Source organism: Larus michahellis, chromosome 6 (assembly GCF_964199755.1).
Source record: "Larus michahellis chromosome 6, bLarMic1.1, whole genome shotgun sequence".
In the NCBI taxonomy this organism is placed as follows: domain Eukaryota; kingdom Metazoa; phylum Chordata; class Aves; order Charadriiformes; family Laridae; genus Larus; species Larus michahellis.
Window position 1 is genome coordinate 500977 of NC_133901.1, and position 71378 is coordinate 572354.

Sequence of the window (71378 nt, forward strand, 5' to 3'; positions counted from 1 at the left end):
AGCGGGATCTTCTCTGGCCCAGGCGACGGGCAGGCGACATCCTACACCCCATCCTGAATCAGCCGCTGGGCCATGCCAGGGACGTCCCGGCCATCCTGGCTGGACCCCGCGGCCCACCAGCACCGGGACCAGACCCACCATCGCTCGTCTCAGCGGTCCCCGACGCCGTGTCGCTTCCGTGGGATCCTTCTCTTGGCGGGGCTCGGTGCCCAGCTCCACATCAGCCCTGCCTGGCATGGAGGCAGGCAGCTCCGAGCCAGCTCTCTGCTCCGGAAACCTCGGGAATCTCCCTTGGTGTTTCCCAGAATAGCCCCAAGGCTCCTCTAATTCCCTGCAGCTGGTGCTACACCAGCACGGCAGCATCGGAGCATCCCCGTCCCGGGGCGGTGGAGGGGAGGCTGGTGGCACAGCCCCAGGCGCCCGGGATTCCTCCTCCCCGGGGAAGCCCCTACATCCGCAGAGAGCAAGGCTCATCCTGTAACGCCGAAAGGAAGCAACGCCAACCCAAAGGGGACGGAGAAAGGCAGGCAGCGAAGCCCGTTAGCCAAGACGCCGGGGGAGAGCTCGCAGGCTCCAACACCAGCCCCCCCGCACCCCCCAGGGGCAGGGAAGACGCCCAGCACCACCCATCCCCGTTCGCACGTATCCCTGTGGCTCCCGGGCTGCCCAGGATAAAACAGAGCACTTTTCCCAGCGGCTGATGGACCCTCTGATTGACCACAGCAACGTCCGCAGCCCTGCTCAGCGTGGCTACCTCCTCCCCGGGGGTGCAGGTCCCGGGGGGGTCACACTGCCCCAGAGGGGCTCTGGGGTGAGCGCCCAAGTTCACGGAGTTTGAGACGTCCCTCCCCAGCACCAATTTCCACACGGGGTCAAGAGACCCAGAGGACCGCGGACACCAGCAGCGCTTCTCCGAGAGGAGAGCGGTCCTCCAGAGCGAGCAAGCCATCTGCAGAGAACAATTTATTCATCCAATTTACACCTTATTTCTCTTCACAAGCAGATCATAGTCTCCATGAAATTGCTCATTGCTAGAAATTATGCAGCAAATATTTCAGGATACGTATCCCCGGCAAATTGCCTGCTGCCGATGCGATCTCCCTGTTCGCAGTCAGAAATGGGAGCTGTTTGGATAGGACACGCAGCGTCCACGGCCCGGCTCGCTCCCCGCCACGGAGGCACGACGCTCTCGCAGCCTGGCACCAACAGGCAGCGCTTCTGAGCTTATAAATAAAAAGCTCGCAGCAGAATCAACCTTGCAGTGCAAATATTCATGATTATGAATTTGAAAATCACTTCCTACGAATAAGCCGGCACAGTTTGCATTAAAACGTGCTGCTTCAGCATCATTCCTGCCAGTGTACATGTTTGCTAGAACAGCCACAGAGAGCAAACCCAAAAAGGTCAGGAAGGGAAAGCGAACAAATTTATTGAGAAATTCAAACATATGTTTGGTGCTGGTTTAAAAAAAAAAAAAATATCTGCTGCAAATACATAGATGGCATCTCCGTCACCCTTGGAGACCGCACTGTGCAGAGCTCGCTGTATGGGGACAGAGGTCTCAGATAATTGAAAAACTGATTAATTTTTACATCTACCGACTGTGATATTTTGAAGGTTTTAATTTCTCTTTAAAAAGCTGAAGATTTCTTCGAAAAAGATTTAGAGTTCATATTGGAAACCCAAAAAGGAGTTTTTAAGGCTCTACCTTCTTTTTTAATAAAACATAGATTTATTTTTTTTTCCTTGAAAATATCTTCATTAAATAGAAGAGGAACTAAAGGGCATGGTAATATAATTCACAGACGATACTAAATTAGGATATATTGTACACGGCAGTGCGGACGGAGAAATAATACAAAGGGCCCCAGAGAGATTGGAAACCTGGGTAGAAAATAAATGAGATTCAATTTGAAAAAATGCTGTCGATGCCTCTGGGGAAAATAATTTGAAACACGCGGAAACCTGGGAAGCAGGAACGGCTAACGGGGAGTTTAAAACAATAACGGAGAGAAAATTGGTCTGCAAAGCATTACGGACCCCCTCCAACGCCCGCCCGAGTCAGCGGAGAGGTTCCCGTTTGCTGCCGCGCGGCCCCGGGGACGGTCACCGCCGATGGCAGAGGCACGAGTGGAAACGTGGCCGAGAACAGGCTGGTCGCCGCAGCCCTGGGCAGCGTTGTGCCAAAACCCCGCGGAGGCGACAGGGAGAGGAGCAGAGCAGGCAACTCAAATGACTGGGGCAATGACCGGGGCTGGGAGCTGCACCTGTGCCAGCCCCCGCAAGTGGAGGAGCAGGAGCGTGAGGATCCTCCACGGGACCACGATGAAGCTGAGGGGCAGCGGGGCAGGAGACGCGCAAGCTCCATTTTCAACCACTACCGCAGAGGATACCCCAGCAGTAAAGACGAAAAGCACAAAGATCTTTTTGACAGCACAAAGCTCTGCAGACACACGCATTCCTGCACGCAACAGTCTCCTGGAAGGAGATAAGCTGGGACCCAGGTGGTCCCTACCTAACTCAAGTGTTTCCTCTTCTCTATGGTTTTCCTTCAAACCTATGTATCACAGAACGGTTTACATTGGAAGGGACCTTAAAGGCCACCCAGTGCCACCCCCTGCCCTGGGCAGGGACACCTCCCACCAGCCCAGGTTGCTCCAAGCCCCGTCCAACCTGGCCTTGAACCCCTCCAGGGATGGGGCAGCCCCAGCTTCTCTGGGCACCCTGGGCCAGGGGCTCACCCCCCTCACAGCCAAGAATTTCTGCCTCACATCTCATCTCAATCTCCCCTCTGCCAGTGCAAAACCCTTCCCCTTCGTCCTACCATTACACTCCCTCATAAAGAGTCCCTCCCCATCTCTCCTGTAGGCCCCCTTTAGGGACTGGAAGGTCTCCCCGGAGCCTTCTCTTCTCCAGGATGAACCCCCCCAGCTCTCCAGCCTGTCCTCCCAGCAGAGGGGCTCCATATGTGTACCAGAGCTGCAGAGAAGGGAGAAAACAGGAGACAGAGCAAGCGTGAGCACAAGAGAGAAGGTTAAGACGGGGCAGGAGCAGCCTGGTCCTCACAGGACACAGGCTCAGGTTCCCCTTGTCACCAAGGGAGGAGCCGGACCAAAGCTGGATGTTCACACCTCTGCCCCAGCTCACAGCAGCTCCGGCCTGGCCAGCAGATGACACCATCGGGTGCTGTTAAGTTATGAGTTCAGAGAAGAAAAGCAGTCTCTAATTTCAGCCAGTCCTGGGGCTGGGACAGGATTGTCCCCCCTGCCCACAAGGGCAGGCAACAGCAATACTTATCAACACTTATAAATACTGAAAGGGGGGGTGTCAGGAGGATGGGGCCAGACTCTTCTCAGTGGTGCCCAGTGACGGGACAAGAGGTAACGGGCACAAACTGGGACATGGGAAGTTCCATCTCAACACGAGGAGGAACTTCTTTCCCCTGAGGGTGGCAGAGCCCTGGCACAGGCTGCCCAGAGAGGTGGGGGAGTCTCCATCTCTGGAGACATCCCAAACCCGCCTGGACGCGTTCCTGTGCCACCTGCTCCGGGTGACCCTGCTCTGGCTGGGGGTGGACAGGGTGATCTCCAGAGGGCCCTTCCAACCCTATGATTCTATGATTCTGTGAATACCGTACCAGCTCAGATCCTCGCTTTCCGCGGCAACACCATGTCTGACAACGAACTCGGTCCCTGCTGCGTAGGGCAGGAGTTGGACGTATCACCCTGAGATCACCAAAAGCACCGTTGCACGCGTACCCACTAGAAAGACGCTTTATAGAAGAAATTCCTTCGAACAGTCAACCTGATCCGCGTAAGGAATCGGATCAGCTTACAGCCAGCCACAAACACTCCATGGAGCAGGACTGTAATACTCGGACATGCCCAGGGGATGGCCCATCACCTTGCCCAGGTCCCCTTATTGCCCGTCCCCTCCACACACACACAGGCTTCCACCTCCTGGGGGGACCATTTTGAGAAACAACCAGAACTCCCCCGCTCGCTCCCAGCCGTGCCAGGGCAGCCTACTTGCAGGATGACAACCAATTTTTTTTTTTTTTTTTTTTTTTTTCAAAATTTTCTTTTTAAAGGGTTGGGCACTATTTCTCCAGGGCACTCAAGAGCCCTGCTCACCCGTCTTCTGTATTTCAAGGAACCATCTAAGCCTATACATTCCAGGTGATAAACTCCACCTAGCAATTGTCTCCTTTTCATTAAAATTATTTACACCAGAAGAACTTAAAACAAAAATTGATTTCAGAAGAAACAAGGAGGAACAGACCAAGGACTCCTGCCTCCTGCTGCTATATTTTAGCCTCTGAAAGGCACGCGCGACGTTTATGAACTTGAGCATCACCTATATATTTTAAAAGGTAACAGCACTAACACTTGTTACTGCATCCATCATTTTTTCTTGACCTTACAAAAAATAGATCTCGTCAGGTAACAGCATTTCTGACATTTTGAAGTTGTTTTCTTTCACCTTTGGGACAGAAATAAAATCTTTAAGCATTTTGTTGAATGCGCTCTCAGAAGCGTGGCTTTGGAGACACCTAACCAAACTCAACGTTTTGGTTTAGATAAGGTTAAAACTACACGAGACTTTCCACCACCTCTAAAAAAATCTGATTTTAATTCTAATGAGAGTTACCCATTTCCTCAGAGCATTTAAAACGAAATGCAATTGTTCTTCTCCCCCAGAAGAAAACTCTGGCACTGGGGTGGGGCTGGTGTTGCCGGTCCTCCCCAGAGCCCCTCACAGGCTCTTGGAGACGCTCATCTGGAGCCAGAGGGAACTTGTTCACTCTTTTCCAGGACTGTTGATTTTCAGACACATCTCTGAAACGGCTTATATCTAGCTCACACGAGAGGGGTCCTCAGGGGTGAGAGATGTGGAGATACGCCTGGCTCCTGCAGTCGCTGGGAAGCCCCGGAGAGGAGGTTTGAAGGGCCCTTCCCTGCACACGCGAAGCGCCACACGACACCGGATCTCCCCGCGCACCAGCAAACGTCCCACCTGCCGCTGGGGGCGAGGGAGAAAGGAGGAGATCTCACCTACAGCACGACAGCAACCAACCCCCCGCCATCGCTGGCTTCTCTCGGGTCACCGACAACCAGATTTTAAAAACGGGCCAACTTCGGGTGATCTCCATCAAACATTCACGCGTCGTTTTTAAAAAATAACCGGTTTTAAAGTCGAAGGCGACAGCACGCACCAAGGCAAAAACTTAAGTGTAATCTATTACCTAAACAAAGAGAGATACGCTGCCTTTGCTCCTCAGTCGTCACGGTTTCGGGGATGTGGGGTTTTTAATGTGTTACCACATTTAATTAATTAATTAAATGTTAACACATTTTTAATGCATTACCGGTTACTTAAGCGCATTGCGTCCCACACTAAAGCGCCATGCCAGTCTTCAGACTGGAACAAAGGACGAATTAATACGCTTTGCTGTAAATACCTGCACATTCTGTCACGCAGAAAGCTCATCTCCCAATGCCACCGGTTTCCAGCCCAGCCACCGAGTGCAGGGCAAGGCGGTCTTCCCCCAGCCCAGCTCCGAAGGAACCGGGAAACCACGGAGTCTTCCCGTCCTTGCTCATCCAGCAAATCTGAGCCTGCCATGGAAGGGTGAGAACTACAAATTCTATAATTTCAGAGTAAAAAAAAGCCACACAAACCATTTCAGAAGCAGGTACTAAAGCTTGGTCTCTCGCAAGCGACTTCTGGAAATCCTCTCCGTGGCCCTGGGCACCTGATGAAAGGCGTCATCGTCCTGTTGTGACCAGAATCTGTCACGTTCATCGTCTTTTACTCAATCACTTAGAAATGCAAAACGTGCTTTGCCAAGCTTCATTTCTGTGTTTCACCAGTTTTAAAAGTATATTGTTTATTTTAATTGCATACCATTCTTCCTCCAAGCACGGTTCAGCAAAATTCAACTTAAAAAACATCTACAGGCTACATTCACTATTTTAAAAGTGAAAAAGTTAAGGTTTTGAATACAAAAATTGAACTATGTAATTGTTTAAATGAGCATTCCTCTACCATATCATCCTCCCTGGTAAGAAGCAGTGCCATATTTAATGCAAGCGGCTATATTTGGTTACAAATCATGTTTTAGCAATTATACTACACAGCAAGAATGAACAACTCTGTAGTTTTTAATAAAATACACATGAGAAACAGGATCTTCAATTTACATTTATTTTTATCTTGCTCGTTCATGAAAAGTCATGTTCAAAGGCTGCTTTGTCTCGTCCTCTCGCCGGAGCCAAGCGAGGGCACGCCGGAGCCCAGCCCGGCTCCAGCCCAGGTGAGCCGCGACCACCCTGCCCGGCTCCCATCGGAGCCGCAGCGGGAGGTCTGAGCCCTGATGTGCGACTCCATGTCACACCTCCACGGTTTGCCGGGGGGAAGAGAGTGGCGACACCGCACGCTGGGAAGCACTCGTGAAGTGTCGGGCTGGAAGGTACTCACGCGAAGCTGGGAGGTGGCGGCACCCTGCTCCCGGCCACGCTTCGCATCTGTCCCCTCCAGCAGCTCCGGCACTTCTCAGCCTGGCAGGTTCCTGCCACTTCCCACAGCCAGGGCCCGGCACCTCCGGAGGTGAGAACTTCACCTCACAGAGACCTCGCTGTCGTCCTTCTCGATGTGTGCCACGGACAAACCAAGTATTCCTGGGACGAAAATGGGCCTGGGGAGACAACTTTCCTCTCCTCGTTTTAAAACCTTCAAAGGCTCCAACTAATTCCCATTGGCAACAGACAGGCATCTTCAGTCCACCGTGCTTCAGCCCCTACTTGACTGATCATTAATGCTGAGACGAGGAGGAGGAGGGAGGCAGGGAAGGGCAGAAGAATGTGAAATAACGGGGCTACTCGGGAAACAAATGAAAGAAATTTCCACCAAAACGCCCAAGCGATGGGCAGTAGCTCACCACGGTGGGGAGCCCCTTGCTCTCCTGCTGCCTCCGGGGCTGGTCAGATGTGGGAAAGGACCCTCTTGTCACTTATCTCCAGCTCCAGGACAGGCAGGACTTCACCAACCCCGCTCCGGCTACCCCAGGCAGGACTTCACCGACCCCGCTCCGGCTAACCCGGGCAGCGGGTATGTTTCTTTACTATTTTTTTAGTAAAGACGATAAACCCAGCCAGTAACTGTCGGCGGGCAACGGCTCTGATGCGTTGGGGACCACGGCGCTGGCTACCAACAGTCAGTACTTGCCCAGGGGGCTCTTTGAAGTGTCCCGAGCCCAAGCCTTCCCCAGCCGGGGGGGAGGACGCCGCAGGCCCCCACCAGGGCGGCACTCGGAGTCAAAGGGAACCCAGGGCGAAGCTCCGGCAGGGCAGCTCCCCGCCTGCCCCCCGCGGCCATTACCGCAATTAACGAAGCGGCTCGAAGCTCTTAGCCTGGGAAGCGATGCCACCTAGCGAACGGGACGGCGTGCGACGGACGGGGGACGCCGGGGCCGGGGTGTCGCACGGTCCCGCCGCCAGCCCAAGCCCGGCAGAGCGTGTCCGCGGCCCCGGCGCTGGGACCGAGCCGGCGGCCACCCCGCGCCCCCCCGGCTCTCCGGCCCCGCAGGCACGAGTTCAAAGGCGGTTTAGCTGATGAATAATTGAAAGGAAAAAAAAAAAAAATGCATTTTCAGTAGGCCCTGAATTTGAATTTCGCTTCAACAAGACCTCCTGAAGCTGGAAAATACACAGCTCGAAAATGACAGATGGCTTTAAAATTAGAGATCAGATTATACGGGAATTTATAAAGGTATTAGAGAGAAAAAGCAGCACTTGAATATTACTAAATTTAGGGTAAATCCTGAGCAGACACCAGCAATTAAATAAAAATTCCAAAAAATGCATGGCCTAGAGGCTGTCACAGCATTCAGCAGTGGCTGCCAGCCACAACTGCCTAACCGAGGGCAACTGGTTCCCATTCCTGCTCTGAACCATTTTCCATTAAAAGATCCAAATTGTGAGCAAGTCAGACTCTCCACACAAGATATTTGATGCAGCAGTTTTCTTGAGTTTTGATCCCCCCCCCAAACGAATTCCTGGTTTTGTTTAGTTATTTGCAAAACCATGTCAAGTTATAAGCATACGACCACAAATCAGACAGAAGTTGCTACTGATGTGGTTTCTTCTCCCCCCCGCCCGCATTTGCCATGGTAATACAGAGTTATAAAAAATAAGAGTCATGATCTATAGCAGGGCAGCAGTTTGATCAGACCTGAGGCTTCTGGTATGCAAGACTTCTCTACCAAAAAATGTTTCGGCCAATTTGTAAAATTGATGGGACTCTGGAGTAACGGTGCCGGAGCCAAACACTTACACGTTTGATAGAGAGGGATTTGCAGCCGATTCGATGGTGGGTGGGGGCGGCGTTTGGTTTAACATACAGATTCCTTCTGCAAGTGCGGTGCAGACTTCGCTGCGAAATGTGTGAGAAGACAACAACCAACGTGGCAGGCGACACGCAACCAGAAGACACCATGGCTTGGTCAGCCCACCAGCAGGGAGCTGGAGCGCCCGCAGCGGACGCGGTTCCGATGGTCCTTGCGTGACATCTGGTGGCCAAAACGCACCCCGGGAAGAACCATCTGACTCGGGCTGCACCCCGGGCACCCCCACGGCCACAAGACAGGCCACAGCCCTGCCAAGAACCTCAGCAAGACCTAAATGCTCGGTTTCTCACGTGTGTTTTGGTAAAATGACCAAATAGCGATTTTGGGAACTGAATCTGTGTGCTCCCTGCTTTCTAAATAGCACTGATCCTCTCGAAGTACATCCCGCTCCCTTCTAACGACGGGGCATCCTGGCCAGGGACAATCCAGTGTCTACAAGAATCCTAAATAGCCATAAATTTAAGGCATTGCATTTCATTAGCCTGAAGTTTTTCAGCTTCTTTTAGCTACGTTTATGTTCTAAAGGAAAAAACCATTCATCTGAAGTGCGATCCACCAAAGGACAAAACCCAAAACTCTGCCAAAAAGTAACCCCTGCAGTCTCTGCCCATTACTAGCAGCATTTAAATACTTCCTTCTCACGCTAATTGCAGGAGAAACAGAAGCGTTCCAGTATGCAAAACCGAAAGCAGACCTCCAAAGACAAGTTTCCTGAGCAAGAAGGGAATATACTTCTTGAAGGTACACTTTAAAATTTCTCTGTACCGGAGACTTCTTTAAAAATTAAAAAAAATCCAGCCCTGAAACCCCGCAGGCGGCAGGAACTGAAAGGTGAGCTGGAATCGCCTTACTCTGTGAGAGCCCTGGGGCAGCCCGGCTGCTTTCAGCGGAGCAGGAGTACCCGGGTCTGCTTTCCAACGGGCTGGAGCTGCCGGAGGTGCCGAGGACAAACCGCCGAGCCACGACCGTCCTAAAGCACCGCGCGGTTCAGCCGAGCGCTGCGGAGGGAGCCTCCTCCTCTGCTGCAGCCGCTGCCTGCGCGAAGCTGATGTAAAACGCGTGGGCGCGAGGCGCGACACGGCGTCCCTCTGAGCAGGGCAGCGCCACGGCCCCTGCCGAAGGCGTCCCGTCCCCCTTCCTTCCCTTCCGCCCAAAGGTTTCCATAAACGAGACGCCTCCTTGTCTACACCGAGCTCACCCACCATAAACATGACCCGACCCACGTTATCCACTTAAATTCATCTTATTTAGAGCTCAGCTTCCCCCTGCCCTCCCTCCCACCACACGTTCATCCCAAGGCCGCGCAAACAGATTCCTCAAGGGATTTTTGATCCCTTTTCCGCTCGGCCACTTCCCAACGTTGCCCATAGAGCCGCAGGTAAGCTAAGCATTAGGCAAGGCCCGCAACACCCAAAGCGCCGCGTTAGGGGAGACGAGTCCCCAGCAAAGCTGGAATCAAACACAACAGTTAAGAGTCAGAACTCAACAGAACTTCAGGCGGGAGCGGGAGCTGCTCCGCACACGCTCTGCTTACTTGTGTTGGGAGACAACAAACCAGTTGATTTCTCAAGATGTTTCACTCAGTTTGCAACAGTTTTTAGCGCTACAGTTTGCAGTATTACATGCTCTGAAAACGAAATTCAATCCTCCAATCCTTCTAGTTGGTTACTCATAAAAATCCATTAAGCTCAGGCACAAGCAAACCAGACTCATCTCTTTCCCTCCCAGTGCCTATTACATATAAATAGTAATTATTGTTCCTGGCAAGGCTCTAGTGTCTCTCATGATTCGGTACTTTAACGATCTGATTTCTTAGCACTTTCCACTGAAAGAATATATTTAACAAGCATCCGTGTTTCCTCCTCCATGATAGGATTTTTAAATTATGAATGTAATAAAGACAATGATGTTGCCAGTCTCACGATTAATAGCTTAAAGAGACATTCGCTAAGGCTTCATTCCCCCCATTATCACAAATTCACAAGCTGTATGGCTTTGTAAAATTCAGCGAAGACGAGGTTTAACTCTATAGTTACACAGCTGAATCAACAAGCAATACAAGAAGGGCATTAATTTAGTTTGATCTAGAAACGCAATTTACGTCCTACCTGTTCTGCTGACAGATCTGTGTTTTTTAAATGCCACCTTAGTAGAAAGTGTCTAACGCAAGATTTCCACCCTTATTTATGCAATAGGTGACATCTCCGGTCTCGTACGTTGTCAGAGCTCAAACCACAGTAAGCGATATCACCGCGGGGCTACGGAACAAAGAGCATCGTTAGCGTACAGCTCGGCGTTATGGAACTCATCAACTGGAGAGCCTTCTCCTAATAGCGCAGATCCCCAAACAAGCTGCTACGAACCATCACATCAGTTGCTTTTAAAATTAAAATGAAACCAAACCACTGAGAGAAAACAGGGTTTATGGTAAAACTCAATTTTATTACTTCACCGGAACACGGGCTTCATTCCATGCAAGAACACACCCACAAAACAGCGCTGTCGCTCGGCGGAGTTGAGTCTACGCCACTTCCCAAGGTCTCGGTGTTCACACCGACTTGACGAAATGCTACGGCAGATAATGCCAACCAAAACCGGGAGACAGAAAGGAGAGGTTAAGCACTCTGCCAGAGATTCAACACAAGCCAGCAGCTCCGCGCAAGCCTGGCCCGGTACCGGGTGCAAGCGAAACCCCCAGGCTGTCCCCTGGCACTCAGGGGGCAGGGGCGAAGGCAGCCGCAGCGCGAAGGTCCTGCCCCCGCTCCGCTCCTGCCCCCGCTCCGCTCCTGCCCAAGGGCCAGCCATGGGCACCTCCCCACTCACCCTGCAGAATCAAGGCCGCGCTTCCCATTTTTTTGATTTACATCAGCTGCACAGCCATTTTAAACTATAGATTAAAGCAAACAAAATGGCAACTAGTAATTTATTTCCGATTGTGTTTAAGGTTTATTACAACTCAGGTAGCTTAAATTTGTTGCGCGTGAGGTGGAGGCTTCCCCAGTTCTGGGACTGTTTGTATAAATCAGCACAGCGAGACAACCTCTTCGGAGCAAGTCGTGGAATTTAAGCACCAGCCAAACCAGTTCAGAGTGATTTATGAAATTCTGAAGATCACATTAATGGAATCGCTAACAGCCATAACTACATCCACATAAATGTGCCTCTCATAATAAAAACACTCCACATAGTTCTGAATGTTTTAAGAACTGGTAAAATGACTGCAGATTATGGAGTCCATCTCCTTCAAGGCATCAAAGACATTCTCAAGGAGGAGTTAATTAGTCCAGTTTCACAGGATACACCATTACAGAGTCTGAGATTCTGACTGCCTGTGATTAATTTCAACCCTGCACCAACATACTTTGCTTACATTAGCTCTGTTTCCAATTTCCCCTCCGTTTTTTTTCAGAGGCCTCTCACGGGTGTGTTCACAGCTGGAGACTCAAGTGCAACCCCTCTGCGCTGCCCCAGAACCAACGGGAACACTTGTCAGCAAACCTCTAGATGACAAGAAAGCACATAAGAAGCACTTTCCAACATGCATCTTTCCCCACCCTGTTCCCCAATTCACAAGGCGGCAGATTGAAACGCAGGCCCTCCTCCCCTCCAACGGTCTGGGACACAGATGCACTTGCTTCAAAGCAGCCGCGTCCCGTTAAACACCAAGTTCACAGAAACACCGCCCTTTTACTGGTGCCACCGATAAAGGCATCACGATTAAAGACTCCTCCCAACCTCGCGTGCCGAGGAAGATGGATTTCTACCAACCAGTGGTGGGCACCAAGTTTCAGGAAAGGACTACCTGAGGTCCAGTACTCCAACATATTCCCACGCGATGAAAAATATCCATTACAAGGCAACTTCCACAAAAAATAAGGGTGTTCCTCGGAAGCACTGAGTCTCCCAGGCTGGTACGCTGCCACGGCACGCGTTTCACGCTTCCTTACCAAATAGCTTAAGCTCAGAAAATAACGGCAGCTTGCTTGTGCAGTTCCCTGTCGGTATCTCACCCCCGCTCCGCAGGGCGTCTTGCCTGAGGATGCCGCCTCACCCGCAGGCATCCCACGCTGGCACCGCCTTCACGGCTCCTCCCGGCCACCCTCCCTCCTCGCTCATGCTGGTACACCCGCAGTGACGACTTACACGGAGGTGAGAACTCCCCTGTCCTCGGGGCTAAGAGCAGCTTTTTGGCTGGGTCAGTTTTCACCCGGATCAGTTGAGCTGGTCCCACCACGCGGCAGCGTCAGTTATTTGCACCATTGAGGTGACAGCAGCAGAGAGGAGACCAGAAGGGCAGCGCTGCCTTACATCTTCTACCATCTTACTACTACCCGTAAGTCTCGCTCCCTTATTCTCTCCCCGGCTTCTGGGGAGGGAGAGGGGTTCACAGAAACCATCCCTCCTTCAGTGGCCAGCCCAGCCTAAACCTCATACCTAGCTCATGGGAAACTACATCCCCAGCTTCAATTTTCACGGAAGTCTCCCCGCACTGCTGGCAGCCGCTCGTCCCAAGAGGGTGCTGCTCTTTGTGCCAGTAACACGCCAGGGGAGCACCGAGAAGCCCTGTGCCGTGGGGTGCCCTGCGCCACGCGATGGGCGAACGTACATTTAGCCAGTCTGGGTCTCAAGGTTCTTTCCGATTCAGTAAGTTCCTTGTTTAAATTATTTAACCGAGTGCTTAACGCCTTCCTTATCTTGCCAACTTAAGCCAGTCCTTCCAGCTGCCAACACGGGGAAGTGGGAACACCCAAGGATAGGGCAGGATCTCCTTCCCCAGCACAACACAGCGTGGACGCGCGTCCTTCTCCCAGCCCCGCCGGGCCTGGCGCTCCCTCCCGTAACCCCGGGGGGACTTGCACTGCCTTCGCTCGAGCCTAAACCAATTTGCAGGACAGGGAACTCGGAGCGGCTTTCCCCGCCGCCGAGATCGGGGCTATGGCCAGGCACAAACCAAAGCTGTGCACGAGGTGACGGCCAGCGGCCAGAAGAGCTCTCCTCTGGGCTCACTCCTCCGCCTGGCAGACAAACCCAGCGAGGACATTTGCTGCCGCAGCAGTCCCATACAACAGCCGCTTTGAACACGCGCAGCTCTCCAGCAAGGAGCACGTCATGCTTTACAGATCAAGGCAAAACACCCCGAAGTCTCAAGGGCCGAGTGCTCTCGCTCGTCCCTGCCCGGCGCAACAACCCGGCAAAGCTCAGGGCCGGAGCCCCAGCCCTCCGACGCACACCGACACGGCCGCTGGTGTTCGTACAGCACGCGCCACAAGCGCTTATTCCCAACCAGGCCCATCAGTGCTACCGGACGCAAACAAAACCAGGGATATCCGAGACAATCACACAGCGGATGCAGCAGAAATGAATTCATTTATATTTGAACAAAGGCAAAAGCCAACGGGAGGTTAAACACGACAAGCTGGAAGGGAGTTCATTCGAAGACAGAGCCGAAGGGAGCGATGCCGAAACGGTACATTTCACTGCATCTTGTGGAACTGAAAAAGGAGTCAAAGCCAGCTGAGATTTAAACAGTTACAGCCAAGGAGTTTATCTTAGGATCTAAGCTGTGATTCTTCAGCTTTATAATTCTCCTTAATACGCACATCGTGGAGACTTCTGCAGCATATAGGAACATACCGTCACCCTGACTGACTGACCACCTTCGTACTGCTTATTGACAGACAAGTGCTGAAGCTTTATTTGTGCAAAGGCTGCTTTTATCTATAGGGACAGGCTGATAATGACAGCTGGATAAATGTTAACAGAACAAACTTTATTAGCAACTCGATCTATTTAAAAAAGGGGTCTCCACAAATTAGATCTGTAGATGAGTTTAGCCACCCTAAAAAGTGGTAATTCGGTATTATACAGCCACAACAGGGACAATGAAACTACCAAATAGGTTCTAGCTGTTCTTTTTATGGCATTGATTTTTTTTTTGATACATTCAAAGCATTATTGCATCAGAAAACATATCATGCATCTTTATGTTTCCAGACAAAATCACCTGTATTTGTCATTTCTAGCTACATCTCAAAGGTGCACCAAATCTACAGTTTTATGGTTTTAGTTGCATGCTTTGCCTATATGCATGCTGAGATAATAAATATTAAATACAGGAAAGAACATAAGAGAACCAAACTGACATAAGGAATATTTTATGGCAGCTCTGTTATGTTCTGCCAGTTAAAGAGCTCGTCAAAAAAATTGAGGTAACAACAGTGGCCACACCACTCAGCTGAGAATCGCTCAAAATTCACGGAAGTTTTCAGAAATTCAAGTACACAAACACCAGCTGCAACTTGTCAGAAATGCCAGAGAAATTAGGTTGGCTGCATTTTATTAGTCTATTAGCTGGCGTTCACACAGCTCCTTGTAAATCCTTTTTCTCACTCGGGGCATATCTTCCTGGGAGAACTGAAAAGGCTGGTCTAAGGCGAGGCACTTGCAGTACTGAGGAAAAGGAAAAGGCTCGATTGAAAAAAAGGACGTTTCGTACACAAACAACACAGGGCACCGAGTTTTAAAAAGCAGTACTCTTACCTGGAGCACGAAAACCCCACAGTCACTGTCATTTTTCTGTTGTGGAATGCACTAAAAGAAAAAGAAACAAGACGAGCCACGTTAGATCCTTACTCATCCTTTTGCTCTCTAAGTCCCGCTTAAAGGCCAAGCGGAGACTCGGGAAATCGATCGGGTGTCTCGTTCTCAGAGCTGGCTGTTCCGCTGCTCTACGAACTGCAGTTGTCATCGCTGTTTCTCAGCCCAGCCTTTGCAAGGTGACACTCAACACCTTGTTAGAGTAGCACCCAACGTTTAGAAAAATATATAGCGTAGGACAGAAAACAGATTACAAATCTTTCTTTCGAGTTTATTTTCTGTTAGTGACCTACACAGAACAGCTTCTCGATTAGTTTAAATAAATGTTTGTACAGCATTATCTGCTTTGCACAGGACCAAACCCTACCGGCAAAGTCCCCCAGGCCTAGGGGAAGGTTACTCTCCGCAGCCCTGCCGCTGGCGGGGGCTCTCGCCCCCCAGCCACGCCACGGGGGCCCAAAGGACGTGAAGGGTGCTGCATTGCCAGGCCACGGGACCCAGCGAAGCACTCGCAAACGCCATCTTTCAAACTTCGCTATTTCTTCAAACATGCTTCATTTTGATCCGCGGAGCTAAAAAGTCCCACTCACTAGCGCCGCTCCGTCTCCGGCACTGGAAGAGTCCCCGGTTTCCCCCAGCTCCCAGCTCTTGCGCCCCACAGACCGCGGGAGGGCAAACCCCGATTGCGCAGCACGTGCAGAGAGGAATAATGTCATCATTGTAGCAGCACCTAAAAATAATCCTGCGCAAGGAGGGAGCTGTTGGGAGTGTTTCTAGTGTGCAATGACCTGTTTTATATCTTTGGAGTTATTATGGGATGGCCACGCAATCCACATATTCCCTCATTTACACTACACACAAGTTATTCTCTTTTGTTGTTGCCAGGCTTTGTTTACTTGTGATCAAACGTACTGTGCCACAAACAGCCCTGGAGACCAAAGCCCTCTATCCACCGCAAACAGAAACGGAGGCAGCAGCAGCACCAGCCTGTTCCCTCCCTCCCCAAATCCCATCCCCTTGGCAGAGCTCAGAACGGGCCTTTCAGGAGAAGCGAGGGAGCCCAGTCTCCAGCTCGTTCAGCCCTTGACCTCGTGCCAACATGGGCACCAGGTACAGGTTTTGCTGCACGGATATTTAATTGTCCAGAGATGAGGCTCAGATCACCAAAAGTCATTTGCAGAAGGTATTAAAGACCTGGTGGGAGCCGAAGGAGCGGCAGAGCTCCAATTCCCACGCGTAACCACCCGTGTTGCTCCTACCACCCTCCACGTGGGCAGCAGAAAACAATTTACTACGTGTACAAAGATACGGGTTCAGGAGCAGCCTCCTAAAACCTCCCAGAAAGTCAGACGCCAGAGCTGGCAGTGATGCCATTTACCTTTGTCACAGCAGTCTGCCAACCCTGAAGGAACTCGGCGCGATTCTTCTCTTTCGCTTCAGTCAGCAAATACTTTCGAATGTTCTTCAAAAAGAAAAGGGAAAAAAGCAACAATATTATTCACCAGCTAAAGAACAGGAGAGAGACACTGACATCTTGGCTGGGATCCTTTTATCAAGGAGGATGAATTTCAGGTGAGCATTAAGCACTGGAGCTGAGCTCAGCTCTGGAGGTAAGGAGATGAACTCTGGTGGGTTCTCTGCCTTCTACCGTCAAGGCTCATTTTGGTCTATCAAGGGGATCATTAGCCCCGCAGCCCCCCCGTACACTGACATACTAAATACTAGCCCAGCTGTGGCCCTCGGGCACAGAGTGCTCGGACACGCGGGGACACACCGTGCAGTCCGGCACGCGTCCTCTCCTGGCTGACACCAAGACCCTTACCTTCACCGGGACAGCATTTTCCTGCCTGGATCTCCGTACAAAACACAGTTCTGCAGCTAATCAGCAAAGCTCCAGGGAGAGTTTTAGTGACATACAGGAAAAAATAGTCTGACACGGGTGAAGAGAAGGAAGCAAGATAAATGAGCCTATGGTCTTGGGTTAAGCAAATCCTTCTCCTTCTCTGAGAACAGGCTGGCGGTTTATAGCCCAGTTTAAACACGCTCCAGCACACTAATGTTCACCTCAGCGGGTGGATCACACTGGAGTTTTGGGTAATGGCCCCCATTCCCCTACAAAGGGCAGGAATAAAAGCAGCTGGTGTTTGCGAGACCTTTAAGTGCAAGTGCGGTGCCTGGAGCGGGGTGGATGGACGGGAGAGGCTGCAGGGCTGCGGAGAGGGACCTCCCCTGCACCGCAAGCTCAGGAGCTGGAGAGCACGAGGTCTCTCGCTCCCAGAACAAACATTATCCTCATCCTCAGCAATGCCAGCAGGAAACTAGTATCTTCATTCAGAAGTCCTAGCTGGGAACTCTCCTGGGTACAATAATTACTACTCTTCTGTAAGCCAACAACTACACGCAGTTAAAAGTAGAGGGCTGCTGCATCAAGCAAGCAATTAAGTTTACAAAATTAGCTTTTGTAAGAGGGTCATTACAATTTGCTAGTCCCAGCAAAAATTTTCCGGCTGCTCTTTACCACGAAGACTGATAATTTAACTCCAGCGCTGAGGTCGCAGCACCGAAAGGTTGCCGGGCTGCAATGAGAGGTGCCCAGCCCGCGCCCATGCAGAGAGGGGAAGAAGGCAGCGCGCTGTCGGCAGCGCCGTGACACGGACACCCCGCTGGGCAGCGCCCTCCGTCTCTCCTCCCAGCCAGGCGGCCTCCCCCAGGAAAGGCGTGCAGGTTACCGTTTCCCCAAGACAAGTCCCTCAGCAGTTTGAAGAGCTGCCTTTGCTCCCCTCCCGGCCACTCCGCTCCGTGGCACTTGGCTTCGAGCCCCTGCTTTCTGTGGGAGTGACAAGAGCGCCACAAAAGGTGCCGATTACACCTCGGGCTAATTAGGCAACAGGCAATCTGACCTCAACTCCCCGCTCTGGTGTGACCCTCAAGGGCCCTGCTTCAGACCCCTCAGCAGGACAAGCCGATGCTCATCTCACACACGGCAGGATGACGACAGACACGCTGCCTTTAACGTTTAGGGCTAAACGGAAACAGGGGGGTGGGGTGGTTTGGGTAAGATAACGGTTCAAACTGCAGACACAGCTCTTACCTCTACGCAAAACTTAAAATGAATGCCTTGGGAATCATAAAATGAAATAATTCGACTGGGGATGTTCACAGTAATGAGGGACCAGTGGACTTCCAGGTGAATAGGAATTAACAAGAGAGTCTTTTTGAACAAGTCCACCTGGCAAGAAGAACAACGCAGGTTAGAGACAATTCCGGGCACGACACCGCAAAGCAAGAGACCGATGTACCTAAGCCCCCTCTCCATCCCCTGACAGAAGTCTTCCATTTCTCCCTCCCCTCGTCCACCACATTGCTCGCGTTTGTCTCATACACAACTTATCAGCAGGCACAAAACCCCAGTGACAGCGGGGAACGCGGCTCAGGAGCATTGCAGAGTAGCAGCGTTAGCCACCGCTGTATTCGTGGCAAAAGCCCGCTCACGTTGCACTTTAACATCTGCATCCAAGTGGGGTTTCTTAAGCAAGGGTGGTAACGCAGTCGAGCCTCAATCTGCGTTAGCTACGTTCCTCGGCAGTGCCACCCCTGCAGGATGAACACCGCAGCTCCCATCGGAGCGGCGTGGTGGAGGGGTGGCGGATGAGGCAGTTGTGACCACAAACACCCCACAGACCAGCGCGGTGGGACTCCCTCCGCCGCCACCCCGGCTCTGCCACGTGTCGGAGGGAGGCAGAGGAGCACACGGTGCTTCGGCGAGCGGGGAAAGGCAGGGGGTGAAGAGAGAGCAGAATCATCCTTCCTCGAACCTGACTTTGCAGCAGATGCGCCGCGGTCACAGCAAGCAAACAAGAGAGACGGGCTCCGAGTACAGAACACGGAGACCGGGTACAACTCCCCCGGTGCCTGTGCGGCAGATGAGCCTTTATGCTTTTGGAAGCCAGTCAAGCCGGGGCCTTTCATGATTTTCCTTCTCCCCGCTACTCTTGAAATGGTTGTCTAATTGCTGGGGTTTTGGTGGTACAGTCCAGAAAATAAGCAAAAATAGAATATTGAACTAAATGAACTCATCCTGTCGTAAGATTTCTATGCTGCTTTTTTTTTTTGTTTGTTTCTTTTTAAGCACCGTGCGATTCAAACAGTACATAATTGCTGCACTAGTGGCAAAGGCAGGTCCTTTGTAGGAAAGAAAAGCGTATTTTTTGAGTAACAGTGGGAAGCTGAAGGCACAAAAAGGCCGGAGCGTTCACAGCAGTTATCAGCGAGCCTTGCGCACAGCAGGACTGTGACTGTCACCAGCACCGAGCATCACCGGTCCCACCGGCGGGGGCTGCCTCCTGAGCAGATCACAGCAGGCTCGCTGCACGGCCATCCGTCACTCTCGGAGAGAAGCAAAGAGACGCCAGCCAGCAGCCAGCTGAGCCCAGGAAGGAGAACTGGAGTAAGACAGATGAACTACACCTCCCGTGATGTCCAGCAACGGCAGAGCCGTGCCAAACTCGAGGGTCCTCACGTCACCCTACTCGTGGGATTGCTGCAGGCACGAAAACCTGTAGCAGAAGAGTGCCAAGAGGCAGCCAAAAGCTCAAAGGGTCTTTAGTTAAGACCTGCTGTACAGAAAGAACAGTGGCAAGCCAGGCTGGCTTCGGCTGGCCAACAAGACAGCGGATCTGAGCCGCAGGGCCAGTCCGGTCAGTGGCCAGAAGGGACGGGCACCAACAGGAGCTTTGACACCTCTGCAGCTGGAGAGAGAAGAGCACGTCCTTCTAGGCTCTGGCCTCCCATATCCCAGGAGAGCACGTTTATAAAACCTGGTATAAATCCCCCAGCGCGTTTAAAAAGCAGAAACAAGCTCCCCTTAATTGCACACTGCGGGACGAAGCAGTCTGTGGATCCTTCAAGAGACACCGCTTCGCTCTCATCCCTGCTCCAGAGATTCTTCAGGGTTGTGAGTGCAAGTGTCCGAGCAGCTGTCCTGCTCTCCCCTGCGCCCTCCCCAGCTGCAACACCAACACAGGTGCTGCCTGCAGAAACTACCTTCACTTTGGGGGTTTTTGCAAAACTCGGGTTGCTGGAGAAAAAGAACATCTTTTAAAAAAAATATCTGGGAATATTAAGCACCAATATTCAGTCTCTCTTTAAAGAGATTTTAATAAATTATATGAATAGATTTTATATTTGGATAATGAGTTCATCTCTAGCATTTCACAGATGTGGGCTATTTAAGTGCTTCTGCAGAAAGATCATACATTCAAGCATGGCCCTTGATTAGCCTTGCCTCATCTCCCATATTAGAAAGGACAAATGTTCACAGAAAAAGAGTACTGCTTTTCAGATTAGCTACCTCGGAAAATACCACAACCCATGGTCTGGTACGTGTTCTGGAAAGCAAGATGAATTCTGCTCTTGTCGCACGGACTTTGTCGCATTAACCATTGGTCCCCAGTTTCTGCTCTCTAGCACCTGTACGTGTCACTCAGGAGTAACAATTCAATTTTATCAAACTACCCCAGTTTGAGACAAAAGGAAGAAGCGGAATTAAGTCTGCTCCCCGTAGGTTACCGTACCTGGCACGGTCAGGAGCAGTAAGAGACATTTCTTGCAGCTGAATTAGCAGCTTGCACGAACATACACAAAGAGATAACCTGCCGCCGGCGAGGAAGGCATTCAAAGAGCGTTTTCACAACATAACTATACTAACTTGAGCGGTGCCAACCCACTGTTTCATTAGCCCCTCTCCGCTTTGTACAGCTCCTCGGCAAGCCCATCCTTCGCAGGTACCACCCCGTAGCCCAGTTTGGAGTGAGTGATTCAACCCAGCCCACGAGAACAGAGCGCTGGCGACAGGGCGTTGAAGGATACCTTTTTAGTCCATCGCTTTACCCCGTTATATCCTTTGGTTACGAGCTGTCTATGAAAAAAGCTGTTAAAGAAATGAACCTGAAAAAGAGAGAGAGAGGAGGAATGAGCACAGAAATCTTCACGCACAGTCATTCCCCTTCCCCCGGGATAATTTATACAAAACAACTTGTAATGAGGCATTATTTAATGCAGGTTTAGAAACAGAACCCCAGCAGGGACAAACAGAGGCTCTGCCAAGGCTGAACTATTGCTGTTCTTCAGCAAGCAAATACAGCACGCCTTGTTTCCCTATAATATATGACGTGAGCCACTGCAGCGCTTGCATTTACACTTTTCTGTCTCCAGGCACATCGTGCTTAATTTTTTGCTGGGGATGGACTTGGGAGAAAAACGCCAGGATAAGGAGTTACAGTTTTTGTTGTTCTTTACAGGGATTAAGGAAGAGAAGACTGGACTGGCAAAGGGGGGGTGTGGAGAAGGGAGTAACTTCTGCTTTTAGTTGCTGGAAGCTGAGGCTCAAAAAAAAAAACCAAACCCAAAAAAACCCCAACCCCAGATAAAAAATTGATCAAAACAGTTATGAGATTTAATCCAATGGTCATTTGTATTCAACTACTATGACCAGCTCCAGACAAAACCAACGTTCTGCTATTTAAAAGCATTTTTAGGTTATACCACATCCATTTTGTAACTAAAAACCTACATTTATTGCAAAAAATGTAGACTTCTGTTAAAAAAAAATATTATTTAGCTCCAGGTTAACACTATTATTCCCTGTGCTTAGCTTCTTGCAATTACAGGAACAGATTAATACAAATGGAAATCTGCAACATCTGTTTTTAATAATTCTGCTAGTATAGAGGTGGTGGAAGGCTTGAGTTATTACTTGAAAAAAAAGTTAGAAAATTCAGCATCTGAAAAGAGCCTAACACCCATTAGCTATGCCAACAGACTTCAAAACCACATTCTGAGGTACCAGCACAGAATCTCCCACGAGGATTTCAATTATGCACTATGAAGAAAAAGCAGACACAAGCAAACAGATACAATCTCCACCAGCACAACCCCGGCACACACTCGGGGAGTACAGAGAATACTAATGAAGAATCACCATCACCACCAATCAAAGCAACAACGCTCATTCTTCTGAGCTTGAAGATTTTAAGACTTACGTTCTGCAGAGCTCATCTAAAAATGGCTTTGTTTGGTTCTTCCTTTGTGGTCTCACCTGAAAATCGTTCAGCTCTACCAGCAAACAGATGGCTTTTTATAATTGCCACTGCTGCAAATGTAGTCACAGAAGGGGGGGGCTGTTTTCTTGATTTTTTTTTTTTCTTTTCTTTTTTTCAACTGCCACCAGCAGTTCGACACTGCAGTTGGAGAGCAGCGAGCGCTCTGTTGAGGATGCACAAACCCAAGAGAGTCCTGCAGAGTGAACGCTGCCGAGGAAGCGAGCAGCTCTGCGTGGATTCGCGTTCCCCAGGCAGGCATCTGCAGGGGGACACGGCTCAGCTGCCACCATTCATGGTTTGTCATCTCAGCAGAAACCCATCCTCATTGGGAATCTCAGCTGAAACACCTGGCTGGTGAACGAGGGCACGGGCAAAGCCCTTTAGAAGCTGATAAGCTGGAGACAGAAACCTCTGAGGGGAGAGTGGGAGGGGTGAAACCAGGGCACTTGTCTCCTACAGGTACCTCAGAACATCAGGCTACCACAGACACCTGCGGAGCCCGGCCAGTAAGTTCTGAACCAAGAGCACCAGCACTGAAAACTGCATTTTAGCACAGGAAAGTAAGAAAATCTGAGCGGCAGATAGCAACAAATGATAATGGACCCACTCAGAACATCACTGAGCTACATCTCGAGTCTGTATCCGATATACGTAATGTTTCACCCTTCCCTCTCAATCTCTCATTAGGTACATTTGCATAATAACAAAAACCCTCACCTTTTCAGGGACTGCATCCATTATGAGTTCACCATACATGTTAATGATCTGTAAGAGTTAGGAAATGTTTGAGTATGCACAGAACAGTTTTGTAAAACTCAAATTCCCAAGTTCCCGTAAACCGTAGGGCCCTTCACGCTTCCACCCCTAGGAGGAGGTGAGCAGCCACAGCAGCATGTGGCTGCAGTCTGAAGGACACGCACTCTGGAGCTAACGGCGGCTGGCCCGGAGAGAGACTGTAACTAGCTGCTTGAAGCCTGCCGCAATCTGAAATGCAGTTTAATTCAATTTAAATCTACTGGTGTGTGCCCTGGGCACTGCAGCCGCCTTGGCTTTTTGGCTGCGGGCCACAGTCTGCTGCTTCACTCTGCTGTTCTTGTCACCTGCTCAAGCTTGGGCACGGAGGCAGATGCTAAAACCTACATGGGTAGCCACTATTTTCCCAAAATAGCACAACATCATTTCTTCCAACGGGAACGGTTTAGTTGCGACACCTCCCATCTTCCAGACTTGTGACCCCTATTGCACCTGCCTTTGCAAAAGCTGCTCCCCACTTCTTTTACCTCGCACGTGCGCAGCAAGGATGGGCCACCTCGAACGCAGCAGCGGGCGCACCACCGATACCCCCATGTAAACGGGCTGGGAAAGGGAACACAAACACCAAGCATCTCTGACCTGGTCATTGAGCCAGTTCTGGCCTTCCAGTGTAGCTAAATCGTCCATATCTAGCATGTGCTTATTATAGAAGACCCGGAAATTGCAAGTGGAGGTTTTTGGATGTTTTTCCCGATACTTCATGATTTCCCTGGTGATAAAAGGTTTTCTAAAACAGGATTGAAAAGGCAGAAAAGAAAAATAAGTCAAGGTCATATCAAATGGACTTCTGTTCTGTTAGGTGTTAGACGTGGAGCGTGCAGTAGCAATGCAAGCAATTTGTCCTTAACAAAGTCTAGAATTTGATACTGCTACACACCTATGGGAGAAATCTTCATTAAAGACTTCTTTTAATCTTCCCATGACATCTTTTTCACAGAGTGGAACTAAACTGCCATATTTCTTCATAACTTCATCTAGGAATCCTTTAAATACACCAGAAAAATGAAAGTACAAACATGTAAAAAACCCTCCGAGTCCCCCAGCGCAGTAAAGCAGTCACCTCTTCCAAGCAGGAGCAGCAATCATTCTGCACCCAACCACCACACAGCACCCCACCTGGCAAGGGTATATTCCAGAAATCTAAGCTCAAATTGGCAACACCAAATAAAAGTAGGGGAAGGAGGACAAAAATGAAAAAGCAGGAATCTGATGACTCAGCTTTACGGGGGAAGATCAGACCCCCTCCTTCCCATATACCGGTATATCTACATCAAACCAGTGCTACAAGGAGAATCCGTCCCACTGCTCATTTCAATTAGCGTCTTACACACTTTTACTGCAACATGAAAAGCCATCAATTTCTGCAGCAGTTCCCACTGAAAACCCGGTCTCTTGTCCTTACAGTACGCAGAATCACTGTCCCCAAAGGCCAGCAGCCCTGGCTGGCAGAGGGCCGCGGTCGGTGGGGTCCTCTGCTGCCCCCAGGGCGAAGGGAGGAGGCACCGGGCAGCCCCTGGGCGGCTTTAACCCGTGTACCCGGGGGACGGCAGTGAGGGTGCCGCGGACAGCCACGTCAGCCTGCCACCACTTGGGAGACCACGACACCAGAAACAAGAGATATTAACGAGGAAATAATGAAGAGATGAATGCTGGAAGAATTAAAAAACCTAGGAAATAGATATTTTTTTTTCTTCTCAGATATAACACTGGAACAGTGGAGACATAAATCCCACCCAAGCATCCAAACCCACTTTGAGAATGAAAGAGAATGGAAAACAGGATTTCAACACTTGCTAGGGAATAAGAGAAAAAAGACCGAGTTGTCCGGCTTGCTGAAAATGAGTTTTCAAAGGCAGCAGAAAGCACGTGTTGTGAGCTCAGAGCCCAGGGAAAGGCAGCGGCCCGAAGCCAGGACTCCTCAGGCCTGGCTGGGACACAGCGTCGCTGCCCAGTGCGCGTTCAGCGCTCTGTTTACTGAAGCTTTAACAGTATTTCCTGGAAACTTTCAAAGATCAGGATGGGAAAAAGCAAGATGAGAGGAACACCTGACAGAAGAAAGTGCCAGAACAGCAGCAGTAAGAAAAGAACAAAAAAAAGAAAGGAGGGAGACCAAGAACAAAACAGAACGAGAAGGAGAAAAGCAGTGAAGATCTAGCAAGACGTAGGGAAGAACCCCTGGATGTGCGTCAGAAGGAGGGGGACTGAAGAGGGAGATCAGAGGAGGAAGAATGCTTCCCGGGAAGATCCCGGTCCACGCTCGCCTCACCTTTGATCCCTCATATCTCAGCAGGCTGGGACAGGGAGGATACTGCTCACCCTGGCTACGAGTCTAGGCAGAAGATGTATGGGCATGTTGTACCTTACTCTCCGTGAATATATAACATTTTAAAAGCTTTTTCTTCACACACACAGAGGAGGGACCGATCTCACAGTCACAGCCAGCAGCAGCAGAGCTCCAAGGGACCTCTCGCTGCGCGGACCTCGCCTGGGCTGCTGCAACTGCGGAACTCGGGAGGGAAACACGAAGTTCCAGCGTGGTGCAAGATCAGAGACCCATCGCAACGAGGATTTACCGTGGAGCTCTGCCTGACACCTCACAGCACATCAGGGTGCACTAAACACCGCAGCCCGTTAACGGGCCAGCTCAGCTGCCGCAGAGAGCTCAAACCCGAGAGCACCCACACCACCTCCACCTCCTCCATGCAGCCACCCAGCAACTCCTGCCAGGTCAGCAGGGCCTTTTCGGGTGCAGTTAATTGTTAACGACACTCCTGAACAGACAAGAACTTCTGTGCATAGTTATCCCAAAATTAAAATTCTTTTTTACAGCTCTTCGGCCGAGAAAACTCAGCAGCGCTGTACTGTCGGTGTGAGTGTACGTAGCGCAGACCTGGCTTCTGTCCTCGGGGAGGAACCCTTCGCTCGGAGGGCAATGGAAACTCGTCTGCCCTACTCTCATTCAGAAGCTAGGCAAGAATTCTCTTAAAATTGTCAAGTGTGGGAAAGTTTAGTGCATTTGCTGTCTGTCTTTTTATTTTTCTTTTAAGCTATTCAGGCCCCCCGTGAACAAGACTATGACTGCCTATCAGACCACAAAAATTTAACCTTTGCCACCCTGATACAATCTTGGCTCTTGGCTGTCACAGAAGGATTACGTCTCTTCTTCTGCTGGACAAACTTTAAAACTCCATCGCAGAAGTGGCCAGTTCGCTGTTGTACCACAGTTTCTCACACAGCGCCCAGTCCTTGTTGGATCACATAAAGCCAGTCAGAGAAACACACCCCACGCTACCTCGTGGATACGGAGAGAGAAACACACCCCACGCTACCTCGTGGATACGGAAAGCTAAATCACCTCTTGAGGTTCAATGTCTCCTTCACATTCTGCTTTAGAGAATCAATTGCAGAACTGCAGGACAAAAAGGCGGGCAGTAAAATCAGAGCGTGTCAAACCTCAAACAATCCCTTTAACACCAGCTTCAGGTTCACGGGAACCTACGAAGCCAGTTTCTCCAGAGGACGACTTCAGTTATCAGAACACCACGGAACTGGAACACTGGATTATCAGCACTAGGTGGTACCACGTGTTAGCCCACTGCTCCTCACTACGTGTATAGTACACCGCTATACATAAACAAGACACCGATTACTATTTTTACCACAGTTCTCTTTAGAGCGAGTATCAAATACTGCGTGCTCAGCATTCAGTGAAAAAAATCCCAAAGCCTTTTTGCTGAACCTTTGCTAAGACTAGTCTTGCCTTTTAAAAAAAATATTGTCTAATAAGAGTCACTAAGCCTACTTTGTGAACAATCAGAGAGAAAACTAAGTGATAATGAGCGATATTTGGCTATCAAAACCTGAGATTCGTGAAGGGATTTAGTTTCAGCCTGAGACAGAGCAAGAGAAGAGAGGGTGAGGCTGGAAGGAAGTGTAAGAACACTAAGGAGTTTCAAAAACCAAGAGTAACAACTGTCAACCATTTAAAAAACTGGAAGTTTTAACCCCATATCATCTTCAGAAACCACATGATAAAAGACATTTTAAACGTCTAGGAGCAATTTTCCACAAAGATTCCAATTAAATGACATTGTACTCTCTAAAACAAAAGCAGCAGAGTCAGCATTCGACTATCCCCCAAACCGGCCTGACACAAGCACGGGTTTGTTCTTCCTGCAGCTCTCCTCTTCGCAGCCTCGCTTCATCAAGTGTTATGCTAAGCACCCTTTACAATTCACAGTAAGAAACCATTTTAACAAAGGAATTAACGCAACATGTAAACTCTGGAAGCCCTAGGATATGTAAAAGGTATACCACAAAGCCACGCTGCCAACTGCTCGTCAGCCACCCGGGAAGCTTTCTGACTCGTCCTTTTGCCTCCCTTCCGAGTTCCTGATTGTAGTTCTGTGCTTTCTGGTGAAGGCTCCTCGAGAGGACTTTTACAGTAAGGGTGATCTAGTAACTTTGCACTGAAAACGTCCGGGTTTAAGGAGCCCTCCACTTCCATTTGGCTCGAGCTGTCCTCATTTTGTGCCAGCTCCATGGATAAAGGTCCATTTGCGAAATTATCATTGACATCAGAATCCTGCAAGGAGGATTGCAACAGTACCATTCCATCTACACCCATAACCTCATTAGGTTCTGCCTCATCTTGACCGGAAACAGCAATTTCTTTTCCTGCCACGGAGACGAAAATGTCTGAGCAGTGACAGTCGGCCAGAGCCCCGTTGGTCTCCACCCGGGGCAAGGTCTCTGCCCCCGGAGAAGCTCCAGCAGGCAGTTCTGCTGGGACAGCATCCGCACCGCCGTCCTGCCCTGCGGATTCCGGCTCCTCAGCACACGGTAACGCGTCCTGCGTGCGGCAGAGCTCGGCTGCGCCTATTTCGTTCTCCTCGCCTAAGGACTCGGGTGTATTATTGTTCATATCTGATAAGCTGTACCGGTTCCAAAGACGGTTGCTTTTAGATTTCCAGGAGGAAAGCCAATTACACAATCCACTTTCAAAATCCCGCTGGAGCGTCTCTCGATGGTCCCTCGTAATTTTCTCCACCCACCTTGGCTTGATTTTTCTCAATTTGCAGGTTTTGCCTCTTGCTCGAAGTTCCGCCGATTTTATAATTCTATACCGAAACCTAACCATAGAAAGTTTCTTATGCATCATAAATAAAGATCTCTTTTTTACAGTATGATGGTTAGATTTGGACCTCTTTATAGCTGTCAAGGGGCCACAAGTTCCATTCCACTCCCTTTGCAACAGCATTTCCTTTTATAGTTGTTTAAAACTACCAGGATTGTGTTGCCCTCACCATTATTGCTCTCCTTCCCGCTATAGACAAAACCACCTTTCTTCACAGGTAAGGCAGCACCATCCGGCGTCCCACATGAGACATGATGGACATTGCCAGAGGTGCCATTAAGGACAGCGACAGTTTCAAATTCTTCATTCAAGGGATATTGACTGTGAAAGGACTCTTTGTGGAGTTCTCTTACTTCTTCTCCAGATGGGCTTTCGGCTTTGCGATCGGGACAGGATCTTTTTGCTCTCAGTAGTTTTGTGAGGAAAGCTGTGGGGTTCAACAGGAGGGTTCTGATGGGGTTCTGCATTTACAGGCACATGTGGAGCCCACCTGCCTCGGAGCTCGAGCGCCTGCCTTCTGCACTGCAGTCTCCCGTACAGTTTGTTGTGAGTTAAGCTCACGATTAGCCGAGCGCTCTGTCTTCTCTTCTTAGCTAGGAGAAATTGCCTTTGGAAGCAGTATTTCCCAAGCTCCCCAAATCCAGTGGTCCATCTTCTAGACTGCGCCGGCAACTGACTTCTTTTCCAACGCAAATGTCTTCTATGGTTTTTCATTTTTCTGCTGCATTATGATCTTGAAAAACAGCTGAAAGAACAAGGGAAAGGAATTCAGAGTTATCTGGACTGTAACACAATAGCAAAACACTGCGGCACATTCCTCAGGAACGTGCCTATCTAAGATTCCACCCGTCCTCCAAACGCAATCCTGTGTTCCCCAGGACATTCTCACTTGCCCCTGAAGGAAAAAGAAGCAATAGCTGACACGGCTGGGTGCGTAATGGAGCCCTTCTCATTTACCTGCCCTCGGGGTAAGGCCGTGCCCAGGTAACCCCCAGCCCACGCTCGCCTGTCATTTCTCACTCCTGCGCCTGGGCTTGGCTCTCGCTCCATCCCCCGCTGTAGAGCGAGCACGGCTAGCTAGCTTGCCTCAAAAGGTGTTTTGAGGTATTTAAATAGGTATTCAGAGGTGTTTAAAGTCTGACTTAAGAAGCTCTTCTGCATTTTTCACTCTACTCCGCCATAAACAGGAGGTGTCTTTTTTCTTTTGTGGAGCAGTGGGAGGGGAGTAGAAACGCGGAGAGGACGAAGAGTATCGTTTAGTGCTCGGTGAGGTATCCCCGCCATACAGAAAACAGTCCAGACTTCACCACCTACAACCTAGAAAGGAACGCTGTACCTGCACTGACAGAGATGCGCACGATGGCACAGCTTAACAGTATGAGCCCTGCAATAGGTGTTTTGTAACCCCCTGCGAGTCACCACACAACTCAGCTATCACGAAAATCAGGGCATAACATCTCGTCCTGCCAATTTTCTCATACTTGCTCTTTAGCACCCACATATTTCTCCAGACTAGATCCAGTTTGTGCCTGCTTGTACGCTACAAACTCCACAAGTCTGTCTATTGCGTACCGTACCTCCCAAAGATTCCTCCAGTGCCCCCAGGAAACACCAGCCAAACCACAGTCTGGCTGGGACAGCTAATTCCAGCCACGCTTCCATCCTGGTACGGCAAACCGACCCAGCACAACCACGGCGTTCTCAACCGAGCCACGTACACAAGGGGCTTCTGCCAGCCCTGAGCGCTCGAGGAAGAGCACAGCCCACGAAGGTGGCGGCTCCGCTGCTCCCCAGAGCCTCAGCAGCACCTGCCCCGCAACCCTGCGCCATCCCTGCTGGAGGTGAAGGGCGCTCCTGAACCATCTGCAGTCATCGCTTTTCTCCTCGCTGTCCGTCCTGGTGTGAGCGACACAGGGCTCATTTCTCTTCTAATGCTTGGGAAAACTGCACTTTTAGAAGACTCTAGTGTCTGAATTTGTGAAAATATGTACTTTATAACCCACACCAGCTATAGCATGTGGGATTCAAGGTCTCAGTGTTTCGAGCTCGCCAGGTGCAGGGATGAGGAGGGGCGAGACGCGGGCACTTGCCCCAAGCTGCCAACAGGGTTATTTCATACCATGAATGGCACGTTCAATAGAAATTAGGAAGTTTGATGAGGATTCTCTCTCTCCCTTGACGCCTGCCACCCTGAGCACTCCTCGCCCCGCTGCCGGAGCCCTGAGCCCTTCCCTTCCTCGCAGGGTGCCACATCGGCTGTCCCTGCGGGGAGTGCACGGCGCCCTGCTGGGGGTGGGCTGGGTATAGTCCCGGTGTATTCTATATTGGCATCGGGATCAATATTGGTTCTTCAGTGTTGTTAATGTTAATTATTCAGTCTTATCTTATTAAATCTATTTATATTTCAAACCTTGTCTTTCCTTGTTTTCCCCCGCTTCCCCTTCCCGGGTGGTGAGGAGTCACCGGGTGATGGAATAATTGTCTAAACGACAATAAACTGTAGCGGGTTTCCTCAAACCACCACACCGTCCCCTAGCGCAGCCCGACAAGGAGCATCGCCTCCGCGGGCACCCGGGAGCAGGCGCCAGCAGCCCGGGTCAGGCGGGAGCCGGAACGCCCACAGCCGCCCCCGCTCCACCCGGGACAGGCTGAGCCGACGCTCGCGGTGGGAAAACACTGAACTGGGTCCTAGCAAAGGTAAGTCCTGACAACAAAAAGAACGTGAGGCGAACTTGAACTGGGAGACAAGAGTGGAGCCACAGCTTCCACACAATCAATTGCAACTGCAATCGAAATAGCTCATTTGCTCATTAGTGTCATGAAATCCAGCTTCGTAAGCTGCAACAAAGGAAGACTTTAGGAAGGCTATTCTACCCACCTGTTCTCCTGCTTCATGTTTAACTTAGATCATTAAAAAAATGCTTTGCATTATAACTCACAGGATTAAAAAATACTTCAGGTTTGTCTGTGATGCACGCACCAATTTGTCCACGTTGAAAAGTTTTTTCTGTACAAAAAAGTTTCTCCTTAAAATGGGAAAAAAGCCTGACTAAGCCACTTAATCCAAGCAAACCTTTCCTGCCCTCCCCTCTCCCTTTTCAAACATAATCAGTTTTGAGTCTGGATCCCTTTAAAGCAAAGGCCTCCGAGGAGCAGTTAATCCCAGTCCTGGGAGCTGAAACAGTTCACTTTTCTAATAGCAGTATTACTTAGAGTGACAAAAGATAATCCATACGCAAATATTTAATTAAAGGTGCTGCTTGAAGAACTTATTTTCCATCAGTGCTGCAAGAGTATTACTGGTTTTCCTTGGCAACACACATCAGCAAGGCGAAAGGACAGCTTAGAAGCGCGCTGCTAGAAAAGGAACCGAAGCGAGCAACATGAGACCAGAAATAAATCAAGCACCACCCAAAGTTTAGGGACAGGAAGAGAAAGTCACATCTTCGCCCCATACACTGACAGAGATGAAAAACCTCTGCAGCCGAGGAACCGGCACCACTAAAGGAGTCATTTAGCCGGTACAAGCTGTACCGCCGCTGCCCAGCCTACACCAGCGAAATCTTAAGCCCAGGAAAGCCCAAGACAGCTGTAACCTCCCTGAGACCAGAAGTGAGAGGATTTACTGTCATTAGCCCTCAGCCCTTCAGCTGTGTTTGAGACACCATCTGCAAATGATTAAATATTAAAAGGCACAATCTCTTTTGCACTGGACAAAGACGACCACAAACTGTTACAGGTCTGTACTAATGGCAGATTCTGGTTATAAATTTGCTTTGTACTCTAAGCTTTTAAAAATATATTCGGGAGCCGCCCAGTTTTCAGAACCGAGACTTATCCCAAGAGCTCTGGTAAGTCACAAGCGAGCAGGACTTTGTGTCAACCCACCAGAAAGTTGGCATAAAATTCACTGAACACCTACACAAGAGGAACGGGGGAATGCGAGGCCCTTGATCCTTTACTGAGTAACAGATTCAGCGCAGACACGTGCCCCATTTTCCTTAGAGCAATTAGCAGCTCTCTCCATTTGCAACTTACATGGCTGCAGCTTATGTCACCTTCAGTGAAATTAAGTACTGGAAAAGACACTACACATTTGCATCTTTCACCAGTTTTAAGCCTGTTGCAGTTTAACTGTTAATTAATCCTTGGCAGTCCTATTTATTTTTGGCAGGTTTCGAAGCCCAGGTCTACCCGGGGAGCACAGGCAGGAAGAGGGCAGTCCCAGCCCGTGCTGCCCACAGGACTGCGAGCCGGGGTTTCCAGCTGCCGGCCGAAGCCTCAGGCCGCAGCACCCTTCTGCCTGCACACCAGCGGCAGAAACCCGCGGCCACGTCCTGCTTCCGTCACCACGAGCCACCCGGGGCCGCGGCCGGGCGGCAGGTCTAGGTACACACACAGCTGGTGACTCGGACACAGCTCACCGGGTAACTCCTAGGGTTCTTTTCCCAGACTGACCAGATTTTAATAGTGCTATTCAAAATGTAAAATCAGCTTGTTTTGAAGAGCATCAGTACCGTAAGCAAAGCAAAGAGCCCTGGGAGCACGGCGTTGTGCAGGCACGGTGGCTCCCGCGTCTCCCGCTCCCACGGGAGGCGGCGGTTCTCGCAAGCACTGGGTGATCCCAGCCTTTCCCAGTGGAGATCTGGGGCAGGCTCTCAGAGGCAGGAGACAGGCAGGAAAGCGAACGCGGGCCTGAGGTCGGAGAGGCGGGATACACGGTGCAGGAAGATGCCCTCCCTCCCCCATCCGGAATCCAAAACTGGAAGGAGAGAGGGGAAGCTGGGGAAGGGTGTCTCTCAAACCGCCTGGCCAGGACCCAGCCGATGAGGCCAGGAAGTCTGCAACGATTCAGTTAGCACACGCAGAAGCAATGCAGGGTCATGGCACCGGGAACCATCTCCTCTTCGCTTCCTTTTCTGACCTGCCCAGCGCCGTGCTGTGAGCTGTTAACCAAACGTTTTGCCCCAGAGGTGAAACAAGCCTGAGGGAAATGCGCTTTGACAAAACGTAGAGTATTAGCACAAGACCACACAGAAATGGCCAAAGTCCAAAGTTACTGACTCCCGGGAAGCCAACAGGGCACGGAGCCGATGACCTCAGTCACCGCAGCGCAAGGCTTGAACTCTTACAAGCACTTTGGTCTCTTCCCTTCTCTCAACTCCTGCTCTGGGGAACTCACCCACAGTCTCACCTCCTCGGCTACACGTCTGCTAAACTCATTTCTGGTAAGATGATTACAATTTACTTAGGGAAACATCCTCCTTTAGGCTAAACTAGATGAGCGGAGATATGTATATCAGATAAAAAGGCACTTAAGAGAAATATTGTCACAAATCAGAGTGATGAAAGAGAAAAAAAATTCTGGATTAAAGAACCCAAAGTTACTTTTGTACAAATAAGGCATAAGGACATAAACAATTTTTAATCTTCAGGCTTTAAATTGACTTCAATGAGACTTCACTCCAGCTTTGTCCCTTCCCTCCTGAATACCTCTAGCAAGAAAGAAGCATGGAAATAGCTGAAACAAAGTCCATCAACCTTTGCTGTCTAAGCCCTGCAAAGGGAACAGAAACTGCGATCCCAGTCGAGGTCCTCGCACGTGTCTCCTTTATGTTTTCTAAAGGCTTTCCTTAAGAAACAGAATATTTTCACCAGCATTAAACACACGCTCCTGCAGCTTTGTAAAAAGATGACTTCTCTACTCGTGTTAGCGACAGGCACGCAGGTCAGTACAGGTGAGGCTACAACCAGAGGCGACCGCTTCTCTCCGGAGCTGGAAGGAGCCCAGCCCGGCGGCGGCTGCAGGGGGTCCGTGTCAGCCCAGCCCCAGCCGAGGGAGCGGCCCTGCCGCTGCCCCAGCCCCCGCCGGGCTCCCGGCCCCGCCGCCAGCGCAGCCCGGGCTGGGAGGGCTCGGGTGGGGACAGGGAAAGGGCCCCCGAGCAGGTACGGCTCCGCTTACACAGCGGGAACGGCTGGGAGCCTCCCTGCGAGCCGGGCACAGCCGGGGGCTGAGCGCTGGGGTCACGATGATGGAAAAAAGATATCGATGTATATCAACCGAGAACCCCTTTCTGCAGCCGCCCGGCTCCACCAAACCCTGGCTCTCCCGGTCCCGGCGTCGCGGCCGGTCCGCCCGAGCTCCCCGGGGGAGGCCGGCACCGAGCGGCTCCGCACCGACCCGGCTCTCCCGGGTCCCGCCGGCGCCGCCACAAGGCCCGGGGCCACCAACCAGCGCCCGCCCCGGCGCCCCCCCGGGCGGGCCGGGCCGGGCCGGGCCGCAGCAGGGCCGGGAGGCAGCACAGCGGCCCGGGACGGGCCGAAGCCGGGCAGAGAAGCCCCGGGCGGGCGCCGCCTCCCGCTCCCCGGGCCCGCACTGCGGGGCCGAGCACGGGCCGGGCCCGCCGCCCCCCGCCTCACCTCCGCCCGCCGGGGCCGCCCGCCTCATCCCGGCCGCCGCCGCACGCCGGGCCCGATCGCGCTGCGCCGGCGCCGCCGCGTCAGCCCTGCGACGGGGCGGGGGGCAGCGGCCGGCGGGGCAGCGCGCCTGCGCCCGGCCGGCCTGCGGGGCCTGCGCGGCCGGCCCGCCCGGAGCCCCCGCCCGCGCCGCGCCGGGCCGGGCCGGGCCGGGCCGGGCCGCGCCGGGCCGGGCCGCGCCGGGCCGGGCCAGGCCGCGGCGGCCGGTCGGGGCCGGAGGACGTGGCCGCGCCGCCGCCCCGGGCGCGGGGAGGGAGTGCGGCCGGTTGGGCGGCGGTGCCGCGCAGAGACAGCGGGAACACGGGGAGTGCGCCAGGGCCGCCGCGTGGGGTGCGGGAGGGTGACGCTCCCCGCGGAGGCTGCGAAGATGCTGAGGGGATGGAGCATCCCTGTGCGGGGGAAAGGCCGAGGGACCTTCTCAGCTGGAGAAGAGCAGGCTGAGAGGGGATCTCATCGATGCTCAGCAAGAGCTAACGGGCGGGGGCAAGAGGACGGGGCCAGACTCTTCTCGGTGGTGCCCGGGGACAGGACAAGGGGCAACGGGCACAAACTTGAGCATAGGAAGTTCCACCTAAACACGAGGAGGAACTTCTTTGCTGTGAGGGTGGCAGAGCCCTGGCACAGGCTGCCCAGAGAGGTGGGGGAGTCTCCGTCTCTGGAGCCATCCCAAACCCGCCTGGACGCGTTCCTGTGCCACCTGCTGTGGGTGACCCTGCTCTGGCCGGGGGTGGGACTGGGTGATCTCCAGAGGGTCCTTCCCACCCCGACAGTCTGGGATCCCTCTCACCAGGGAGCCCCTGTAAGGAGAGGCTAAAGGCGTTTCTCCAAATAAGAAAAAACGTTGACGAAACAGGGAAGATTAGGACACAGCGACGATGCATCGTTTCTGTACAGCTGTGCACGAGGTGAACTCTTTTGTGATCGAGCAGTATCCGTGGTGCTCTGCATTCCTCCAGGAACTGCAGTATCCAGGCCGTGGGTTGTGAAATGCTGTAACAAAGAAATAAAAAAGGGATAGGGAAGACAATGGGGTGATGCAACAAACAAAACAGCAAAGTTGGTGCCAAACTGCGAGTTGCTGGCTTTTATTTGTTCGTTTGAAAAAAGTCCAGCCCAGCTCCCTCATTAAATACAGCGCTTTCCTAAGCAACCGTTTGTTCTTCCTGCACAGTAAATCTGGCCAAAGATGGGCTAAGCAGTTTCAGAGCAACAGGATGAGTCCTCTGGCCTTTATGAAACACACAGTAAACAGGGCGCGCAAGGCAACGCTCAGGCCAGGAAGTTAAAGCAGGGACATAATAAATGGAAAGAGGATTCCTGCCCCAATCCGTCAGCGCTGCAGCGCACTCCGGCTCTCTGTGTGTAGCGGCATCTCTGCACTCAAATCACGGCCTGACCCAGGCCATCATTAGTACAGTCGACACTGGGCACTTGAGACACATAAATGGGAACCCAGGTTCACGAGATCCTCTTAAAAAATCATGATTTGACTTTTTAAATGTGGGGTTTTATAAGCCTTCTGGTTTTGCCTGCGAGGATCAGCCTTATCACATGCTCACGCTTCCTCCCTGCCCGCGAGGGCGAGTAGCAGATCTTTAAAAACTGGAAGCTGAAATTCTCAGATGAGTAAGATGACTGTAAACACTGAGGCTTTATGGAATGCAGGAAAGACATGGGACTTGTGAAAATTAATTAATAAATAAATAAATAAAAGCCAGACTTGGCAGCGCGGACAGAAAGGACTGAATACCAACTGCAGTACTGTAACATTTTTGTGGCCAAACTTGCAGCCTCAATGTTTTAATGATGGCAGCCTTTGCTGCATTTAACAGAAGCCTGGATTTGATTCTTTCAGAATAAAAGGGCTTTTGAATGCTCTGTAAAGGCAGTTTCCTGACTTCGTTGATGGCTTACACAGACACCAGGACTCCTACATCTTGAGCTAAAGCAACAATCCCATTAATTTGGGCAGCAGTGAGCTTGCCCAGGAGCAGTCGCTGGAAGAGGACACGGAGCATGAGCCGAACCAGTTGGCTGCTCCGCGCCTCGTGTCGCCAAGCAAGAACAGGGCCAAGGTAAATCTCCATGTAACCATGTTTTATTTGGAGGCTGCTAACAGCCAGTCTGAATCCATGAAAGCATGTGAATAGCCACATCAGGAAACTCAGCAAAAGATTATTCAAACTGGCAGGGTTTAAGAAGGAACATTAAATTTGTGCTTTGTTGTCCCTGCCTATTTTTCCACTTCTGAAAAGGAATAAAATGAAGGAGTGCTCCAAAGAGCTTGCACATTCCTTCACATAGCTTCAAGTTGTGATGTAAAAACTGTGCTGGCAGAAATATCTGTACATATCTGCAAGGCCAGGTTGGACGGGGCGCTGAGCAGCCTGGGCTGGAGGGAGGTGTCCCTGCCCAGGGCAGGGGGTGCCACTGGGTGGCCTTTAAGGTCCCTTCCCACCCAAACCATTCTGTGATTCTGTGATACGTCTCAGCACATACTTGTCAGTAAATACACTGAAATGATTGCTGTTAAATTACAACAAAGTAAAAAAGCTTTAAAAAAGGTACGTTCTCAGCAGGCGAACTCTAACCTGAATGCAACTACAGACAACGGAGCACGGCTACTCTTTGGCCCCTGCTTCGGGAAGTTTGAAGTTTCTGCAGGCCATAAGACACTTCAGGAGGTTAATCTCTCTGTAGCGCGGCAACACGAGGGGTGGGCAGGAAGCAGTCATGCAGCAGAGATACCCCAGACATCCCCACTACACAATGCTGCTGCTGCACTTTCAGGCCCTGGCGAGAATCCCGAGCCGTCAGGGCAGCTCTGTCCCTGCCGCTGCCGTCCCCGTGGCCACCCGCACGCTCACACTGCCCCTCATTGCGGTGCCGCCACCCCGACCGCTCACTGGGTCCTCCCAGGCAAGGGCAAGTGCCCAGCAGCTCCTGAAAGGAAGATCACTTCAGCGGATCTCGGAGGGGAACCTTCTAAAATTTGAACATTGGCTTTTACCTCACAGATAACACGAAGCAGCATTTCTTCTTCACTCAAGTTCAATGGACTTGATAAAGCCTAAGCCTTATATGACTGCAGCCATGTAGATAGGCACAAACCTCATTTGCCAATTTCCAATTGGTTTGCCAATTTCCCAGCTGCTCATCTCACCACATCCCAATTATCCCAAAGCAAGGGCTGGCGATATAATGTAGGCAGCAAACACTGAATCGGGTCTGCAAAGTGACCTGATTTAAAAAAAAAAAAACAACAACAGAACAACCCACAACGTTTTAAAAGCAGGCTTCTCCTGGCTTGTTTAGAGTGTGCCCCACGGCCTGCACAATTCATCCAAGGCTACTTCTGGCAGAGGTGGGGCGAGGGGACCTCTGGCATTGCCATCACTGCAGGGCGAGGTTTTCAGTTCCTCCTCTGTGATTATAACCCAATTATATCAACACAGGCAGGGCTTTTTAAGTACGAAACCACCGCTACTTGCACATTTGCTCAACTGCATTTAAGATATCTGTACTTTCGTAATTACAGCACTGACAAGGATTTCAGAGGGAAGGCTAATTTTCCTGAGGGAGGGAGGACGCTTAGTGATCGAGGATGACGTGTATTAGCATCAACATCCTGCTCCACCACAGTCTCCCGGAGTGAACCTCCCTGTGTCTGGCAGTTCAGGACGGTGCTTCGCCCCGCGGTGGCCACCAGCACTTGTTGGAGGCTGGTCCCTCCCCAGCCCGGGCTGCGGGGCAGAAGATACTTGTGTTCCCTGGCCGCTTGGCATTAAGTCAGACCAGCCTGGGCCACCCTCCCCGGTGGTTTAAGCGCAGATGCCCGGCCTTGTGCCGCAGGGGAAGCGCCACACGCCAGCTCTGCTGCCGCGCTGGTGACTGCCCTCAAACAGGCGGGAGCAGGGACGTCCCAAGCGATCCGTGCTGCCTGCAAAACAGATGAGTCTCTGAGCGCTTCAGATCTCGCTGGACGGGACACGGACGGCGCTGCTGCCCGGCCCTGCGGGTGTGCTCTGAAAACAAGCAGATTGAAGCCAACGGGCCCCAGATATAACTGTAAAAGGGGCTGTGGAAGTGAAAGGCAGGCATCGCTGGCAGTGTTTAGCTTTGGACTTGGCTAGTCCCTCACTGAATCTTGCCGCATGTTTGCAGAGCGCAGAGCTCGCCGAGAGCGCGCACCGGCTGTGTCTGCAGTAGCTATTCCAGGTAGCCCAGGCAGGGCCTCACGGCGCCAGGCTACCACGTACCAGCGCCCGCGGCAGAGCCCACTTGTGAAACCCAGAAAATATTCAGGTGACTACACTCTGCTGCACTCTGCAGCTCACCGGGGCTGCTGCGTAATTTAAAGCGCGTTCTAGGTACAATTCCCCATGTTTATTTAGGCAGTGGAACCAGCTGGGGACATTTCTTGCCTCCAGTCACTCATTTTCACTCCTGGACCTCTGTTCCCCTCCCCTGTCCCTGCAGGTGTGCCGGTACTGCTACCTGTGAAGCTCACTGGAAACGGAATGCTTGAATGCTTGAAAAAACCCCAAAACCTAAACCCAAACCCCAATACTCCACAGTTTTCCTCCGGAGTTGCACAGGGACCACCGGCGGCAGGGGCAGGCCGAAGCGGCCAAGGCTGGGAGGGCAGGCAGGAATCCAGTTCCGCCAGCAAAAACGTACCTGCAGCCACGGTCTCAGAGCAGGTATGCCCAGTCACTGCTTTTGTCGTGAACGGCAACTCTTAAACACGCGTAACTGACGCCAGTCCGAATGGCGTTACAGAAAGGATAAAGACGGTCTCTTCTCTTCCAGCCGACAGCCGGTGTTCTTCATTAAAAGGCGCTGGTTGTGTTCTCACAGCGACACACTGGGGCAAGGGCTGGAAGAAGGCCGCCTCCTGCGAGCACCAGCATCCTACTGGTACATCTTGTCTCTTGCTTGGCAGCCAAACGTCGGGCTTGCTTTTGACGCTGTGTTGCCTTTCACTCATATCAGACTGCGAGGGGCTGTTTCATCAGAAACAAAAGCGTGAAATGGAATAAGGAACAAATTAGTGGCAGGGCAAAGCTGTCGTTGCAATTCTTAGAACTTGAAAGAAAAAGAGGTAAAAACCTCCTGCAGCAGAGATTTGATTATCAGCTTCCCCAAGTGACGCCGTTATTGTAATTACCAGACCCCTTCTCCGGCAGTACGTAGCCACAGTCATTGCAGCACCAGAACTGCCCGTACGTCCTAAAACGTATTTACACGCACCCTCCCCAGCCTGGGGCCGTCTCTAGATTTAACACGGATACCCCCTCCCAGGACTCACCTGCACAAACGAACTTGTCATCACACCTTCCCTGTAGCTGCTTGAGGTTCTTCAAGAGCAGGTTCCTCTCCCTTTTACCACTATTCAGCAGTTCTCAAACCATTTACTCACGTCGACCTGTGAAGGCAAGCACGCTCAGATATTTCAAGCAACACCATCTCCCTTTTCCTCCTGCCTGTCCTCCCTGGGCAGTCCGTGCCTATAGACAAGCCTTACCTAGCTGATTTCTCCAAAATGCAAGTCCAAGTCTCTATTAAAGCTTGTCCTCTTCATGCTGAAGCTGAACGAGTTGCAGAGCCTCTGGAAGGATAAGGCCGTGACTGCTGGAGTTTTTCAAACTATGCATCCCTTTGATCCCTTTCCCAATATGCAAAAAATACTAAAATTCTCTCCTGGATTTCATTACACATAAAAAGACATGAAAGTGCAATTATTCCTTACTCATCAACAACTACCCACCAACCCTAGCTCCAAGCTAGACCATTCCGGCTACTTCAAAAAATGGGTTTGAAATTTCCGTTTCCAGATTGCCCTGGCAGGTATAACTGTGGCTCTGCAAACAGCTACAGCTGTGTGTGCTAATTGCTTTCCTCTAAATTATTTATGAGGCGTTTTTGACTGATGAGCTTTCTCGCAGCGGCGTGTGCTAACCGTGGGCACGGGCTGCCGGACGGGCGGGAACCCATCACCTGCCGCGGTGCGGAGAAGCCAGATGCTCGCAGGCACCGCGTCCCCGCAGCACGAGCACCGGGCGGCGAGGTCGGGCTCGACCTGCCTGCAGCTCCTCCAGTCACTGCTCGAGGGGAAGGGTACGCGTAAGCATTGTAGCTGCACAAAACACCCCCCCTTTGCTTCGGGGATCAGCTCAGAGCAGGCTGCAGGCTGCCTGGCTTAGAGAAGGCAGAACACGGGCCGTCAACGACCTGCAGAGGACAATCCCTTTCCCTAAACAGGGCTTTCCAGCTCCGCTCCCAGGTGCAGTAGGGGGTCTGTAAAATGCATTTAGGAAAGCTAGGAATCAATGGGCTTAAATTCACCACAGAAGGGGTAGCGGCTCTTCCAGAAAATTTTTACAAGATACATAAACTGGAAGAGAATAGAAAACATGACAAAATATTTACCATGAGCCACCACTTAACAGTGCGTTTTTCCTGGAGGGCTTATCATGGCTATCCGGCTAAAAAGTCCTTTAAAAGCTACGCCTAAAGGTAACCATAAGCCCTGTCAGTTACATTAAAAAACCTGGTATTCCAGGGATGAGCAAATTCTGTCAGTACTTTTCTTTTCCTTTTCAGATATGAATAACTGACAGGGAGAAGCAGTTGGACGCAGGTTGGCTAGAGGAAGAACTTCAGGTCTTGAGTTGCAGGAGCTCGACAAGGAGCAGCCAGAAGAATGATGGAAAGCAGCCTCTTAGAATTACTGCCCACTGTTGGTGTTTTTATTGCCTTCCCGGGAGGCTACGAAGGTTGCTGGGCGAGCAACCGATGTGACATCTTCATGAGTTCCACAGCTGTGTTTACATTTAAACGGGATTCCCCGCCAAACTGCAGACGCAATTGTGCGTTGGACCTTTTCCTAAGCAGTATTTTTACCCCGCCCATCCCACAGATTTTAAACAATTTGAACTAACCTGCTGACCCCGGGTACAGGGTTCAGGCAGGAAGGAGCGGGTGACAAGGAGGGGCCGCGTGGCTCCTCAGAGGTGAGCTGGTATTTCAGAGCCAGGCCAGACGTTCCTGAGCCGCTCTGCTCAGCGCAGCAGAGATGTAACCTGAATTGCTGGGGGAGGCGTGGGGAGGACAGCACACCGTATTCCAGCTGTGCCTAAGGGCAGGAGGAGGAAGGCAGAATGGGCAGTTGTCCAAAAAGCACCCAGAGGTTTCATTTCTTGACTCCCTTTCTCCCTTGCAGTGGAGATGGCTCTCGGGCCACGTCCTGTTCGGTGGGTGGCACTTGGGAGTTCAAACAAACGTCCCTGCTTCCAAGCCTGCTTCCTCGAAGAGATGGGCCACGCGGACTCCTTGTACTTCCATGGAACCGCAGCCTGGCCATAAGGAAACGGGTCCCCTACGGAAGAAGAGGGGGAAGCTGATGTTCCCAGCCACCCGTCACAGATGCGAAAGGAGACGGGACAGAAGGTATCTGTCTGGATCTGACACAGACTAACAGCACGGCGCGGGTAAGGCTAGGAAGTCATTCATGCCTCATTTCTCCCACCTGTAAATTATTCCTCCCCCTTCATCCCCACAGGCACATCATTATGATTGCTCAATTAATTAACAGTTTAAAAGAGCTCTGAGACATTCAGATGGAAGAGAAAGATTTTTTTGTATTTCTGCTTCTCCAAAGTCGCATGCATAAACACTGAACTTTATAGGTCCTTTGCTAAGGATGAAGAATTACCTCCAGTTCATGGATGGGAAAGTTAAACACATTTTGAGAAACAGCCTCGAGTTCCAAGATCCCACTTTCTGAGTGCCCAGCTACATCTAAACACATCTGGGCTTTCAGGGGGCTGAGCACTCCCAGCCCTGACTGTGAGCGGCCGGGAGCGAAGGCATTCACCCACGTGCTGAGGAGCCCAAACCGAGTATCTCAAAGCTTAACCCACTCTAGAAATCCTAAGTGGGAACTTACCCCCAGAACCCCGAAGGCAAGCAGCGCACCGGAGTGCTTTGTCCACAACATCACGCACGCTTGTGTCAGCAAAGCTTCGTGTCACCCAGGGACCACACCAGGTGATCCGACTTTTGGAAGCGTCCATTCCATGGCTCTCCAGCACGGCGAGTTGTAAATGAATGTATTATGGGAGCGAGAGTCTCCCTGACCAAAACAATTAAAACTCATATAAAAATAGAATGATGAAAGGAAATCTGCCCGTTCTGCACTACTATTATTTTTAACAGAAAACCCAAGTTCCTGTCAAAAACAAGAGAATAGACAATTTCCAGCCAGCTTTAATGGCAAGATCTTTTGAAACACTCAGCCATCTGTCACAGCAGGAGTGCTTGTTGCTCAGCCCTGCGGAAAAATTTGGCCCTTCTTTGGGAACATGGTGCTTTTGAAACTCCGCTCTCAGGCCCCTCCTAGGAACCACTGCTTCCATGGAAGGTCCTGCTCTTTTCGTGTCCCCGGAGCAGTGGAACCTGCCAGTAAAGCAGGTAGAGACGGGCTTTTAGTGCAAAACTGGAAAATTGCTCTGAGCTAGCCCTAAATCCAAGGACAAATGGGTAGGTTAAGTCCAGAACTAACTGTACTTTCATTTAATGCTGTTTGTAAAAAGCATTGCAAACATATTTTAGCAAATTTCCAAATGTGTGTGTCTCATGAAGATTGCTCACTGAATACTCCTTCTCCCTTAGAGAGGTTTATTCTTCCCCTCCTCTGATTCTTCCAGTCCTTTCTCTCCCCTCTCTCGCGGTTGTTGACACCTCGTCCCAGGTAAAGCAGAGGCGGCAAAGCGCTCCAGTCCCCCAGCAACGGAACGAACTGCTCCTTGCTCACAAGAGATTGTTAGTAGCGGGACCCCGATTTGGGGTGGAAAACCAGCTTGCAAACAGGCCTCTCTGGGGGCCAGTAAAATCTGCTCCACAGCCAGGGAACGCCTGCAGCAGGGGAATCGCCTCATGCGCTGGGACCAGGCAAACAGGCGGTGCGAGGCACGCAGGGGTGATCCCGCTGTGGACCGGCACCCATTCCCCTTCCCACAGCAAACATTTTAACGCAAAGACCTGAAGACAGCCCAGGAAAGTCGAGCACTAACCTGGACATTCGCCCTTTCTTCTGCTGCCGGTGCGTTAGAAGAACGTGTTACTGGTCTCCATTTTAACCAATATGAAGTTCCTTGTGGCCCTCTGGGATAGAGACAAAAGCCACGTTACTTTCAACGGAGCGAGACCTCCAACAGACTGATGAGATATATAAGAACACTTTTTATTCCTAAAGTGGGCCAAGAGCCTTTGAAGTTACATTAATATTTCCAGATAAAGAGCCACACAATCCCTTCTGCTGCAAAGGAAACCTCAGTAAAATTCTGGCTACATGAAAGCCCAGAGCAAAATTCCCACCAGTTTCCCTGTGAACAAGACTTCAGGCCATAAATCTATTCTGTAGACGGTTTCCTACCAAATGTTGGAAAATTATTTTTTCCAAAGGAAAAAAGAAGTCAATTGTTTTATTGTATTTTCTTTAAAAAGCTGTAACCAAACTTTTCATTTTAGATTGGGGTCAATCCCAATTAAAAAATTTCCAGTTCCCACACATGTCTTCCTGAAGCAGTGGAACTGTATTGGCTGACGGGTTCTGGTGCTAAACCGAACTGACACACAATAGCTTGATAATGCCAGGCAGTATGTTCTGAACTTTCCATCCCCACAAAACAAAAAATTCAGCATATCGAGGTATTCTCCATCCCCCCCTCCCATGTTTGGCTAGAAATACATATGGTAATATTGCAATTTTTCAAAGATGTTTTTAAAACTACAATTCCCGTCGACAATGGTTACCACCTGGCACAGCCCTACCAAAGTTAAGAAGTTACTCTGGAATAATAAAGCGTAATTCGGAACAGAATTTGGCCTGAAGAGCTCCACGTCCCAAAGAGCCCAACAAAACCTTCCCCTTGGCTCTGCTCGTTCCTTTTGAGGAAGAACTCAGCGGAAGGGAGGGAGGGAGGAGGCACCCGGTGTGACTGCCAGCTTTGCAGAGTCCACGGGACTCTTCGGAGACGTGACCCCAATTCTCTGGCTCTTGGATTCCCAACAGAGGAGTCTATAGAAAAAGGTGCTCTCCAGGGCCCCAAGATCTTCACCCTTAAGTCATTAAAGAATATTCGGCCCAAACTACAACAAATAACAGCGAACTTCAGTTTGCTCCAGCATAGCAGTCTCAGAAGCTACCGAAACGTAAACTCATGGCCAAGACCTTGTTCAGCAAAGCTGAAGCCCCAGGAATTGAAAAGAACTTCGGCACTTGCTTAAGTTTAAGCACAAGCCGAAACGCGTGGCTGATCAGGAATGGCCTGAGGAATTATGCAAATGCTTAGATGACTCCGGGTCCAAATACGAATTACTTTAGAAGACAGAGAAGCAAGCAGTGCAATTTAATCATTTTTATCTCCTTACCAAGAATGCACAAGTCCTTACAGCTAATATTACAGCATCTTCTGCTGCTGCCAGAAGCCAAATGACCTATTCTTTAACAGTCAAGCTCTGCTCATTTTCAAACTGAAGATTAGTCCATTTATGCTGCACAGTGGCACAGAATGACAATTTCATAATACCCGGAGTGAGTGCTGTTCCGCTCACACGTTACATTACCTTGCCCTTCCAGCCACGGCACGTCCACTCGCAATTGCCTGTCATGGTAATAAGGTGGTGCCGCTTCTAATCTCAAATCGTATGCTTTCTGGGACGCGGGCAATTCATTAGATACCGCCACAGAGCGGCCAACTGGATCTGACCTTGAATCTAAACACAAAAAAACCACGGAGATATAACTTATTCGTATTAACAGTCTGCATTAAAGTTACAATGTGAGCTGGGCACTTCCATAAAATGCTGAATAAAATGAACCGTCAGCAACCGCACCGAAAAGGGCAGCCAGCACCTCCCAGCAGCCTGTCGGCACTGCCCACCAGTGGTCCCCTAAACACGAGGGCTGGCTGTGGAAACGCTTCTACCCGTGCCTCGTCCTTCCTGCTGCAGGCGCTCTGGCACCCTGAGCTCCCCCAGCTGTGTCCCCAGCCGCGGGGCCGGCAGCCTCAAACACGGCTCCTTGCAGAAATATCAGGGGATCCGTGATATAATCTCTTAACACTCCACCCTTTCTACAACTACTTGAAAGGCCATTGTAGAGAGGTTGGTGCTGGTCTCTTCTCACAGGTAATTAGCGATAGAACAAGAGGGAATGGCTTCAACCTGCAGCAGGGTAGGTTTAGGCTGGACATTAGGAAAAAATTCTTCCCAGAAAGAGTGGTCAGACACTGGAATAGGCTGCCCAGGGAGGTGGTGGAGTCACCATCCCTGGATGTGTTTAAGACTCGTTTAGATGTGGGGTTGGGGGATGTGGTGTAGGGGAGAACTTTGTAGAGTGGGGTTGATGGTTGGACTGGATGATCCCAAGGGTCTTTTCCAACCTAAATGATTTTATGATTCCATTACAGTACAATTGCCACAGGAAGATATATACAAAAGAGCTCGCTGAGAAAACTTCCCAACTTAGACTGCTCAACGCCAGGGACTGCTTCCTAACACAATACAGAGTATTTTACTTCTAGGTCACTGATTTCAGTCTGGCCTCACAGGAGAAAATGACAGAGCTAATGCCAGCTGCCAGCGGTGTGAACGCAGGAGGGCGGATCCCAGCCCACTTCCTAGTAGCCTGGAGGACACAGCCCAAGTATTTGTGATTCGTGAATGTAATAAAGCTAAAAATTCAGGCTGTGATTCAATGATACAGTAAATCCAGCTCTAGGACTCTTCGGACAAGGAGCTGATGTGATAAAAGACAATTCTGCTGATTCTCAAGCCCTTTGACAAGCGAACGGTGCACAGCCGGGTGCTAGGGCAGAGCAGGTGGCGTTATGCTTTTTACAGCTGGAAGAGAACTGCAGGTTGCGTGTGCCAACCATTCAACAGAGATACAGGTGTGTGCCCGTAGCTCGCTGAGATCCAAAGTGCCGGGTACCGAGGGTCACCAAACCACGGCCACCAGGCTTCACCCCCCAGCGGCCGCAGGGACAGGCTGTGGGGGACCAGGCACCCCAGAGCCGCGCTGCGTTACTGCTGCTGCTCACGCGCTGGGCTGGAGACAAGTGGAGACGCTGCTGCACCCCTGTCTGTCCTGTGAGGGGCTGGAGGGTGCCAGATGGCTAGCAGCTCGCCCAGGACACATAAAGCCACACAGGCATTAAACAGCATAAATGGTGAGGCATTAAATGACACCCTCCCTGCTGGCACCGCATCCCTGCTCATCAGCGCTCCATTCATTTGAACACTGTAACGAGAGCAAGGAAATAGGAGATTAGAGAGATGTGCTGCCGCCTTTGATAAGCCTGAAAACAGGAGCTACGTTTGTGTTAATCCTGTAGCAGTAGCACAGACAAGGCGCCATTAGCTGCAGTTGCAGGAACGGTCCAGTGCAATCTGTTTTCCCAGTGAATTCCTCCATGGAAAGATGGGTCACAGGGCACACCTGCAAAATGCATCCAGGCGTTAGTATCTGCACTGTGTCCACGGCCTGTGCTCCAACAGATGGTTGGCCAAAGGGTTTCTTTTCCTTTTATTTTATTTCGGTTTTTTTTTTTCTGAGCGCACAGGAGCAGAGCAAGCCCTCCTGCTGAAGGGGTGACCTTGATTAGTGTCTAATAAGTAGAAAACAGTTGCTTTCAGCACAAAACGAAGTAGAAAAGTTCCGCTATGGTCTGCCAGAGCTCTTGGTGCTGCTCTGACGAATGCTGTCGGAGATGCTGCCCATAGTGTCTCTGCTTCAGGCACCGGCTAATCCTTGGTCCCTCCACACACGTGGTATCTCCTGCTTCACGGCAAGGTCACTGCTAGAGAAGACCGTGTATTTCTCTCTACACAACCTGCTCTCTTTTAATCAGCAGCACAAGTGTCGGGGCAGCTCCACCTGGTTTGTACATTCAGACAGAAAACGTAGATAGCTTTAGTTTTGATTCCTTATTTTCTTTCTTATTTCCCTTTAAAATTATGATTATATTCTGTAAGTAGTATCCGGCCCTCATTGCTGATAGCAATGGAGAGGAATGAGCCGCCCTGTAGATAAGAAAAGAAGAAATTCTGGATCCACTGATATCAAGGGATAATATCCTTGCTGAGTGTTCCCCTTACAACTCAAAGCCTGGCAGCCAAAAGAGGTTGGATTAACCAGTGTGAAGGCTTGTAAGATCCACTGTGGCTTGGAAAAGCAATACCATCACAAAGGGGCTACTGAGAAGGGAAGGGCGTTCAGATGGGCACTGACTGTATCCATCAAGCCTTGGGACACGGAAACATGAAGAGTATTGCCATCGCTTGCTGGTAACAATAATACAATCAGGCTGATGATGTAGAGGGGAAAAAGTGGCACCTCTTCTCCAGTACCCGACATGGAACGGTGCTAGCGAGAAGGCTCCAGGCCCTCCAGCATCCCTGTCCGTGCCTGTACCACACAGCCACCTTTCACTGGAGCTGCAGCCAAAACCAGCCCATTCGGGCCACGCTGTGCATTAGCAGAGGCCACAGAGGAACGGAAATCATGAGCTGGAGGCAGCAGCACAGACACGGAATGAAACAGGGAGTTTCCACACTGTTTAAACACCCAGGGCGCTTGCGGGGCAAAAACTTTCCTGGGGGCAGGGAAGGGGGGAAATCTCTGCTTTGAAAGGCAAAAAATTCACAGCTTATAAAAAGGAGGGTGGGAGTCACAGGCGTGGGAGCCAAATGCATGCAGGGTCTGCAGTCTGCGTGCCGGGGAGGAGCGCTGCACACGGCAGGGGAGAGCTGTGCTCTCCAGAGGTTTCTAAAGCCGGAAAGCTGCAGCCTGCTCTTCCAGAAGGTACTCCGGCCGTGGCACGCCTGAGCTGCCTCTCTGCCATTTCAGGTTTCACCTGGAGAGGAAAAGGTTAAGCTGTTAGCGTTAAAAAAAGAAGAAAAAACAGTTAAAAAAGTTTAATTTTAAAAAGAAGAAACTTCTTTATAGCTGCATAATCAGTTAAAACTTGCCTGTGGTGTTATGTCCATGTGCTGGGTTTCCTTAGGGATCCATTTGCATCTGCATAATCATCTATTTTAATTATATGATGCCACAGGGTATGTGATACTGTACGGACAAGTAAAAAGACAAGGAGATGAAGGTGGGGCAGAAAACAGAGCGACCACATTTCCATCAGCAAAAATGAGTGTTGCGTGCAGTCATGTGCACGGGATGGGGGCGGGACAGTCACATGAAATCAGTTCTTTCACTCCTTCAAGTCCCCAAAATAAATTCCTTCAGTCCCTTGTGACACAGATTCTCTCTCTTCTGTCCCACAGCTCAAACCCAGTGCCCCTTCCTGCCCCAGACTGTGACAACACTCTTCCAGCCAGGGCTTCTGTCTTCTCCAGACTCTGACCCCAAGCCTCTGCCATTCCAGAGCCCCCACCTCACAGCAGACCCCTCCTGTCCCAACCCAGGGTCCCACCACTTCTCCACCCCCCTCGTTATCATTTATACATATATAAACCGTGTCATCATGTACGCAAGTGCGATCAGGAACTTTTAGCATCAGAAAAATCCCAGATCACTCTTTTCCCAACCCTGCGACGTTCCTGTTTCTAACCTAATTTGCAGTAAAGGGCCAGGCTTGTCCGCATCAGCCACAGAGGAAGGACCTCCAGGAGCAAGTTGGAGAGAGCTGGGGGGAGCGTGGCCTGTCCCCAGCCAGGTCTCTATCACACCAAGCCAGAGTCAGGACGGCGTCTCTCCCCGCCAGACGCATCCTTTCTCTTCTCTTGCTGTTCTCCACCAGCAGCTCTTGTACTCTCCCAGCACCTCTCCAGGGACCTCCAAGGACAGTGGCACGTATGGTGGCAGCACACGGACACGAGCCGTTTCCCGCTGATCCTTCTTAGCTGCTCTGGCCCCCGTAAGCTTATGCAGATTTTGTAATGATGGGTTCTTCGGTCTCTTTCTGGAGGTGGATCCCAGCAAATGACTCCACCGACGGAGCCGTGGGGTCCAGTGGTGAAGCTGTCCCGCCTGAGACCTCAGGGGCACCAGGAGATGAAGGATCGAGCTGAAAAACAGAGCAAGGCACAGGGAAGAGTTTGCAAAAAGGAAAATAACTCCAGCAGAAAGACAGACAGCCGGTGGCATGACTAAGCTAAAACAGGCGCCAAGAAGCTCATCCTTTCAAGGTTTGGTTCTAACTGCCAGCATAGCACGGCCGACCCCCGTAAGTCAGGTCAACAATAGCGGGATTTGTAACTTTGGAGGTTCTGTGACAGCTTGAGACAGGCTCGGCTGGAAAGGAGTTTCCAAACCTGGAACCGCGAGGGCTCCAACTTCGGTATAGGCTGAGACCATCCAAGCTTGAACTTTGAAGACAAAAGATGCAGCTTGAAAAAATATGTTCTGGGTCACTTACAATTTCGTAAAGAGGGACTTAATGCTACCAAGGTGAAAATATGATCCTGCAAAAGGGTAAAATATATTGAAGAGGGAAAACAGCGCTAACATGCTTCATAAAGAAAATACTCTGTGCAATTACCAACAGACAGGATACGGATAAGCGGTTTTCAGGAGGAAAGCCCCTCTATCTCATTAAACAGCTGCTTCGCTCCTGCTTTTTTTCCCTGTTCAACTCTTCACCTTTATCCGCAGCACTTGGCCACGCTGCACACACAGGAATGCAAAGCCGCCGAGCACGGGAGGGCCTCCCTTATCAGCTTGGGGTAAAAGCACGAGATCGAAAGGATGGATTGTCTGTGATTTTTCATTACAGGCTGGTAGACACCTTGTGCCCGTCACAGACAGGCTGAAGAGCCGGAGGCCTAAAGATTCATTTATCTTTAAAGATTTGGAGGAATGTTGGTGGAAAATAACAGGTGAACTTCCACCTAGGAAAGAAAGAAGTGCCGCGGTGTTCACAGCACCAAGCCCTGCGGAGCCGGGGGGAGCCCGGCGATGCCGTTGCTCCTCCCCGCAGGGGACAGAGCACCCGGCGCTGGGCCGGTTTGTACCGGGGAAGGCACAAATCTCCCCACAGGGATGCCAAAGGAGGTCTCTGTAGGTATCAAGTCTGCAGTAATACGCCACCACGGGAAGTTTCCTCCTGAGCCCAGTGACTGCCCTACCCTGTGGAGGAGGATTTGGATTTTTCCCCAGGACAGCGGGTGTCCCCAGGGCACTGCCGAGCCCCCGTGGCAGCCTTGTGCCGGCACGAGGAGCACAGGGACCCCCAGGCCCGCGCTCTTCCTTCTGTCTGAATAATGTCCCGAGTACAGAAGAGACGGCTTGGTCAGGGCTTCCGCGTCCTCCCCTGCCTGCTGGGATCCCAGCAGCTCCCGCTCCAGCCCTCTGCTCTCCTGGCAGCCTCCGTAATTCGTCGTGGCTGTGATTTATGGCGTGGGCAGAGCCGCGCTCGGGGAGTACAGCAGTAGGGCTGGCCCGGCCAGTACAGCTGTGTCGTCGCTGGCCCTTTGTATTGATCAAATGAGTGATGGAAGTGAAGAATCCAATTGCGTTTGCTTCTGGAAGGATCAGCTAAGGGACCGAGGGCTGGGGGGAGGCGGGGGTTTAATCACCCCTCACACCAGCCAGAGGTGTGACGATGACGCCGTGTGTCGATGGGGGAATCGCTCTCGGCCGCCTTCCGCTGCCCCTCCTCTCTCAGCGAAGAGGGAAACAAACAAGAGCGAGGAAGTTTTCTGAGTGCTTCATCCCGCGTTAATCACATACCGTATTCTTCTCATCTGGCCTCTGGGGGAACGCCATGGGCACTGGAACGAGAAGCGAAGGGAAGTTTGCAGTTGCCTGAATCTGAGAGAGGGAGGTGTTTGTGGCACGCAGCGCTTTGCAGCTCCCACTATAAATTCACGGGCAGATTTCCAACGAGTAACAGGGAGCTGAATCCAAACATACTACTCAGTGAAAGGCTTGAGCAACCTTTAATCGGACTCCTAATTGGTGTTTCCCTCTGTTTCAACATTTGTCGTTTGAAGAAACCAACAGCCGTTCCCAAATGAGCTTTTTAAAGTAACATTCAGGACATAATCAGGTCTCCTTGAAAAGGGACAGTTCTAAGTTCAGTCATGAACGTTTGATACTGTTGCCCGCCAAATTTAGCAAATGGTTTCAGTGGGGACCTGTATTTATCGCATTTCCATCTTCAAGACAAACACTTACGGGGAATGCATTATGCTCAGGCTGCCTAGACCTTATTCTGCTAATGAGGGCATGCCCCATCTTTTCCAAAACACCACTTCTAAAACAATGGTCCGATTTTTACATTACGGCCCCGGCTGCTTTGTACTGACGGAGTAGCTGTCATTTAGATTCCTCCTATCGGCTCCAAATTCCCTTTCATCTGGGGTCTGTCTTATGTGATGGCCGCCCAGAGCAGTGACCTGTGACTGTGCTTGACTTCTTATCTCATGGCATGTGGACTAACTTACAAATGCAGGTAATTAGTTAAAGATGTTTCATGACAAATTATACTAATGGAATTGTAATGGTTAAATTAACGTCTTGGGGTCAGTTTTAAGGTCCCTTGTTAGGGGTGATAGTTCAGAATGCAAGCTGTCAGGCTCTGGGAAGTATCCTGTTTCTTTTAATAAAGTGCATTCTTTTCATAATTTGCATGCGAAAAGCCAAGGACAGAAGTGCCGAGATAGGGCCTGGTCCAAGGGAAACAATCCGGCTGGCAGTTTCTGGATAAGGCAGAAACTCTCCCCGGTCCTGCCCCCAACCCTCCTCCTGCGGGCGAGAGACCCAGCGCAGCCGGGCAGCGAGCGCGGGGAGGCATCGAAGCGCACGGCCCTGCGCGGCGGTGAACACTGATCTCTCACTCTCCCCTTCCACCTTTCAACCGAAAATTTCATCTGACATCTTTCTTCAGGGAGGAAGTTAATTTTGCAAAATCAAACAGCCCAACATAAATTAAACAGATAAATCATGTCCTGTTACCAGCATCCTTCCTCCAGGAGGAGCCGGCGAGGCTCTCCCTGCGGGCTCTGCTAACAATGGAGCTGCTCGTTAACTCTCACAGGCTGCTAAGGACAAATGGCAAAGGAAGAGACAACAACATGGAAAACATCATTCTGCAATTCTGCCAATCCCCGGTGTTCCCATGTCTTGAGCACTGCATGCAATTCTGGTCACGTGTCTCAGAAAGGTATCGCAGAGTGAAGAGGAGCAGCGAGACCGTCAGAGGCACCAAATGGCTTCTGTAACTGAGGAGACCTCATAGACAAGGACCCATTCGCTCATCGAGCCGGCGGCTGGACTTGGGTGTGCTTGAGGGATTCAGCGTGGAGTGGGACGGGGAAAGCAAACAGGGAACGATTACTCTTTGCTCCTTATAACAAAAAGGAAATGCTTTTCACACAACGGCAGTTGAATGCGGAGGTCACGGATGTAGAATCCAAAGGAATAAGTGGATTACATAAATTCACGGGAATCCACCAAGAGCCACTGCATCGAGCAGCGCAGGTACAGCCTGGAGCTCAGCAAGTGCCTCCACACAGAGCGCCAGAAGCTGGAAAGACATATCAGAAAAAGGACTCTTGTCTCGGTGCCCCCTTTCATGCTCCTTCTTGTGTTCCCAGTGCTGCGCTCTCCGGGGCAGGACACCAGGCTGGACCGGGCTTTGGTCTGACTCAGCAGAGCCACTGTCATCACCTGATCTTGGGGCTCTCCTCATTGCAGACAACTAATTAATCCCAGCTGAGGTTAAGTCTGCGTCCCTTCCAAGGCAGCCCTGACCTCTGATGGCCATCTGAAGGAACAGCTCGATTTTGAGAGCGCTGTCTCCGGCCCCAGCGGGATGAGGGGCAGGGGTACGTACGTGAGTACATGTACATACCCATGGGACCGGCCGTGCGCGAGGTCCCTAATCACACGGCCTCCATTTCTGGCTCTGAGCACATGCTTTGATCTTTCCTTTTCCAACATAAACAGAGCAGAGTACACATTTAGACAGACATTCCCTGCTGAAACAAGCTGCACTGCTCCCTGCCCGGGCAGAGAACATGACAGCGAATGACACGAGACAGCTGTTAGCTCCGGCGCCGAATCCACGCGCTCTGGATATAATGGCAAAAAGCACCGTCCATGGACCCCTCCGGAACAGAGAGAGTAATGTGGGTCTCTGTGTTCAGATGTCATTCCAGAGCCAGGCAGCTCCGGCAGGCACGGCACCCTCCACTGCTGTCTACCTCCTGAGACTGGGAGCAGTCTATTAAGTTCATCTTTTAAAAAAGAAAAAAAAAACCCATGGTAAAAGAACTTTCTATGATTTGGCACCATCTGCTTGGTCTGCTGCCTGTTTGGCAAATACCGCCCTCCTCAGACCCACACCGACAGCCGGCTGCCTGAGATGGGGACCAGCCGCCGCACAATGACCCTTCCCGGCCCTTGCACCCGTGTCTCCCTCCTGGGGACCCTATGTACCCTGGAAAACACCTTCCGACACCTCACAGGACAGCAGAGCGTGCACCCTTCCCTGCATTTCACAGTTCTAGTTGCTGGGGAAAGGAGGTGGGGGGTCCCACGGGCAGCACATCGCCAGCCCCAAGGGCACGTGGAACAAATCAGCTCCAGTCCCACCCGGGAGCCCTGTGCTGGGGCAGCTCACTCGGCCCGTGCTGGGGCTGCTCCTGGGGCAGCTCACTCGGCCCGTGCTGGGGCTCCGAGGCATCAGCCAAAAGGGTGCTGCCATTGCTTCTCTTCTGGAGGCGGCAGCTCAGAGGGAGGCGCGAAGGCACGCAGCAGGGACGGCGGGGGACGGGAGGCTCCTTCTGCTTTCCCCAGCACACGCAGGTGCAGAGGAACAAGCTAGACCTTTGTGCTTAAAACGAACATTTAAATTATCAGATAGATGGACATCAAAGGAAACTTCTTTTTTTCAGGACTAAAACTGCAGGGATGGAGAATTCAGGTGTTTCACATGGATGTAAGGTAGCAGTTGTAAGACAACAGGAGGAATAAGCCAAGACAACCAAACATCCATTGAGGGCTTGAATTTCTGTAGCTTTCATTTCCCTAATTCCTGGCACGTGTCATTCATACCTTTTTCATACATGCATCAGGACAAAATGACAGATGCAAATGCAACAATTTTCCAGGATTTAAAAGCCCATTAACAGAACCACGCAGAATTCGTTACATTGTGCATCCTTGTAAATATGCATGTACGCTCTTTTTATATCAGTTCATATACATGAAATAGTAACAAGCAGCAAACATAAAAACATAAAATGAGATCCTCATGTTATTACTACGCTACAGTTCTCGTTCTTTATGTGCGAGCGTTTAGCATGAATAGGTAGAGGAGCGTACACACAAGTCACAAGGAGTTTTGAGAGGACTAATTAAGTTCTGCTGGTTTCTATCACAGAGATAGGACTATTTGGACCATGAGCATAAGACACAAAGAAGTGAATAATGATTTATCTTTAACATAAGAACAAGAAAATACTTCCATTAGTGGAACAGTAACAGCTGTTAACTCTGTAGAGCGTATATGTATTAGTTTGAAAAGTCTGTAGGTGAGGAAGATATTTCAGCCTCAAGTATCCTCATAAGGCAAAGACTTCAGCTGTATTTTACAGCACGTTTGTAAAGTTGCTTGGCAATTTTCTGTCTTGCTATTATTATACAGAAGTGATATAAGTATGGTGTTATCCAATATATTATGTAATGCACAAAACCAATGGATATAATATAAAAATTCATTTGAAAAGTGGATCACGTATCTACTCTAACGTAATAACGATCCTTAATCTTGCTTTGAGAGAGCCAGCAAGCAGGGCTAGTCAAGAGTCACCTTTGTTAGAATGCTTAATACTAGCAATAAAGGATAAGGAACACCTATCCCGTTTGCTTCCACTGCCCAAAGACAGAGATATTTCCTAGAACAACTTTGGTACTTCTGTGTAGGACAAAGCTGCCGAGAGTGGCAGAGTGACAGCAATGCTGGCTGGAGGGGACCTCTGGGTGTCCCCAGCCCAACCTCCTGCCCAAAGCTACGGCCGACACTGGGTCGGGTCAGCGGCGGCGCGGCCTGACAGCATCTTACAAACACGCAAACCCAGAGATGTCACAGCCGCTTTGGGTGACCTGTTCCAGTGCTACACCACCTTCCCGATGAAGAAATCAAGCATGAAAAAGGTCCCTGAGAGATGTAGTATCTTTTAAAAGACTAATGAAGGTCAACTCCGGTTTGGTCTTATGAAAGAGACTGTCTCTCCCTACGAGTCTTGTCTCACTGTTGACTCTCACAGAGCAAAACCCAATTAAAGAATAGTATTTAACTGGTCTATCTCTATTTTACCTCCAAGTACCCAATAACATGGAATATTTCAATCTCTCACCAGTGAATATATCCTCAAAATCACCTTCTGATGGCATGTAAATGTTCTTAGTTATATCTGATGGAAGGAGAGCCAAGGTGAACGGACACCATGTATTCAGTTACACAGGACATCCCGAACAAAGCTAGGAACTGCATCCAGCTTTCCTACGCACTGCTTAACCGAGGTAACCAACGGATCCCTTTATTGTTACTCACTCTTCTCTTCCCACAAGCCACCGCAAAGGTAAGTTACAAAAGGTTGGAACAGCCCTCTGAGGGCAGCATCCGTGAGGACAGCATTTGCCAAGGATCGGGAATGTAGCCTCTCTCTACTTCACTAGCTAAGAAACACTTTGTAATCACTACGAGCGTGGAGCTCGCCAGGATCTCAGGCTGCCACTCTTTGGCTTCATCGTCACTGAGACGGATCCTGCAGTTCCTCCTGGGGAATGTAAAACACAGTCACTAACTGACACACACTGGCTTCGGATTTCTGTAAGATTTCAAAGATGCCACTGGAGCCTTTAGGAAGGGTTCAATCTCTAAGGAAACCCCTAAAAATGACACTGGGGGTGGCAAAAGCAGGCTTCAGTGCGTATATTTACACTCCTAAGATGAATCAGTTGGAATGTCATTGTCTTCCCCGGAGAGCAAAAGAACAGCTTCTTTGTGCTCGCTTCCCATCACTTCATTTCCTATCATTGCTGTGCCGCGGCGTCAGCTCAGGTAACAGCGGGAACTGACTTCACGGAAGCGGGATTTCCTCCGAGAATGGGACCACTCAAGCCCCTGCAGAGGTGCTGTTCTCTACCTGCGAACCTTCTTTGCATTCCTCTTGAGCGGGACGGCTGGAAGAGGCGGGATCCCATCGGTGCCTCTGAACACACAGCCCCTGTTAGCCCAGCTCCTGCAGTGCCCTCTTACTGCCGCAGTGTAAACATTTACCCAGAGAAGACAGGGAAATATGATCTGACACGAGAAGATTAAGCTGTACGGGTTTTTCACAGGAAGCCAAGTTCTGTAGCTGTCAGAGAGAAGCCACAGAGTGACGCCTATTGTTTCTTAAAGAGTAATTGCTTCTGATTGCTTCCGAGTACACTAATTTGTCTTGATCCAGAACGACAGCAGAACGCAGAGCAGTGGATAACCGCGGCGCTTCACCTGTGCCCAGGTTTCCCGGGGTACGCCCGCACCCGTTAGAGCAGCATTTCCTCTGGCCGGGTCAGGACGGGGCTGGCTCCTCGGGCAGCGGCAGCAGCGCTGGAAGAGAAGGCCGAGGAGACGAGGAACAGCCAGTTTCTAGAAAGGAACAAGGAAACCACATGAATGAAGAATGACAGGACTGGAATTGCCAATTTTCTAATCTGCTCTTGTTCTCTCACATTCTTACATTATACGTGCTACTGCCTGAATCCGCTCCGGCACCTATGAAGAGCCTTTTGCTGATTTCATCCAAAGACATTCTTTCCAGTAGCTCCAGGGAGGCAGGAATAGAGAGGGAGGAAAAACTTTCTACTTCACAAAATTGTTGGAAATGTCAGAATACACCCAGGGCCCCAGGCCAGGTCTTCTTCCTTAGGGATGACTTTGCTACACCACAACTTTCCATGTTTGTGGCAGGGCAGGAGGAATCTCTGCACTGACCAAGGGCTCCCGCTTTGTCGCTGCTTTGCCCCTGTGGCGCAGTCACATAAGGAAAAGCTGGAAATTTTGCAAACTGAAAGGTGAACAAAACATTCAGGTTAGGTGACTCAGGGTGTTTTGTTGTCATGATTTTTAGGCGTTTTGTTTCTATTTTAATTTTTTTTCATTTAAATTTTCTAATCTCCCATTTTCTTAAAACTTCAAAGTAGAAAGTGACTTCAACTGAAATAAAAATATGAAGATTTCAGGTTTAAAATGTCAAAACATCCTGTCGTGCACATTCTGAAAAAGAAGTTCCATGCTTTGGCTGAGTTAGAAGAGTAGTGGAAAAGGATCCTGGTTTACGAAGCATTCAATTTTGAAAAATTAGGGGTTTTCAGAAGGGAAAAGTAGCAAAATTTAAAAGCTCATCAAAGAATGCCTAAACAACAGTTCACCCAGGATGTTATCTAGCGCTGCTGTCTATTTGCAGCGAAGAACATTTCTATATTAGTGACTGTAGTTCATGGTAAGTGACTCTCGTCAGCCAAAACCCCAGAGCTGTAGCGAGGGGCCACAGACCACCGTGTTCCCAAACCTCAGCCGTCTTCCGGAAATCCCGGAGGCACAGAGCAAGCCCTGCACTAGCTGGTTTTCCACCCCCTGGCATCCCTCAGGATCTCCTTATGCCCCTTCCTAAGCCGTAGCAGCTCCCTGCTGCTGCTCACGGGTTCTGACACTTTTCTAACACTTCTGACCTCTGAATCTCTTCTTTGCGGGGGGTACAGTGAAGGACCTTCACCACTTCTGGCAGATTCATGGCCACCTGCGGAAAACAGAGCTCACCCCCGTTGCCTCTGGGGTGGTAAAATTGTTAATATTTAAGATTTGAGAGGTGTGGCTAACAAGTTTATCCTAACTAAAAGAACGTTGCCTTTGGCTACAATCTAACAGCCTGTGCTTGTTCCCAAGTCCCCACTCCCGAGCTCCGACAGCACTGGGTGCCCCGCTCCTACAGGCTCCCCCAAGAACCCTCGCTCCCTATGGTCACGTAATTTACTGTTTACTCCTCCTTAGAACCGTGGCAGTTAGCGAGCTATTAGCGGATCCACACCTCCCAGGGATGGATACCTGGCTTTGTTTGTTTGCGTTGAAATTACTGTTTTCTTCACCTGTTTTTTCTCTGACGGTGTATAGGCTGGGTCCCTGCCATCAGTGGGCAGAGAAGGGGGGAGCAGAGGGGGAGATGCCGTCCCAGTGTTCTCTCACTATGATCAGAGTTACTAAAGCTTCTGTCTGTCCTGTCCTAAACTGTACTTGTGGAGTTACGCTCCCGGAGCCCCCAGATTCTCCAGCAGCCCTTACCTGGGAGCACATCGCACTGTGCTCTCCCTGGCCACAGACACTGCAAAGGGAGACAAAGCCCCACCAGAAAACGGCAGGGCCGGCACCACCTACCTCTGTAGGCGTCAGCACGGCCTGCGCCAGAGCCGCCGAGAGCTGCAGAGGGGCTGGGCGTCAGTGTGTGGGGCACTCGGAGCGAGACCTTTCGCTGGTGGTGAATTCACTCCAGTAGATAACAAGGAGTCAGAACAAGGCCCGCAGAGGATTCACATAGCTGATGGGCAGAATGAATGCCACAGAGACCAGGGAGCAGACATTCCTTCCTCAAACACCCCGAGATTTTTGAGAAGTTATCTCCATGTGTGCGGGCACGTCCAGTGTCATCAGACCAAATTCTAGTGACAGTCGACGCAAGCGCCCGTCCCGTGCACAGCACCCACAGCACAGCACTCCAAAAGCAGAGTATTTCAGAGCGACTTCAGGGATTTACTCGGAAAATTTTGCTAGAGTCGTAAAGAAGGTCAGCTCATGAAAGCACAAAAATGAATTACGTGTATAATTTTTAGTAAATATCTATTGATCTAATTCTGTCTACAACTCAAACATGACATTTCATTTTCCACTGGACATAAATTTAGAAAGTTTTCTGAATTTAAAAACAATAAAAATCAAGACCCAAATGTGACCGGTTCTTAAAAGAACCTATAGAAAATAAAATTAGAGAAAAGTGTTGAAAACAAATGTGTATTTCTTCCAGAAAACGGTATTTCCAGATTTGAATTATGCATTGTGAAGTAAAAAGAACATAATAAATGTCTCTCCTCATTTGTGTGGGCTTCATGATAAAAAGAACTGATAAATAGGCCAAGATAAAAAAAAAACAAGTGGATGCTAGGGCTTGGAAGCCTTGTTTTGTGTTATAGAAGCAATAAAGTAATAAATCAGCATTAACATAAAACATTTACTCCTCCTCTCCAAAGGAGTTAATTGTTTCATGTTATCAATAAAAATGTAACATTACTGATGGCGTTTTCTTTTCTTAAATCAACCCTGAAGTCATTCTATCGATTTCAACCGAGCTCCCCAAGAACGGCTTGGACCCACTATGTCCATTTAAATGTATAACTCTGGAAAGCGCCTTTCCATGAGATCTGTGACACTAGTTGCCATTATTCAGTGTTTCCAAATACAGTCCTACCATAAAAGTTATTTACTGGCTTCTTACACTGCAGTTTATCACAACCTTCATTATTCCCTGTAGGAGCTGTAGTAAATCACCCAGCTGACAGCTCGAGTGATCCAGTTCCCTGCCTACCGGTGCTTCTGAAATAATCAAGGCCCAAACCGCCTTCTATAAAGCTTCCATTTAATCAGTGCTGACACGCACCTTAGATTGCACTTCAGAAGGTGCCAGCAGCGCCGCCGGGGTTTTGTGCCTCGTCACCGAGAAGACAGCCCGCGCCTTCGCTGGCAGGTCACGGCGGTGAGCCTGGCCATTCACGTCAAAATCACCCATTTCAAGCAGGGGGACTTGCTTTACCTACCAAAGCTGCCTGCACCTTTATAATTTTGACCCAAGCATCCAGGGGGTGGGAAGTGCTGTTATTTGGGTTTGCTTCAAGGGAGCACCACGAGCAGAGACCCTCTGAGGGCAGCCAGGTGGCAGCCGGGACCACCTCGAGTGCCTGAGGGCCCACCTCGAGGGCTGTGCCCAGCTCTGGGCCCCTCACGGCAGGAGGGACACCGAGGGGCTGGAGCGTGTCCAGAGACGGGCAACGGAGCTGGTGAGGGGTCTGGAGCACAAGTGCTGTGAGGAGCGGCTGAGGGAGCTGGGGGGGTTCAGCCTGGAGAAAAGGGGGCTGAGGGGAGACCTTCTCGCTCTCCGCAGCTCCCTGAAAGGAGGGGGCAGCCAGGGGGGGTCGGGCTCTTCTCCCAAGGAACAGGCCATGGGACAAGAGGAAACGGCCTCAAGTTGCGCCAGGGGAGGTTCAGGATGGATATTAGGGAAAATGTTTACACTGAAAGGGTTGTTGAGCATCGGAAGAGGCTGCCCAGGGAAGGGGTTAAGTCGCCATCCTGGGGGCATTTAAAAGCCGGGCAGACGCAGTGCTTAGCGATACGGTTTAGTGATGGTTTCTGTCAGAGTTGGGTTGGTGGTTGGACTCGATGATCTGAAAGGTCCCTTCCAGCCCAGACCATTCGCTGATTCTCTGATCCTGCCTCTCGGCCCTCCCGGCACGTAACCTCCCTGCTCAGACCACTCTCTCGGGCAGAGATGGGATATTTTTCTTCTTCTGACACAAGCAGTGTCAGCAGAAACCAGTTTTCTTCCAGACATAGTTTATGCAGTATGGGAAACAAGTTTGAAGTATATTGGCAAAAGATTACTATTATTCTGCCAATATAAGCCATGTCTCCGCTAGGGAGCTCTGCCCCCAGCGCTCAACCAGTCAAGAAGCCCCGTGGACAGACTGACATATACACAAAGAAACTGCCTTGCTTTCCGTGGCGCTAGCGCGGATTTATCCCGATAAAACTGTGAAACAGATACTGGCCCTCTGTTCAGTCTTTGGCACTCGGACGGTATTCTGAAGAACCGCAAGAGTCAGTGCTATAATAGCGAGCCATAAAAACAGACAGAAAATATAAACACATCTGTCCCCGTGTCCCATAAAAATTAACAACATTGCACTAAATAAACACTTTCTAAAAGTTTCAGGCAAAAATATATATTCTTTGAACGATTTTTAATAAAAAAAGTGAAATTTTCCCACCAAAGACAAAACTTTAAGCAAAACTATTTTGTCAAGTATCCAATTTTCCACTGAAAAGCATGATAGACTATCCCCTAATAACAATAATGACAGTCACCACTGCCAGGGTGCTACAGATGAAGCAACGAAGCAGGAAAATAGCCTGTTCTCTAACCCAACAGAAAGAACAGGCAGCATTGCCCCAGACACCGTGCTAATATCAGTTTTGATCTCGCCGCGGCAGCGTTTCCTGCCGGAGCCACGGCTGACATGGAGCACCGCAGGCTGCTTTTCAACACCTTCACACTCGCTGCTCTCACTCGGAAAGCTGTCGAGAGGGAAACCACCACGTACTGCAGCAGGATGAATTTTAATTCCAGTTTTATGAATTGCATCAGAAAACGGTGAAGGACTGATGGAAGGAGGCTTATCTGTTTCAGGAGTTACTGCCGGAAAAAGATAAGATGGAGCAGGAGAAGTCACTCCTTCCAGCTCTTGTGCAGAGGATTGCTGTTTGCAGCCAAGGAAGTTATCAAAACCAAAAACACAAATCAAGATATATCAGTCTCTGGGATACAGAACACACTTGCAGCAAAATACACACAGTTTGGAGCAGAAGGTGGGGCAGAGGGCGGCAATGCACGTTGTGGTTCTGGTTCAGCCGCGGTACCAGCCCAAAGGCAGAGCTGCCAGAGACCGCGGCGCGCAAGGGTCCTAAAATGAACTGCAAAGAAAAACTGATCACCTTACGGAGCTCTGAGTAATGCCCATGGCGGTAAAGAAATAGTGGCAGGAAATAGAGATATTTTGTTGGTGGGGGTGTTTTTCTTTCCTTTTTGTAGATTTGTATGTTTCTATGCTACTAAGTAAAAAGCAATTGTCCTTTCAAATCCTGCGCAAAGCTGGTGTATGCATATGGGCGTGCAAGCACCTATTCTTGCATGCCTAAACTGCAAAGTCCTGAGGACCCGCATGGGAAAAGCTGTGCTCAGGTGTGAACAGAGAGCTCGCGCCACGGCTGAGCGCAGTAACACCCACGGCGGCTGAAAAGTCAAGGTCTCCCAGAGCAGCCCGGGGGGCCCTGAGGAAGGGCCGCTCTGCCAGCGCTTTGCGGGTGTGACAGAAGCCTTTGAATATTTTAAGTGCATGAACATTTAAGCAGGCTTGACATATACCAAAGCCTTCCAGATTATGCACTGGGAAGCCTGCACGAGGATTCCGCTAGTTCCACGCAGCTGTGAATGAACGCGGCTGATGCTCCTGCAGTGGCTTAACTCATCACACGGACGCAAATGACACGGATCACGAGGCAGCTGATGGGCTTTTCTCTCCGATTTGAAGACTGTAGCAGGAAGAGCTTGACACAACTGTCGGATCATTTTCAGGCTTTGCCCATTTTCTATGACATAACTGCTTGCTTTGTCGCTTCCTACAAAATTTAGATTTACACAGTCTTGTAACCCGTCTCACCTGTTGACAGCATCAATAACTCGGTGCCTCTATGTCTTCCGAGTAGCCCGGAGCGCAGCCCCGCTCTGTCTAGAAACGGGGGTACTTCTCCAGTGACGCCACGAGGAGCTGGGATGAGCTGAATGGGGAGGAAAGAGGTAGATCGCTTGGTGGGTCTTTTTAGAATGCCTTCCAACCAAGGGAGGGGCTAGCTCAGCTTTACAGGTGGAAACTCCAGCGTAATTTGGGAGGAGTCCTGCAGTGTGGTGTCTAAAGGTAGGTCTCTGCAGCAAATAGGCTTCTACAGAAAATCTACACACAATTAAAGACCGAAGCGCTCAGAGGCAGATACTCAGAAGTGGCAAGCAGCCATAATTCCTCCTGAAAGCAGCGGAGTTTTATGGATGGGACTGAGGAAGCGCTCTTTCCACACGAGATCTTGCTGACAATAAATCAGCAGCAAGTGTTGCAGTTACTGCCCCACGCAGCGCGACGCCTTGCTTGATGCTCCCTCCACAGCAAAGAAATTCTATTGATGGTACTTCTCACAGTGGCACTGGAAAAAAAACAAACAAAACCAACTTCACAGCAGTTTTGGCACCAGGCAAGATCCAGAGGACTGCCAGTCTGCACTTCAATACAAAATCCTGACCAGGAGGAAAATGACTCACGCAGATCTGGAGCAAGACATGGTATAATGCTTTCATATGGCCCCAGACACAATTATAATTCCTCCCATCAGCTCTCCCTGCTGACATCAGCTTTCACATTGGTTTGGCCTAATAATTAGAAAAGTTCTTAGAACTTAACCAGAACATCATTGTTCCCATGGAAAACACCCCACTGCTCCTGTGATGGGAAATGGCTTTTTTCCTCTCTCCTTTTGAAAATTTTATTGCTGATCAGGCTAGGCCAGGCTCCAAGTCTAAGCTAGGTTTCAGTGTGCTTTTACAACACTGGCTTCACATCGGCGTCTCCCACTGCTTCTGAAATCAGCCTGAGAAAATGAGCCTTTGTAGGGAGCAGGAGAAATGTGTCAGAAAACCAGAGGAGCAGCCTGGACTGCCCGGTGGAAGGAGAGGAGGAGGGGGACAGGCCTCTCACACCGTCCTCCCTGCCCCGGGTCTGCCCCTGGCTCCGTCCTGCTGGGGAAGGAGGCACCCTGCTGCCACAGCAAACCCAGGCGAAGGTGACAGCCGTGGAGAGAGGGGCAAAGAACAGTTAACTAATGGCACTTGGGACAGTGTGAGCGGCTCCTGGCTCACTGCGTGGCGAGCAGAGGAGCCATCAGAGGTAGCAGCAGCGAGCAGATGTCTGGCAATGCTGCTCCAAGGAGCCTGGCATGGCAGAGACGAGGCAGGGAGAGACGGCCTCCAAGGACCAGAGCGGGTGGTCCCTACTTGCGGAAGGCTGCCCGGAGATATTCCTGCAATCCCAACCCGCCCTTGGGGCAATGAATTGGGTCGGACTTCTCTGGGAAATCCCATCTCCCCCCCCCCCCCCATCTCCATATTTCCTCTTGAAGATTTCAATCGTGCGAGGAGTGTCACACCGCGACTGCTCCGACTGACACCAGGAGGGTCAGGTGCCCTTTGGATCCAGAGGAGGAGAGGGCTGGCCCGAAGCTGTGCCTGGTGGTGTGGACATGGCTCCTCCCAAAGCCACAGTGGGCAAACTGGGTTTGTCCAGGGTGACGATGGGATTTGGTTCTGTGCCTTCACAGGCAGGATTTCAGTGTCAGAAGCTCGTGTGAGCTTCCAGCGGGTAAGTTATGACAGTGTCTGTCAGTTAACTGTCCCATTTGCTTTTGCATGATGTTATAGGGATTTGGAGACCGGAGCTCCCAGCTTTAAGATGGTAATAACCCTTTTGCAGCTTAAAATAAAAAACAGTAAACCCAGTAGAGGATACAGTTAAGCAGTAAACCAGCTTAAACTCAGTATGTTTAATTTGCTTTTCTCACCATCCATCACATCATCTTGGGAGAGCTGAAAGTATCTTATAATAATTTGAAGGGTGAGAATTTTCTGGAAGCATACTTCCCTGAAAATAGATTTTTGGCTCCTGGGCTGTAGCAGTGTAACAGAACCACTCACTTTGCACACTGACCCTCTGCCGTCACCGAGGAACAGTCGTTAATTTTCATTTTAAGGGCTCAATTTTAGATTCTTCCAGCCACATAAGCAGCTCTCCTCTACGCCAGCTATTCCGCTGGAAGAGTTACTCAGACCACATTACAGATCGTATATACCCACACACACGCAATACTGCTGTGGAAGAGTTACTCAGACCACATTGCAGATTATATACACCCACACACATGCAATCCGGCTCTACAGAGCCAGGGTGGCGTAAGGAGGACTATCAGCCAAAGTGGGGAGCAACCCAGCCGTGCACCACCTCAGCAGACGCTTTCAGGCGCAGTTACATACTCTGTTTTCTCCAAGAGTGAAATGACCCCTGACTATTTGTTACCCCCTCTGCACTGTGGTTTGCTGCCAACAGGGATGACCATGCTCTGTGGGACCGTGCTCTGTCACTGGAGCGAGCCAGGGATGGGAACTCCTCAAGCTGGCATTGCTGACACATATTTCATACTGCAGAGCTACGGCCTTGGATTCATATGGCACTACACAGCGTGGCTTTATGTGCCTGTCTTCAGGAGGAGAAAAAGTGTTCCTAACTTGTGTTAGCGTTGGAAGGGGACTCTTCCCTTCACTGTTCTTACTGACGTGTAGGGTGTTCTACCAACAATTTGGCTTACTAACCCAGCTAGCATGTAATAACCTTTTTTTTTCCCCCCATCATAACAACTAACATCACCTTATGGCCAAAAATAAAGTTAGAGTAATTCCAGATAAGGAGGCAGGGCTGCTACTGCTTACTCCAGCATTACTTGCATTGGTCTCTCTGAGAAGCCGATGTGAGTTTTAATTGAATACGCATACGAATGCACTCATGCTAACCTTACCCAGCAGTATAAAGTCGAACTGAATTTCAGGGGCACCCAGACCACAGATTTTAGCCTGCATGTGGACAGCTGAATAGTTTGACACGTTGCTCCTGGGAATTGTGTGCTTGCTCTGATGAGGGCTGAGAGGAGGATTCCTTGCTGGGCCACTTAACATAGCAATAATCCCGACAGTGAGTCATCAGAATAAACAACATTCTTCAAAGTGAAGTATAGTTTCCCATTGAGAACATAAATTTGGCTTTTCATTTACTCAAGATACCAGAGAGAAAAAAAAAGTTAATTCTTAGGAAGTGCAGAAGTAGCACCAGTCGCCTGCAACTCAGCACCAAGGGGATCGAATCGCTAACTCTCCCAGTCCCGCTGCTTTGACGATGACTATGCCTTGGTGCAGAACCTGAGGCGTAGATGGTTGATGCGCGTAAGGCCACATCGTGGGCCAGCAGCTAAATGAGGAGCAGAAGGCGGGAGCCCCAGCCCAGCGCCGCTGGTGTCGGGTGCCGGGACGCCGGGCAGATGCGCTCTCTGCCGCCACAGCAGCGGGTCCCGTCTCCACCACCCGCCGCTGCCCTGCCGCCGAGCAGGCAGGCGGGACACCAGCCTCTTAAGGGCTGAGCTTTTAAGCACTCCCAATCTCTATCAATCAAAACAAGACAGGTTTCCTTAAGAAGGCTTAAGTAATAGCTCTTTGCTAACCCAGAGGATTTTGCCAGAAGCAACTTAAGGAGCCTCTTCTGAACATCTCTGCAAACAAGCTGAGGATGTGATAGCATCTGGCAGGGAGACGCTGACAAACAACTGGGAGAGGAGGAAAGACTGGGAGACAATAACCCATTTTTTTTAAGTACAATTGGATTCAGAGATGGATATCTGATCCTGGCTTATCACGGTAGCTGACCTGAACCACCCGGCAAAAAGGTCCCACAGAGGAAAAGAAAGCTTTTTTGAGCACTTACGTAGGAACACCTCCTGTGGCCCACACACCAGGTCAAAATTCTGGCACGCTAAACAGAGAAAACACAGTTAATTAAGTTAGTGTTTTTTGCAGGGTAGAAAAATACCCAGAGATGATGTCTCTTTGAGCTTCATTTTAAGCTAAACTCAGACAATCCTCTCACACACCAGAAGAACGTCCACATAAATTTTCACCCAACCTTAAATTCATGCATTAGTTTAATTCTTTGTATTTTTCCCACATAGACAAAGCTTTAGTTACCCTGCAGATATATTTTGCAACAAATGATACTGTCTTCCATCACAAAAGCAGCACTGATAAGCAGATGCAGACACGGTTCTTGCTTTGAGTCTCACTGTGCCATGGAAAAAGTATTGACCAAATAGTATCAATGACCAAAAAAAACCCCCAAAATAATATCCCACATAAACATTTCAGAAATCTTTGCTGTGTTTTCCTAACACTGGTGTCAGCCAATAATAACTCGGTGGAAACTGCATCACGGTGCACAGAATCAGGCCTTTTCTCAGTATTGAAAAAGGATGTTGTCCTGCTGAGGGGATCCGTGAGGCTTCATCCAGGGTCCGGAGTTTTAGTAAGTGTAGCTGCCCCCCGTCATGCTGCTGGATAAAGCTGGTTAATCAAGGTGAGGAAAGAATCTGTGAGGTCTCCAGAGGTTGGTCATGTTGCAGAGAGGTTATGAAGCCCAGCCACTGAAGTGCTCCAAGTTTCCTCTGCCCCTTGGGTGACCATGGAGATTAACACATTGTTTTTTCTGGGTTGACACTGCTCATTTCCAGGGCTCCTTCTGAAAGACTAGAAGGTGAAAGTGTCACACAGGCATGGAAAAGATTTGGAGATCTGCAGCAATTAGAGCTGCCTCTCCTCGCGGCCGGGAGAGCAAAGGGTTGTGATGGCTCTGGTAGCACAACCCAGGGTGGCTCTGGCGTCCTGCTCTTCCCGTCCCCCCGAGGGGACTCCTGTGGAAGGAGGCAGTAACTGCACGGGTCTGTACCGAAGGGTGCCAGCGTCTCACCTAATGGAGAACACAACCGTGGAAGCACGAACGGCAGCACCTCCAGGTCCTTCTTGGGAGTTCAGTCACTGTGAGAACTTTGAGAGCCGTGTTTATAGGATGAAAAGACTGATTTAGGGGTGAGTTGGCTACACATCAGAGTTCACACGAGGACAGCTAAAATCTCCAGTCTGCAGAAAATCTCCTGTCTTAAGGGACAGCTCCGAACTCTACTGAAAGCATTTCAGTCCCCGACTTCGTCTCTCGGCCGCGTTAGCCCAGTCCGGGCCCAGGCCCTCCGGTTGCTACTCAATCAATTCCGCTATTGGTTTCATCAGGAGCACTGTCTGCATCACATCAAATGCTAAGGAGTTCACAAGTTGCCCGGCTGATAAAGACTTTCTTCATCAAAGAGTGGCTCTATTTGTTGGAGAAAATGGTTCACAAATATTAACCGCTAGCGGGCTAAACAGAGCACAGATCCAGTGGGTGCATATGATGTAAAAAAGTGATTTATTAACCTACTTGTTGCAGCAACAGGCTGAAGGGGAAAGTGAGGTCAGGAGGTGGTAAGTAGGCAGCAGCTGGTGTAGTTTTGATACCCTCTGCACACCTGCAGTTTGCCCACTTGCACCGGTTCAGGGGCGAATCTTACATTCTGTTCTGGCCTGAAGCCTGAAATCCTGGCAGCCGAGAGTACCCGCCGAGCACTACGAGACATCGCAGCAGGCGTACAGCTAATAAAGCAGAAAATGTTTTGAGCGGCAGACCTTGAGCCAGAAAGCATCCATTCCACCATCCTTTCAGTATGATGCATGCATTTCAAATAGCCACTATTACACTTATACAAGGAGAGCTGAGAAGTCTGCCGCAAATTGTAGCTCTGTACTTCTCAGGCTAAAAATGTGGCAGTGGGGAACAGAGCCCTCATCTCACATTTGGTACGCTCTCAGTCTCATTTGTGTTGCAGTCTTCATTTTCAACAAAATCCTAAAGGATAAGAGCGTCATTAGTAGACTGCCATCAACCTCGACCGATTCCAATCTCAGTATCTGAAAAACACCAAAAGGCTATTTTTTTGTTTCAGAGATTTCTCTCTCCCCATCTTAGGCTTTGAATTCTGTGGAGTAGGGACCAGTCCTCTGAAGAGTTTGGGAAGTACATACTGATTTCAGACAGCAGTTGCAATGAGTATCATTGACTCTGGGATATTTCTGAACCTTGATTAATTTTTCCACTGAAATAATCTTTTCAAATTATTCATAAGACTGAAGTATATTTAACGCCAGCAGTATTTAACTGATTTGAAATGTGTAGTTATGTTTTTTGTCCTTTTAAATGTATTTGATGCCTAATAATAAATGGTTCTGCGGTGTTAATAAAAATCAAGGACAACTCATGCTTTCACGATACAGAAGCCTTGATCTTGCACTGATTTACACAAGTTTAAGATCGGCCATGAAGTGAAATTCTGGCCCCACATAAGCCAATGGCAAAACTGTCGTGAAGATGTCACCCGTACCCCACAGAGCGTGTCTCTGTAATGTGGATGGTCTTTTAGCTAGTACTGCATGAAGTAGGAGAATGGTGTATTTAGAATAAATATGTATTGCTATTTAATGCCTATAGTACTAATATTTTGTAGCCTAATTGCATCCTGCAGCCCAGGAGTTCGGAGCACCCCGCTCACACGTCTGAATGAAGCTGCAGAGCAGGCGCGCGACGTGGATTTGCTCCCTCCTTTGCAGGTGAGGAAGCTGAGGCTACAGAGAGGTTAAGCAACTTGCCCAAGGCAACAAAGCAAGTCTGGAATACGATCTTCAGACATTTTTAAATATTGCCAGTGGCTTAAGGTGTCTAATTTCTGAGAATTACAATTTTGGAGAGGCCCAAAATACACCACCAGAGATCCGACTGGGGGGAACATTCAAGAACGTATCCCTAAAGCATGGGGGGCGGTGCATGCCCGGGGGTGGGAAATCCCTCACACTCCGCAGGTGGCACTGGGGCTCCGTCAGTGCATACCTTCTGAAAGCTCTAGTGAGGCATCCAGAAAAACGAAGGTTCTGCCATGGTGTAAGAACAGCCTTTTGCATTATTCGTCATTCTAAAAATACCGAGACCACGTGTCACGTGCACTGTGAAAAAAGTTCCAGGGCGAGCGAGTTCCTGAGAAGCCCCTGAAGTGCCTTGCTGAGAGCCTCGCACGCTTTATACATCCTCTCTTTCACACCCAAACCTGTGGAGCAAAAGACAAGGACAAGTTTCCCTTTAGGCACAACTCTACCTACATCCAAAACCTTTAAGCATGTCCTTAATGCAAACGTGTTTACAGGCATTCTCTGACTCTTTACTGAACTGGGGCTGATTTCAGCTCACAAGACACAGTCTCCACTGAAATCGGCTGATTTCTTGCATTCTGCTGCAGAGAAAGCGACCAGGACAAAGAGAGACTCTTCGACAGGTTTTTATAGGATGAATTTTTAGGAATTTATTGGGATGCTTAAACATGAGTTCAGTACATTGAAAAGGCCAATATATTCACGCCTTGAATCAGTCCTACTTCCTTTTGCAGAAAAGCCTGACCGAAAGATGCTCTCCAGCATTAAAAGGAACAACAGCAGCACCAGAGTTCCAAAGCGTATGAGACTCGCAGCGTCAAGCTTTGAAAGCTCGGTTACAGCTGCATGCTGAATTTACACCTCCACGTGAAGGCTTACAGCCGGAGCCGGCACAGTGTGCTGTGTTCCACCCATAAACGGCTTGCAAAGCCAGAGCTCACATCTTGAACGGCACCTGGCGAGGAGCTGGGAGATAATGCAGCCTGCAGAGCCTCAGCACAACGTCCCCCGCGCAAGGGACCGAGGAAACCGAGAGAGCCCTCATCCTGCTGACGCTGACATTTCCACACCCAGCGCTACAGACCTGCCTGAGATGGCCGTTCCTGAGGAACGTAACACTCACATCCAAAAGGCACAGGTTAAGTGTGTCCAAGGGCACTGCGAGCTGTGGGTCTTCATCAAAACAGCAGAAATCACCTTATTCTTTCCCTCATTTCGCACCAATTCTTTTCTGTGTTAAGAGGAAATTTTTTCTTTCTATTGATTTCCTTAGAGTGTCCTTAAGGTTCCTTTAAACTTCAAAATTACCAGGGAAATTTGGGATTGCTAACATTACTCTGTAAGTTAGGAATCTGAGGGAGTTCATTCTGTGTCCTGGCAAGCCTTCAAACTATCTTGATTTTATCAGCTATAATTCATGTTTTGTTCGCAGGACAAGCTTGTTTCTTTTGTATTATTTTGAGTCATCTCTGGAAAAAATCACCTCGCACTAAAACGTAATAAAATATGAGAAGAGATTATGACT

General features: G+C 50.2%; 1 protein-coding gene across 1 annotated transcript; it reads right to left on the reverse strand.

Moving 5' to 3' along the window:
• Positions 1–13755: 13755 nt before the first annotated feature.
• Positions 13756–34583, reverse strand: SENP5 (SUMO specific peptidase 5). Its single transcript, XM_074590850.1, has 10 exons — positions 34475–34583; positions 27232–28799; positions 23795–23900; positions 23497–23644; positions 22822–22869; positions 20873–20950; positions 18096–18233; positions 16383–16466; positions 14948–14998; positions 13756–14857 (listed from the first exon to the last, which is right to left on the reverse strand). Exons 2-10 carry the CDS (start codon positions 28175–28177, stop codon positions 14747–14749), a joined length of 1710 nt encoding a protein of 569 aa, XP_074446951.1. The 5' UTR covers positions 28178–28799; positions 34475–34583; the 3' UTR covers positions 13756–14746.
• Between the last annotated feature and the right edge of the window lie 36795 nt (positions 34584–71378).

What these genes read in the sequence shown, in the direction of transcription:
- SENP5 (XM_074590850.1), bottom strand. Translation starts at nt 28,177, where the DNA reads ATGCTGTTGCAAAGGGAGTGGAATGGAACTTGTGGCCCCTTGACAGCT. An exon ending in AGAACTGGCTCAATGACCAG is followed by an intron (nt 22,870 to 23,496) that starts GTCAGAGATGCT and finishes TAACTCTTACAG; the next exon opens with ATCATTAACATGTATGGTGA. An exon ending in ATTTTAAGTTTTGCGTAGAG is followed by an intron (nt 16,467 to 18,095) that starts GTAAGAGCTGTG and finishes TTCTTTTTGAAG; the next exon opens with AACATTCGAAAGTATTTGCT.